The sequence below is a fragment of the Hylobates moloch genome, unplaced genomic scaffold (genome assembly GCF_009828535.3).
Source record: "Hylobates moloch isolate HMO894 unplaced genomic scaffold, HMol_V3 SCAFFOLD_20, whole genome shotgun sequence".
NCBI lineage: Eukaryota > Metazoa > Chordata > Mammalia > Primates > Hylobatidae > Hylobates > Hylobates moloch.
Window position 1 is genome coordinate 26,042,741 of NW_026652295.1, and position 72,089 is coordinate 26,114,829.

At 39.4% G+C, this 72,089-nt stretch overlaps 1 protein-coding gene and 1 non-coding gene across 2 annotated transcripts; one reads left to right on the forward strand and one right to left on the reverse strand.

The window, feature by feature from the left end:
• Window positions 1-21,723: 21,723 nt before the first annotated feature.
• On the reverse strand, window positions 21,724-22,991 carry LOC116459762 (uncharacterized). The gene is made up of 2 exons (XM_058432233.1): window positions 22,967-22,991; window positions 21,724-22,724 (listed from the first exon to the last, which is right to left on the reverse strand). Exons 1-2 carry the CDS (start codon window positions 22,989-22,991, stop codon window positions 22,381-22,383), a joined length of 369 nt encoding a protein of 122 aa, XP_058288216.1. The 3' UTR covers window positions 21,724-22,380.
• Window positions 22,693-22,786, forward strand: TRNAI-UAU (transfer RNA isoleucine (anticodon UAU)). The gene is made up of 2 exons: window positions 22,693-22,730; window positions 22,751-22,786. It is a non-coding gene; the product is annotated as a tRNA-Ile (tRNA).
• Window positions 22,992-72,089: the final 49,098 nt, after the last annotated feature.

Genomic DNA, 72,089 nt, shown 5'->3' on the forward strand with positions numbered 1-72,089 from the left:
TGGATGATAAACAACACCCCATCTTTCCAGAACACAAGGAGGGGGCAACTTCAAGCTAGAAGTTGAATTGGGAATCTTCTGATACATTACGCATTGCATCATTGGCCCTACTTAAGTCAGCATCGTTTTTCAAAAAAATTGTGTTAAATTTTATTTGTAAAACTTTCTACCAAATAAAGATGCGCAGATTGAATAAAATGTCTAAATGTGGTTGATAGCACTTGGCCTCCCTCCCATTTGTCTGCTCTCAGCTCTCCAGCTGAAAAAACGCAAAGATTCACGGTCTACTTGAAGTGTCATTAGTTCAATTTCCTGCCAGCCTCAGGTCCTTGACCTCAGTGGTGAGGAACCTGAAAGCAGCAGATGATGGAGATTTTAGGATTTTGTTTTTGGAAAAGGAAACCAGGTGTCAGGGACCGGTATGAACAAATGAAATAATAGAAATACTGGCAAACCCTATCAGGCTACTAATTCTCGAGAGTGGTGTTCCTTTCTGTACTTCTAGTGTGCACAGTACGCATCTCTATGGTGACTTTTATCACAATTGTAAACAGGTGTTTGCTCAACTGTCTTCCCTACTCCATTGTAATATTCCTTGAGGGCAGCATATTCAGTGTCTACAAAAAGTAATTTTACATTAAAAGTCTGCACACGCCTGGCGCGGTGGCTCACGCCTGTAATCCCAACACTTTGGGAAGAGATCAGGAAGATCGAGACAAGGTCAGGAGATCGAGGCCATCCTGGCTAACACGGTGAAACCCCGTCTCTACTAAAAATACAAAAAATTAGCTTGGTTTGGTGGCGGGTGCCTGTAGTCCCAGCTACTCAGGAGGCTGAGGCAGAAGAATGGCGTGAATCCAGGAGATGGAGCTTGCAGTGAGCCGAGATCGTGCCACTGCACTCCAGACTGGGTGACAGAGCGAGACTCTGTCTCAAAAATAAATAAAAATAAATAATAATAATAATAAAAGTCTGCACACATGCATGAAGGGTTGAGTGCGAAAAAATGCTTCCAAGCATCAGGAAAAAGGTTGAACCTGTATAACAGGTAGGTTCACAGGTGTATGACCTATACTATTCCAACTCACATGTTTAAATGAAAAAACAGTGGACTGCTATATACAAAAGTGGTTTTCTGGGTTTCTTGGCTATAATAACTTTGAGGCTCACAGTGGTTCTTAAATCCTTAAGGCAGGAGAGAGTTGGGGTTGGGCATGTGTCAATTAAACCTAAAGCCACTGACAGACCATATGGCTAGCCTGGAGCCAGTGGCTGAGAAGTTGGCCTCCTAAGTGAAGAGAATGTCTAATTTGTTGATAGGAAAGCAAAAGCTTAGCGAACCAAGTGCACACCAGACAGACATTTTTCATACTGTTTATATGGCTGGTTTGAGTTAATGCTAGTGATTCGGATTTGGAACACAATACCCACCAAACTTGTTTATGAAATATTTAGCACAAAGATCTCTACATTACTAGAAAAAACTCAGGAAACTCTCAGCAATAGCTCCACAACATTAAAAACACTCAACTGGCTTAAACAAAGTAGATTTATTACCACACATAATAAGTCCAGGGAGTAGAGAGGGTCCATCATGTATGTCATCAAGACCCATGATACATGTTTAGATATTCTGATGTTTTTGAACTTTGCACTCTGTCACTCTCAACATATGGGTCTCATACTTTGGCTGGTTGCCCTGTGGTGCCTCAAACTCTAACAATCTCTTGATAAATTTTAGAAAAACAAACAAACCGACCTCTTGCTTGTATCTCTTGTTGAGGAAAACTCATCCTATATGATCTCCAGTAGATTTTCTCTCACATTGTGAAAAGATCCCAGTCATGAAACTCCCAGAGGGTGGAGAATTTTAATCAAAACTCAGGCTTCATAGGTGAAGAAAAAGCTTTGTCACTGTTAGAAACTCCTGCCAGGGACCACAAATAACAGTGAGGGGGTGGGATGGCCTAGGGAGTCTTCAACGTGAGGAGAAAGGTTTTCATTATCAGTCTCCAAGAGCCAAAGATTCATTCATCTTCTCACACCAAACTGTGTCTTCTCTCCTGTGAAAACCCAGGTTCCTAGACTCCTAATCCATATTTGAACAATGATTAGTAAAAGGCCAACTCTTTCCAGTCTTACACAGTTATTAAACAAGGGTGTGTGTGTGTGGCCATGAAGACTTGAACGACATGCTAGATATGAACTTTCAGAAGTTAGCCTTGTCACCACTACCAAGGTTAGCCTAGCCATCTCTACCCAGTTTCCTCTCTGTTTGATATTGGATTCATGTTAGTTACTGATATTTGCATGGGTTGCACTTGGATTGGTTGCAGTAAAGCACATTGAAGCCAACAAGGAAGAAAGCTGAAGAAGCAGAGAATTCCTGAGGAAAGAAATGATGATATAGAAGATGAAAATGACTACAACTATTAATATTTATTTAAAAATTACAGTTTTTAAACAGGTTTAACAAATGAGAATGTTGCTTAGGAGCCTAAAGTACAGGTTATGCTAGTGGTAGGAGATCAGGAAAAAAAATTAAAATTTAAAAATTAAAAAATAAGTATGGGTTACTCTATTAATCTAATTTCTTTATCCCAGCACTTGCCCTACTACAATTTATTTTACAAATTCTCTTATCTCCAAGATATGGTTCTAACAGAATTTATAAGATAAATAGATTCTTTGCCTTCTATGAAGGCAGAATTCTAACAGAGTAAGAACAGCTGCGACGAGCAAATGAGAAGCCATTGTACCAAATAATGCCTAGAAAGTAGCAAGGGAAACAGTTGAAACTGATAGATATGATGGTCCTAGATTCAGGACCCACCTCAACTTCCATTCGCAAAGCCCCAAGAACACTTAACCAGATAAGGGAAATAGTGTGGCACTGCAACAAAGGATGAAAAATGGGTAGAGAAGGGTGATTTTCACTTTCTAGTATAACTTATTTACTTTCAAAGCATGCAAAGAGTGCAGCGGTAATGCAAGGAACACACAGATACCTGTTACTCAAAAAAAAGAAAAAAAAGTGATGACCCATCACCTAGTTAGCTTAGTCTACTGCCTAAGGGCTAATTCCCAGAACCTTAAGTTGTCATGTCAGCTCCCCCTACTCTGTTTTTTTTCCCTTTTTCTCCCACTGGATCTTCCTTTTCCTTAGCAGTCCCTGAGCAGTTTCCAAGAGACTATGTCTAATGGAACAGCACCCCACCCAGAATCAGGATTATTGAGGGAATCTCCTTCCTCCTATTCCTTACCTATAATGGTGAAGGTGATTGCGCAGTTAAGGTGCATTTCCAGGTATCATGAAAGAAATGAGGGAAGGCCAGGAGTATGAAGCTCAGGAAGGAGAGAAGAAGGGTGCTGTGAAAATTCAATCAAATATGAAGTAGTCTGAATTAGCAAAGGAGAGAGAAGAAAGGCTAACAGCTTTCTAGGGCCTCCTTCCTCAGTCTAAGTGCCCAGAGAGCTAAAAGATGCAGTTCAGGGACTTTAAGGCAGTAACAAATGGCAGCTCAGGGGAAGCGTAAGGGTAGAGGGAGAAGGAAGCTGCAAAAATATCTAGAATCATGAGTCTACCTGATCTGGTATCCCTAGAGGGCCCCTGGATAAGATACCCTTTGAAATGAGCCACTATTACTGGCAGGAATGTTTCCTTCAGGTATACTAGGGCAGAAAAAGAGGCTGACAATTTCTGGAAGGGACTGGATTGGAGCTGGACCCTCCCTTTCAAGAACAGAACTTACTTGATTTTGATAGAGGAATCCAACATGTGACCTCACCACTGCAGATTGCAAAGGGAACACTGAGCAGACTTCGGAACTGCCTGAGATTTCTATATTCGCCCAGGTCAAGAGGTTGAAGGCCAACCACAGAAGGGCAGAACCAGTGAGAGTACAGATGAGGATTAGAATGCCATATAGTCTAATTATCCCAGGTTTCACACAAACAAGCACTGAGTGAAAAAAAGAAAAGGAATCAAATGAATTAGATTTCCTCAGTCCCTTTGGGATTTCTTCCCATTCTTAAACACCCATCAAGGCCAGTCTCCTTGTCTTGACTCCTACTTAGTTTCCAGGACTCTCCCTCCTTCTCATACCCCAACCAAATCCTCTTGGGGCCACAGACTGACCCTGTGTCCCTCACCAGCAAGAACTGAGATCTTTCTCTTTAATCTCAACTTCTTATCTGAATCACTTACCTGCACACAATCATACACAGCCTTGTATTGTTACTAAGCTTTTCCTGGGCATATATCTTGTCTCTCCATCTAGATTAAAAGTCCCTAGAGGACAATCACCCTGAATTCTTCATTTCCCACCACATTTATCACAGTGCTTTCTTTACATGTAGCAGGATCTCAGTGAGTATCTGTTAACAGCAAGGAAAAATAAAAAGCCACACCACATGCCAAATATACTCCTTGGTGATGTCAACAGAAGTAAAATTTTTTTCTAGTGCTCTGTATGCTCAACATTCCCCTCCTGACTTCTCCCCTCAAATCACAGCCTTTTTTTCACTTCTACTGCTTATGTTCCCAGCTTACCTTCTCTTTTATTTCTTCTCTTCACCTTCTTTGTTTCTGCCTGCCAGGAGTTTTCTCCTTCAGCTTTCATCGTTTGGTTACTCTCTGTTTTCAATAGAGCTTTTTTACACTGAGGTCTATCCTAGCCTTCTCCTCAAGAGTAGAACCCTGTGATCCCTTCCTGCCTCCCTATTGGCAGGAAATTTAGTGACATCATAAGTATGTGAACTCTGCCCCCAAAGTGTGAGATCCTACCTTGCTCCCCTTGTTTTTTAAAACACCTCCCATACCCTTCAATCTAGCATGGCTCTGTTTCTCTTGGCACATGCATGCCCCCAAAACTATAGCTTGTGCCCTTAGTTGTAACTTCTAATACTGACTAGGCAGGAATGCTGTATTCCTATATAAGAATGAAGGATACTTGAGAGAGAATACAGAATAATCTGGGCAATATCTGGGAAGATGTAAGTGGAAACCAATTATGTGTTAAAGAACAACGGGATATACTACATCCTTTCCACTCCACCAGAATGATGTTAAGATATGTAATGCCAATGAAGGAATTAGCAAATAAGTGGGTAAATGAACATAAGCTGAAAAAGAAGACCGTTGCTAAAATCCTCCGTTGAAGTTTACTAAATGTAAGCTCTAGGAAAGTGGGATGATTTTTAGTGGCGCTATCTCGGCCCACTGCAACCTCTGCCTCCTGGGTTCAAGCGATCCTCCTGCCTCAGCCTCCTGAGTAGCTGGGACTACAGGCGCACACCACCACACCTACTTAATTTTTTGTATTTTTAGTAGAGACGGGGTTTCACCATGTTGGCCAAGATGGTCTCGATCTCTTGACCTCATGATCCCCCTGCCTCAGCCTCCCAAAGTGCTGGGATTACAGGCATGAGCCACCGCACCCAGCCAATTTTTGTCTATTTTATTCACTTACGTGTTCTGCGCATCTAAAATACTGTCCGGCACAAGACAAGTGCTATATAAATATTTGTGCAATGCATGAATGACTGATCCAGGAACAAAAGGCTCATCCTCAGAAGAGAGAATTGGCATATCTGCCAGTTTCCCCCGGTCGACTGTTTCTGTTGGATATGTATTATGCTAACGTATTTATAGGATTAACTAGGATTTAGAGCGTGCAACAGCAATACATGTCTCATTAAATTTTAAAAACTAACTAGAATGAGTGTTTAAAAGAATCACTTAGGACAATGTAAAAATTTATACACTAAATAGTTTGTATTCTTAACCAATTTTTAAAACTAGCAGCACACAGGCTAGGATGAGTTATCATTGTATAAATATTTGAAACTATGTTGGACACTGGCTGACAAAAGAGGGTAGCATACTAATGCCATTGGCTGGGGGAGGGAAGGGATATTTACAGCAGAAAATCAGAAGTAATTCACCTAGGTGAAGATTGCTTTTGCCAATAATGTGCTCATGGAAACTCAGCCCTGAGACTTACAAAGAACAGATAAGGCAATATCTTTAAATCTCAAGGTTGGTGAGGACCTCATTGAGAAGAGCGGCTATTTTCTCCTGAGCTATGAATTGACCCAGGAAAACAAAGACGATGGGCAAATATATTTTTACTGATGTCAGAAGAGAAATAAGGGAAAACCATGAATATATTTAGCAAGCAAACTGTTCACTGTCTGCAGCAGTCACCTACTCTTTCCCTTATTTATGAAGTCTCAATAATATATTAAATCATAACTCTTCAATATATTAAAATCATAACTCTTCAATTCATACTCCCTTTAAAGCATATACTCTTTTAAAATGAAAAAACTGTTCTTTGCTTAAAATGGTATATGAAAGAATCAAATAGCAAAAGCTGGAACCAGAAAACCTATATTCAAATCCTAGTTTTCCACTTACTATTTGGTCAAGCCACTTCTTATAGTAAGGGATTACTGCTAAATTTGCTGAATGTGATAACAGTATGCCCCTACATAAATAAAATAAAATAGTCCTTATCTCTAAGACATACAAACTGAGAAGTTTAAAGTGAAATGTTATGTCTGGATTTCACTTTAAAACACTCCCTCCACCTCACCATCTCTCCACAAAAAATGTGGTGGGGAAACAGAGAAAACAGGATGGCAAAACTGAGTACAGGGGAGTTTGTTACCTAATTATATCAACTTTTATGTTTAAAATTTTCCATCATAAGAAGTTTAAAAAATATAAATTTAACATCTCAGTCACTTAAAGGGCTAAAAGCTAATTTCTCTTTCTCACCAGATTGAAAATGCCAGATTGAAAAACATTGCTCACCAGATTGAAAATGCCGCCTGCTCTCTATTACATTCAGTTGTGCTCACTGATATGTTTCATTTTAGATGGTATAACTTTTCTGGGTCTCTCAGATATAAACTCTGCAGGAGGCTGACTGTTTTGTTTATGTATACTCATTTTATTAATCACACAAGTGATCAAAGACTGTTGTTTGACTATGCATTATTTCAACAAAAATAATACCTACTCCTATAGAATTGCTATAAAACTATATTTAGAAAATAAATGTAAAAGTGTTTTTAAAAATGAGCCTCCATATAAATGCTTATTCATTATAATTATTATTGGAAATTTAAATCTTTGTCTTATTTTTAAACATCACACCAAAATTGGATATTATGCATCACTCTATGGAGATCCCTCTTGTCTCATTCTAACTAGAATGAGTTTTTAAAAGAATCACTTAGGAAAATTTAAAAATTTATACACTAAGTTTCTATTCTTACCCAAATTTTAAAACTAGCTGCACATAGGCTAGGACGAGTTATCATTGTATATATATTTGAAACTATATTTATCGCCCACATTCAGAAAATTTCAAAGTCAACTGCACTACAGCTGACCAATGATACAAATGCATTTTTGATTCAAATATTGTTTTCTAAAGTTATCCAAATAGTACATTTAAGGAACTTTCAAGACATTCAATAAGAAATAAATTTCATTTCATAAGCAAAGGATGCACCAAAGTTTCCTAGGCAATACACAGGAAAAACAAAAACTTGGAAAAATATTTTTCTCAGAGAATATAGTCAACATAAAATATATCAAAACAAACATAAAACGTTTAACCTGAAAAGACAATTTTGTCTTCCCCATAGACAAAATGCTAAGTGAGTAAGACAAATGACTGCCAACGAACTAAATTTCTCAGATTATGGAAATAAAATCATGTATTACTTGCATGAAGATCTCTTTCTAGGGATTGATGTTTTCCATTATTGAAACTTAGTGCCTCGAGTTATGGGACTCCCTTGCTATCATTTTGTGTTCAATATACAATCTCTGACAGGCTTAGATGGCTAGCTTACAAGGAAGGAAATATATGAATAATAATAATAAAATGTTACTTAATAAGTATTATTCCAGGCATTTTATGTAAATCATCTCATTTATGCCTTATAGCACTCTCTTGAGATAGAAATTTCCAGGTGTTGCTCAATGAGACAGAGGTGATGCCTCTTGGAGAAGAGCAATGGCTGCATAGGCAGTTTCCTTAGTGATGTCACTTCTGGTTCTCTCTCATAAGCTCTGATATATGATTTTATCAACAAACTGAGTGAGGCTATCTCTCAAGAGTACATTAACCAACACACAGATACCAAGCAGATTACAAATCCATAAATTTTCATTGTGAAATAAAATTGTCAAGGTGTTTGCAACACTAGAGTTGCAGGTCTATACATTCTTTGCTCACAGGGAAGCTGCACTAAAAGTCAAATTGTAATAAGAATGGCATTTTGTTAATTTATAGCAAAATATAAAACTGTCAAGCAGATCAAGAGTTCATTCTCTTTCTATATGTTATCTACCAACAAAGTCAAATGTAAATAAAATGATAAGTATAAATTCATAGCAAGAAAACCCAAACAATAGAACAACAGTTCTTCAGGACAGTTAGCCTGATAAGAATGATGATTGGACACCCTTACCCAAGACACTCTCTTCTGCCAACTGAGGGGACAGGCATCCTGGGATGTATATGCAGAGTGAAGAAAGGATAAAAATTTGAAAAAGAAAAAAAACACATGGATCATTCACTTATGTAAATCATGTATAATAAATCACAGTTCTATTTCGTCTACATTGCTAGAAAAATTATAAATTTTTATCAAGATTAAGATGAAATGAGGCCAGGCGCAGTGGCTCACGCCTGTAATCCCAATACTTTGGGAGACCAAGACCAGTGGATCACTTGAGGCCAGGAGTTTCAGACCAGCCTGGCCAACATAGTGAAACCCCATCTCTACTAAAAATACAAAAATTAGCCAGGCGTGGGTGGCGCATTCCTGTAATCCCAGGTACCCAGGAGGCTGAGGCACGTGAATCACTTGAACTGGGACGGGAAGGCTGTAGTAAGCCACGATCACAATCTGGGTTACAGAGTGACACTCTGTCTCAAAAAAAAAATAAAAATAAAAAAATTGAGAGACTGTAATTATCTCAAATTTGTCAAATACTTTTCTGTATCTATTAATATGATTATATAATGTTTCTTCTTTAGCCTATTGGTGTGATATATTGATTCTGGATGTGGAATCAACCTTATATACCTGGAATAAATTCCACTTGGTTATAGTGTATAATTTTTTTTATACATTGTTGGATTCAACTTGCTAATATTTTATTCAGAATTTTTGCATCTGTGTTATAAAAGACACTGGTCTGTTGTTTTCCTTTCTTGCAACATCTGTGTCTGGTTTTGGTATTAGGGCAATGTTGGCCTCCTAGAATGAGTTAGGAAATATTTACTGTGTATCTATTTTCTGGAAGAGGATATAGAAAATTGGTATAATTTCTTCCTTAAATGTTCGGTAGAATTCACCAGTGAATCCATCAGGGCCTGGTTTTTCTCTTTGGGCAAGATATTATTAATTCCATTTTAAAATAGCTACAGGCCTGTTCTAATTGCCTGATATATTATTAATTCCATTTTCAAATAGACGTAGGCCTATTTCTCCTTGTGTGAGTTTTGGTAGATTGTGTCTTTCATAGAATTAGATCATTTCATCTAGGTAATCAAATTCGTGAGCACAGTTCCTCATATTTCTCTACTATCCCTTTAATATCCATAGAATAAATAGTGATGACCCCTCTTTCATTTCTGATATTAGTAATTTGTGTCTTCTTTTTCTCTTAGTTAACCTGGCTAGAGTTTTTTCAAGGTTTTTGACCTTCTCAAAGAATTAGCTTTTGGTTTTGTTGATTTTTCTCTATTTCTTCTTTTCAATTTCATTGGCTTTTGCTCTAATTTTTATTTTTTTCTTCTGCTTACTTTGGGTTGAAATGTATTCTTCTTTTTCTAGTGTTCTAAGTGGAAACTTAAGTTACTGATTTTAGACTTTTCTTTTCTAATATATGTATTCAGTACTATAAATTTCCCTCTAGGCACTGCTTTCACTGCATCCTACAAATTTATAAGCTATATTTTAATTTTTATTTAGTTCGAGCTATTTTTAAATTTTAAATTTCTCTTAAAACTTCTTCTCTAATCTATGTGTTATTTAGAAGTGTATTGTTTATTCTGCAAGTATTCTGAAGTTTTCTAGCTTTCTGTTATTGATTTCTCAGTTAATTCTATTGTGGTCTGATGGCATATTTTGTATGATTTCTAGTCTTATAATTTGCTAAAGTGTGTTTTATGATCCAGAATGTAGTCTATCTTGATGAATATTTTATGTGAGCTTGAGAATGGAATTTTGTTTTGAATGAAATAGTTTATAGATGTCAATTAGATCCAGTGGAATGATGGTGCTGTGCAGTTCTGCTATATCCTTACTAATTTTCTGCCTGCTGGATCTGTCAATTACTGTTAGATGGGTGTTGAAGTCTCCATCTCTAATACACTATTTTTCATTGCAGTTCTATTGGTTTTAGCCTCATATTTTGACACTCTCTTGTTAGGTGCATACACATTAAGGTTTGTATGTCTTCTGGGATAATTGACACTTCCATCATTATAATGCTACAATGTAATGTAATGCTCCTCTTTATCTTTGATCTGAAGTCAACTTTGTCTAATATCAATTTAGCTACTGCAGTTTCTTATGATTAGTGTTAACATGTTATATATTTCTCCATCACTTTACTTTCAATCTATACATGTCTTAAATTTAAAGTGGATTTTTGGTAGACAACATATAGATAGTTGGATCTTGTTTTCTGATTGAGTCTCTTTTTCTGTTTTTGTTTTTGAGACAGCGTCTCACTCTGTCACCCAGGGTGAGTGTCATGGCTCACTGCAGCCTCGACCTCTTGGGCTCGCTCAGGAGATCCTCCTGCCTCAGTCCCTCCCTGCCTTGCCTGAGTTGCTGGGCCATTAGGAACATGCCACCATGCCCAGCTAATTCTCTATACTTTAATTGATATATTCAAACCATTGACATTTAAAGTGATTATATAGCTGGATTGATATCTACCATATTTGTTACTGTTTTCTATTCATTGTCCTTGTCCTTTGTTTCTTCTTCTTTTTTTTTTTTTGTCTTCCACTTTTTCCTCTCTTTTCTGGTTTTATTTTGTAAGATTCCATTTTTATCCTTTCTTAACATATCAATTATACTTCCCTTTTTAAACCTTTTTGGTGATTGTTCTTGTGTTTGCAATACATATTTACAATCAATCCAAGTTCACTTTCTTTTTTTTTTTTTTTTTTTTTCCAGATGGAGCCTTGCTCTGTCACCCAGGCTGGAATATAGTGGTGCGATCTCCAGTCCACTGCAACCTCGGCCTCCCGGGTTCGAGCAATTCTCCTGCCTCAGCCTCTCAAGTAGCTGGGATCACAGATGTGCTCCACCTCACCCAGCTAATTTTGCATTTTTTTTGTATTTTTAGTAGAGACGGATCGTTTTGCCATGTTGGCCAGGCTGGTCTCGAACTCCTGTCCACAAGTGATCCGACTGCCTCGGCCTCCCAAAGTGCTGGGATTATAGGCATGAACCACCATGCCCAACCAACGGTTATTTTTTTGACACATCATTCCCACATATACATGGCAAATGGTAATTAGAAAACAAAACAAACAGGACACCAGCAAGACAGTGGAATAGGAGGCTCCTAACTTTCCTTCCTCCCACAAACACACAGAATAAACACCAAGACATGAATTAATTCCCTTTGAGAGAAATCCAGAAACTAGTTAAGAGACTCCTACCTAGTGGGCTACTGAGATAATAACCACATTGCAGCTGAGAAACACTAGTGCCATAAATCTAACCCTGGGCACAGTGCCTTATAATTGGTAGGGAACTCCCAACTCCCAACTTCTCCATAAAGAGCAAAGAATTTGGATTACACATCTACTCCCCTAACTTTTACAGTTAGCACTTGAGGGGCTAGCTCCTAAATCACCTAGCTCTGAGAGATGATGAGGCTCACCATTCTGAAGTCCCCAGGGACCACAGAAAACAAAAAGATGGTTTTAAATGGGTATGGGAATATTTCCACAGGCTATTCCCTCTGGCTCAGTGCAGACAGAGCAGGCAATAATGCCCAGCTCCCAGTTTTTCCATGGAAAGAGTTAGACTACACATCTAACATCCAGACTTTTCCAGCTGCTGCCTGAGGGTCTAACTTCTAACCAGCCTGCATCTAGGAGGTGACAGGCAGGCAATCAGTAGTCTTCTGGGAGCCTGAATAGGTGTGCGGGCACCTCCTGCAGCTCCTTTCCGGGGCTCACTCAAGAGACAGAAACAAGCCTCCAGCTAAACTGCCTGTCTCTCAGAGTTATCTGCCAGCATTTGCTAGGCCCCAGGAGGTGACAGAGAGCAAAGCAATGGTTTGAAAAGTGTCCACTTTGAGAGTGCAGGAATTTGCCCCACCTACCCTTCCTGGCTCAGTGCTGAGCAAATGATGATAAACTCCAGGTCACAGCTTCTACATGAGGAGAGAAAGGATTGGACTACACATCTAATATCCCAACTTTTCCAGCTGCTACAGGAGGGACTGGCTCCTGTTTTGACTGTTTCAGGACACTAATGGGACTTGGCGTACTCTAGTCTTCTGGGGGTCACTAGAACAAAGATGATAGTCTGTATGACCATAAAGATTTGAGAGGCTTGGGAGGCTGAGGCAGGTGGATTGCCTGAGCTCAGGAGTTCGAGACCAGCCTGGGTAACATGGTGAAACCCTGTCTCTATTAAAATACAAAAAAAGTTAGCCAGGTGTGGTGGCGTGCACTTGTAGTCCCAGCTACTTGGGAGGCTGAGGCAGGAGAATTGCTTGAACCCAGGAGCCAGAGGTTGCAATGAGCCGAGACTGCGCCACTGCACTCCAGCCTGAGCAACATAGCAAGACTCCATGTACAAAAAAAAAAAAAAAAAAAAAAAAAAAAAAAAAAAAAAAAAAATTTGAGAAGCATTCAGTACCTATGGCTGGACTGACTGGTGAGTTTCTTCTATATTAGGCCAGGCTGTGAAGACTGGGAGAGGGGGTTGTTTAATGTGTGGAAACCAATACAGAGTCAAGAAAAGTAAAGAAATATAAAAATATGTTGTAAACAAAAGAAAAAGACAACTCTCCAGAGATTGACCCTAAAGAAATGGAGATAAATGATTTACCACAGGGAGAATTCAAAATAATGGTCATAAAGATGCTCACTAGGCCGGGCGCATTGGCTCACGCCTGTAATCCTAGCACTTTGGGAAGCTGAGGCAGGTGGATACCTGAGGTCAGGAGCTCAAGACCAGCCTGACCAACATGGTAAAACCCTGTCTCTACTAAAAATACAAAAAAAATTAGCTAGGCGTGGTGGCACACACCTGTAATCCCAGCTACTTGGGAGGCTGAGGCACGAGAATCGCTTGCAGTGAGCTGAGATTGCGCCGCTGCACTCCAGCCTGGGCAACAGAGCAAGACTCTGTCTAAAAAAAAAAAAACCAAACAAAAAAAAACTTTGTTCCAAGATGGCCAAATAGGAACAGCTCCAGTCTACAGCTCCTAGTGTGAGTGATGCAAAAGACGGGTGATTTCTGCATTTCCAACTGAGGTACCGGGTTCGTCTCACTGGGACTTGTTGGACAATGGGTGCAGCACACAGAGTGTGAGCCAAAGCAGGGTGGGGCATCGCCTCACCCAGGAAGCACAAGGGGTTGGGGAATTCCCTTTCCTAGCCAAGGGTAGCCATGACAGATGGTACCTGGAAAATCGGGACACTCCCACCCTAATACTGCGCTTTTCCAACAGTCTTAGCAAATGGCACACCAGGAGATTATATCCCGTGCCTGGCTTGGCGGGTCCCATGCCCACGGAGCCTTGCTCGCTGCTACCACAGCAGTCCAAGATCGAACTGCGAAGCAGCAGCGAGGCTGAGGGAGGGGCATCCACCATTGCTGAGGCTTGACTAGGTATAAACAATGCGGCTGGGAAGCTTGAACTGGGTGGAGCCCACCACAGTTCAAGGAGGCCTACCTGCCTCTGTAGACTCCACCTCTGGGGGCAGTGCATAGCTGAACAAAAGGCAGCAGAAACTTCTGCAGACTTAAACGTCCCTGTCTGACAGCTTTGAAGAGAGCAGTGGTTCTCCCAGCACAGAGTTTGAGATCTGAGAATGGACAGACTGCCTCCTCAAGTGGGTCCCTGACCCCCGAGTAGCCTAACTGGGAAACACCTCCCAGTAGGGGCTGACTGACACCTCATACAACTGGGTATTCCTCTGAGATGAAGCTTCCAGAAGAAGGATCAGGCCGCAACATTTGCTGTTCTGCAATATTTGCTGTTCTGCAGTCTCTGCTGCTGGTGATACCCAGTCAAACAGGGTCTAGAGTGGACTGCCAGCAAACTCCAACAGACCTGCAGCTGAGGGTCCTGACTGTTAGAAGGAAAACTAACAAACAGAAAGGAATAGCATCAACATCAACAAAAAGGACATCCACATCAGAACCCCATCTGTAGGTCACCATTATCAAAGACCAAAGGTAGATAAAACCACAAAGATGGGGAGAAATCAGAGCAGAAAAGCTGAAAATTCTAAAAATCAGAGCGCCTCTTCTCCTCCAAAGGATCACAGCTCCTTGCCAGCAACAGAACAAAGCTGGACGGAGAATGACTTTGACGAGTTGGCAGAGGTAGGCTTCAGAAGATTGGTAATAACAAACTTCTCTGAGCTAAAGGAGGATATTTGAACCCATTGCAAAGAAGCTAAAAACCTTGAAAAAAGATTAGACGAATGGCTAACTAGAACAATCAGTGTAGAGAAGACCTTAAATGACCTGATGGAGCTGAAAACTATGGCACGAGAACATGACACATGCACAAGCTTTACTAGCCGACTCGATCAAGTGGAAGAAAGGGTATCAGTGATTAAAGATCAAATGAATGAAATGAAGCAAGAAGTTTAGAGAAAGAATAATAAAAAGAAACTAACAAAGCCTCCAAGAAATATGGGACTATGTGAAAAGACCAAATCTATGTCTGATTGGTGTACCTGAAAGTGATGGGGAGAATGGAACCAAGCTGGAAAACACTCTTCAGGATATTATCCAGGAGAACTTCCCCAACCTAGCAAGGCAGGCCAACATTCAAATTCAGGAAATACAGAGAACACCACAAAGATACTCCTCAAGAAGAGCAACTCCAAGATACACAATTGTCAGATTCACCAAGGTTGAAATGAAGGAAAAAATGTTACGAGCAGCCGGAGAGAAAGGTCAGGTTACCCACAAAGGGAAGCCCATCAGACTAACAGCGGATCTCTCAGCAGAAACTCTACAAGCCAGAAGAGAGTGGGGGCCAATATTCAACATTTTTAAAGGAAAGAATTTTCAACCCAGAATTTCATATCCAGCCAAACTAAGCTTCATAAGTGAAGGAGAAATAAAATCCTTTACAGACAAGCAAATGCTGAGAGATTTTGTCACCACCAGGCCTGCCTTATAACAGCTCCTGAAGGAAGCACTAAACATAGAAAGGAACAACCAGTACCAGCCACTGCAAAAACATGCCAAATTGTAAAGACCATCGATGCTAGGAAGAAACTGCATCAACTAACGTGCAAAATAACCAGCTAACATCATAATGACAGGATCAAATTCACACATAACCATATTAACCTTAAATGTAAAGGGGCTAAATGCCCCAATTAAAAGACACAGACTGGCAAATTGGATAAAGAGTCAAGACCCATCAGTGTGCTATATTCAGGAAACCCATCTCACGTTCAGAGACACACATAGGCTCAAAATAAAGGGATGGAGGAAGATCTACCAAACAAATGGAAAATAAAAAAAAGCAGAGGTTGCAATCCTAGTCTCTGATAAAACAGACTTTAAACAAACAAAGATCAAAAGAGACAAAGAATGCCATTACATAATGGTAAAGGGATCAATTCAACAAGAAGAGCTAACTATCCTAAATATATATGCACCCAATACAGGAGCACCCAGATTCATAAAGCAAGTCTTTAGAGACCTACAAAGAGACTTAGACTCCTACACAATAATAATGGGAGACTTTAACACCCCACTATCAATATTAGACAGATCAATGAGACAGAAAGTTAACAAGGATATCCAGGACTTCAACACAGCTCTGCACCAAGCGGACCTACTAGACATCTACAGAACTCTCCACCCCAAATCAACAGAATATACATTCTTCTCAGCACCACATTGCACTTTTCCAAAATTGACCACATAGTTGGAAGTAAAGCACTCCTCAGCAAATGTAAAAGAATAGAAATTATAACAAACTGTCTCTCAGACCACAGTGCAATCAAATTAGAACTCAGGATTAAGAAACTCACTCAAAACCACTTAACTACATGGAAACTGAACAACCTGCTCCTGAATGACTACTAGGTACATAACAAAATGAACGCAGAAATAAAGATGTTCTATGAAACCAAGGAAACAAAGACACAACATACCAGAATCTCTGGGACACATTTAAAGCAGTGTATATAGAGAAATTTATAGCACTAAATGCCCACAAGAGAAAGCAGGAAAGATCTAAAATCGACACTCTAACGTCACAATTAAAAGAACTACAGAAGCAAGAGCAAACACATTCAAAAGCTAGCAGAAGGCAAGAAATAACTAAGATCAGAGCAGAACTGAAGGAGATAGAGATACAAAAACTCCTTTCAAAAAATCAATGAATCCGGGAGCTGGTTTTTTGAAAAGATCAACAAAATTGATAGACCACTAGCAAGACTAATAAAGAAGAAAAGAGAGAAGAATCAAATAGATGAAATAAAAAATGATAAAGGGGATATCACCACCAATCCCACAGAAATACAAACTACCATCAGAGAATACTATAAACACCTCTACACAAATAAACTAGAAAATGTAGAAGAAATGGATAAATTCCTGGACACATACACCCACCCAAGACTAAACCAGGAAGAAGCTGAATCCCAGAATAGCCCAATAACAGGCTCTGAAATTGAGGCAATAATTAATAGCCTACCAACCAAAAAAAGTCCAGGACCAGACAGATTCACAGTCGAATTCTACCAGAGGTACAAAGAGGAGCTGGTACCATTCTTTCTGAAACTATTCCAATCAATAGAAAAAGAGGGAATCCTATTTAACTCATTTTATGAGGCCAGCATCATCCTGATACCAAAGCCTGGCAGGGACACAACAAAAAAAGAGAATTTTAGACCAGTATTCCTGATGAACATCAATGCAAAAATCCTCAATAAAATACTGGCAAACTGAATCCAGCAGCACATCAAAAAGCTTATCCACCATGATCAAGTTAGCTTCATCCCTGGGATGCAAGACTGGTTCAACATACGCAAATCAATAAACATAATCCATCAAATAAACAGAACCAAGGACAAAAATCACATGATAAATAGATGCAGAAAAGGCCTTCGACAAAATTCAACAGCCTTCATGCTAAAAACTCTAAATAAACTAGGTATTGATGGGACGTATCTCAAAATAATAATAGCTATTTATGACACACCCACAGCCAATATCATACTGAATGGGCAAAAACTAGAAGCATTCCCTTTGAAAACTGGCACAAGACAGGGATGCTCTCTCTCACCACTCCTATTCAACATAGTGTTGGAAGGTCTGGCCAGGATAATCAGGCAGGAGAAGGAAATAAAAGGTATTCAATTAGGAAAACAGGAAGTCAAATTGTCCCTGTTTGCAGGTGACATGATTGTGTATTTAGAAAACACCATCGTCTCAGCCCACAATCTCCTTAAGCTGATAAGCAACTTCAGCAAAGTCTCAGGATACAAAATCAATGTGCAAAAATCACAAGCATTCCTATACACCAATAACAGACAAACAGAGAGCCAAATCATGACTGAACTCCCATTCACAATTGCTTCAAAGAAAATAAAATACCTAGGAATCCAACTTATAAGGGATGTAGAGGACCTCTTCAAGGAGAACTACAAACCACTGCTCAACAAAATAAAAGAGGACACAAACAAATGGAATAACACTCCATGCTCATGGACAGGAAGAATCAATATCGTGAAAATGGCCATACTGCCCAAGGTAATTTATAGATTCAATGCCATCCCCATCAAGCTACCAATGACTTTCTTCACAGAATTGGAGAAAACTACTTTAAAGCTCATATGGAACCAAAAAAGGGCCTGCATTGCCAAGACAATCCTAAGCAAAAAAGACAAAGCTGGAGGCATCACGCTACCTGACTTCAAACTATACTACAAGGCTACAGTAACCAAAACAGCTTGGTGCTGGTACCAAAACAGAGATATAGACCAATGGAACAGAATAGAGCACTCAGAAATAATACCACACATCTACAACCATCTGATCTTTGACAAACCTGACAAAAACAAGAAATGGGGAAAGGATTCCCTATTTAATAAATGGTGCTGGGAAAATTGGCTAGCCATATGTAGAAAGCTGAAACTGGATCCCTTCTATACTCCTTATACAAAAATTAATTCAAGATGGATTAAAGACTTGCATGTTAGACTTAAAACCATAAAAACCCTAGAAGAAAACCTAGGCAATACCATTCAGGACATAGGCATGGGCAAGGACTTCATGTCTAAAACACCAAAAGCAATGGCAACATAAACCAAAATTGACAAATGGGATCTAATTAAACTAAAGAGCTCCTGCACAGCAAAAGAAACTTCTGTCAGAGTGAACAGGCAACCTACAGAATGGGAGAAAATTTTTGCAATCTACCCATCTGATGAAGGGCTATTATCCAGAATCTACAAAGAACTTGAACAAATTTACAAGAAAAAATCAAACAACCCCATAAAAATGTGGGCAAAGGATATGAACAGACACTTCTCAAAAGGAAACATTTATGCAGCCAACAGACACATGGCTTAAAATACCCAAATCAATCAATGCAACATATCACATTAACAGAGTGAAACATGAAAACCACATCATCATAGATGCAGAAAAAGCATTTGACAAAGTTCAACATCCACTCAAGATAAAAACTCTCGACAAAACAGGTACAGAAGAAAACTATCTCAACACGATGAGGGCCATTTATTAATATCCCACAACTTACATCATAATCAATAGGGAAAAACTAAAAGCTTTTCCTCTAAGATCTGGTGCAAGGTATATATTACCACTATCTCTGTTTCTATTCAACATAGCACTGGAAGTACTAGCAAAAGCAATTAGACAAGAAAAAAAAATAAAAGCATCCAAATTGGAAAAGAAGATGTAAAACTGTTTGCAGACGGCATGAGTCTATATGTAGAAATTTCTAGAAACTCCACCCAAAAAGCTATTAAAATTAATAATTAGATAAAGTTGTAGGATATAAAATTAACATACAAAAGTCAGGTGTGTTTCTTTACACAAAAAACAATCTATCTAAAAAGAAAGTTTTAAAAATATCTACTACGATTGGTACAAAAATTTAAATACTTAGGAATAAATTTAACCAAGGAGGTAAAAGATTTGTACACTGAAAACTATAAAACATTGATGAACGAAACTGAAGAAGACAAAGTAAATGAAAAGATTTATGGATCAAAATAATTAATATTGTTGAAATGTCCATAATACTTAAAGCAATATGTAGATTCAACACAATATCAAAATTCCAATATTTTTCACAGAAATAAAAACATTCTAAGATTTGTATAAAACCACAAAAGACCTTAAATAGCCAAAGCAATTTTGAGAAAGAAGAACAAAGTTGGAGGCATCACACTACCTGACTTCAAAATATACTATACAAAGCCATACAATCAAAACAGCATGGCACTGACATGAAAACAGACACATAGACCGATGGAACAAAATAGAGAGCCCAGAAATAAATCTACACATTTAGTCAACTGATTTTTGACAAGGATGACAAAAATACACACTGGGGAAAAGACAGCCTCTTCAATAAATGGTGTTGGGAAAACTGGGAACCCACATACAAAATAAAAAAATTACACCCTTATCTTACATCTTACATAAAATTCAACTCGAAATAGGTTAAAGACTTAAACAGAAGACCTGAAATTGTAAAACTCCTAGAAAAAAATGTAAGGGAAAACCTCCTTGACACTGGCCTTCATAATGATTTCTTGGGCAGGACACCAAAAGCTCAGGAAAGAAAAGCAAAAGTAAACAAGTGAGACTACATCAAACGAAAAACCTGCACAGAGAAGAAAACAATGGGCAAAACGGAAAGGCAACTATTGGTTGGGAGAAAATATTTGTAAACCATGTATCTGATAAGGAGTTAATATCCAAAATATGTAAGGTGTGTATATATATATAATATATATATATAGTATATATATAACTCAATATATACATATGTGTATATATATAGTATATATATAACTCAATATATACATATATGTATGTGTATATATATATATATACAACTCAATAGCAAGAAAACCAAGTCTAATTAAAAAACAGGTAAAGAACCTGAACAGATATTTTCCCAAGGATGACATAAAAAATGGCCAATAGAAAAAGTGCTCAACATCTCTAATCATCACGGAAATGCAAATCAAACCCACAATGAGACATCATCTCACACCTGTTAGAATAACCAATTTAAAAATATAAAAAATAACAAGTGTTGGCAATGTAGAGAAAAGGGAACCCTTTTACATTGTGGGTGGGAATGCAAATTAGTACAGCCTTTATGGAAAACAGCAGTATGGTTGTTCCTCAGAAAATTACAAATAGAACTACCACATGATACAGCAGTACCTTTTCTGGGTATATACTGTGAAAGTAAAATATCTTGCACCCCCAAAATCACTAGGCTAAAAGGAAAATTCAAGCTGGAAACTGCTCAGTGCAAACTTGCCTCCCATTCTATTCAAAGTCATCCCTCTGCTCACTGAGATAGATGCATACTCTGATTGCCTCCTTTGGAAAAGTTTATCAGAAACTCAAAAGTGAGACCTGGCAGCCCCATCCCTGCTTTGTCCCCGCCTTTCTGGATGGAACCAATGTACTTCTTACATACATTGATTGATGTCTCATGTCTCCCTAAAATGTATAAAACTAAGCGGTACCCTGATTACCTTGGGCACAGGTAGTCAGAACTCCCTGAGGCTGTGTCACAGGGGTGTGTCCTCGACCTTGGCAAAATAACCTTTCTAAATTAACTGAGACGTGTCTCAAATTTTCGGGGTTCACATCCCCAAAGGAAATGAAATCAGGATCTTGAAGCAATAACTGCATGCCCATCTTCATTGAAACATTATTCACAATAACTAACATATGGAATCAACCTAAGTGTCTGCCCACCAATGAATGGATAAAGCACATATGTTTATATACACAATAGAATATTATTCATCCTTAATAAAGAAGATCCTGCTGTTTGCAACATGGATGAACCTCGATGTCATTATGCTAAGTCAAACAAGCCAGATACAGAAAGAAAAATACTGCATCATCTTTTATGTGGATTCTAAAAAAGTCAAATACATAGAAGCAGAGTAGAACAGTGGTTACCAGGGGTGGAGATGTATGGAAATTGTTGAGATGTTGGTCAAAGGATACAAAGTTGCAGTTCTGTAGGATGAATAAGTCTAGAGATGTAATGCATAGCATAACTATAGTTAATATTGCATTGTGCATTGGAAACTTGCGGAGAGTACATTTCATGCACTCTCACCACTTACACAAAATAGTAACTGTGAAGAGATGTGTTATGTTAATTAGCTTGACTGTAGAAATCATTTCACTGTGTACATGTATCAAAACATCATGTTGTACACCTTAAATATATAGTTTTTATTTTTAAAACAGTTTGGGATTAAAAGCCCAGCTAATTCTGCCTTAATCTCTCATTCTCATCCACAATGTCCACCCATAAGAAAGACGCCCGATACTCCGTGTAAACACACACTCCCCATCTCCCATACAAATTTACCTTCTAGAGAGAGCCCTTTCCCCCAAACTCTCCTCTCAAAACACTCTGAAGCACAAGGTCTTTAGCCTAGTTAGACATTTTCTGAAAAACTTAGTTTAACCCAGCGTAGAGACACCCAGAATTTCAGAGACCCAGTCCTGAACCTGCTTCAGTTTCTTTAGCCTAGAGAGTTTCAACTCCCAGGTCCCGGGGACGATGCTCCAAGGAAGAAATAGAGGCCCTATTCCAGGGCTGTTTCTCGCAGACTAGGCACAGAAAATGCAGCCCAGCACCACTTCCTTTCAGTAGCAACACGTTTCCAACACGTTTGTTGAGCGGGAACGGAAGCGAGCGGAAAGGAACGCCTTTGGTAAATCCCACTTGAAGGATTTCGTAATCCTCCCAGGGATTCCCACCACCCGCATTGCACTCGCAGACCGCGGGCCTTCCTCCGACGCTGGGAGAAGGACCCTGGGAGAGGCAAGGGAAGGGCTCGGAACCAGCGCAGCAGCGGGACGCTAGCCCGCCCACACGGCGGCGACTTGAAGGTCCTCCAGGGAACGCCTGAGGCAGTGGGAGCGTCCGCCCTTTCCCAAGTCTCCTTGGAAAGAAGTACTCGCTTTCGTTTCCGCAAACAAAGCATCCGCGCTTTCAGGACCGGTGGCTCTCGTGGAGACCGCAGCGGAACCCAGTCCGCCTTCGCACGCGTCCGGGGGAGAGGCGGCCCCGGGACTAAGGGCGCGCACCCGAGGAACCGTGACGATCAGAGCAAACACGCCGGATGTTCCTGTGTAGGCCGTGTAACGAGTGACCGGAAGTAGGAGCTGGGTGCTCCAGTGGCGCAATCGGTTAGCGCGCGGTACTTATATGGCAGTATGTGTGCGAGTGATGCCGAGGTTGTGAGTTCGAGCCTCACCTGGAGCATTGTTTTCCAACCCAAAATAGCATCACTTGAAGTGCCTTTCCCCCTGTAATCCGACTCCACCGTCTTTAACGTGTTTGCAATTGTGTACACAGTTTATTGCTATTGGTTTCCTTAGCCCTTTTAGAACCAAGCAACGCCAATTACCAACAAAATCCGTTGCGCCGCAGTGAGTTAGCTACCTTCTATCTCCACTTTGTCCTGCATGTCGATCTCAGGTAAAGAACATCATCTCTTTACATCCTTCTTTCCACTTTGCTCTTAGGATCATCGATCATCGTTCCTCGGGGAGCCCCTGGCACATACTTAGTGCTAAGAAACTCCCATCAGGTGATAAGCATTGAACTCCATTTAAGGAAACTCAAAAGTGGGAAATAGTAAAAAGTTCCTGTCTGATTAAAGCTCTGATTGGGGGTGGGGGGGACTGATTTCTGACGGCAGTGTCCCCTCCAGTATTTTTCCCCCACTTAATTTTACCCTGATAAAAATCAACAGTCATGGAAGATCTAGCAGCTTTTATCAACTGAGAAACAGCACCTGGCATCCTCAGGCATTCAACTACCTGGACTTGGAAAAGGATGAGCGATAATAGACCCAGAAGCCTGAAATCTTTAGAACAGCATTACAAGAATAAGCATATTGTTGTGGGTGAGGTGGGTAGAAAGTAGATAGGGATTTTGACTTTAAAATATGCTTCCCCTCCCTATGACACCTGCAGTTTGCCTGGACATAGCTTTTATCATATGCTTCCCAACTCTTCACCAAGAGAGGGAATTGAACTGAGTAATTGGGAGTTGTTTTCCTAGCTATAAAGATTGCCACAAACCTGAAAGCACATGTGTCCCACTTGGGACAAGGAGGTGAGTGGAATTAAGCTGAGCACAGATAACTCTCTCTTGAGGTCTGTATTCCTAAATGGGTCTTGCATGTATCTGGACATTGTCCACTCACAGAGTATCTCCTGAGAAAAGTTAGGGAGGTCCCGTTAAGAAATGCACCAGATGATAATAAAGTGAACACCTTCTCACTTTGTAGCTCTTGCTAAGCCACTGGAGTACCTTAAAAGCTATCAAAGCATAATCTTCAAATATATATATATAGTAACTAATCATCAAATATTTATTTAAGTCACTAATGAGAAAAGGAGGAGTATGGTAAACTGATTGCAATGGCAATAGAAAAGGCTGGTAAAGGTATAGTCAGTGGGGGAAAAATAATGCTGACATGAGATTGCAAGTTTAAGTAAAAAACTAGCTAATGTCCTATGGAGCAGTGAAAACTATGGCCTTTGGGATTATTTTTATCTAAAAGACAGAAACTAGTTGCATCTTTACTGGGTAAAAATCATTCAAAGCTTAATCTTCTACATAATGACATTTAACCTTGTAATCTATTTTCTAATCATTAGTAAATAGTGACCTCCAAAAGTTGCATTAACTCAGAGGATTACTTGCCCCTTCAGTGGGCTCGTTAGACAATGCTCTAGTATTATTTTGAAAGAGTACTAATATCTGTTTTTTTTTGCCTTATATTAACTTTTGGATATTTTTTCTGAATAGATTTAGCACCTTAATTCAATTATTTTGTCTCTGTTCCTGATCAGTTGAAGGTATTATTGAGTATCTGCACACAGTGTTTAAAGAATGGTGACCTTTCCATAAAGAATTTTTGTGAACTGGCTTAAGCCAGTTTTGTGATAGACAACTTTGGGTGCTTTTGGTAGATGTCTGTAGGCAGCTTACTTTATAGTACTTTATACTCTACCTTACTTTATAGTATAAAGTAAGGGATAGTTAGCTACAACATACCAACGAGTTATAGTGATAGCAGATCTTCAACAAAATTTTGCACATATATAGTCATTTATTAGAAAGCAAGCAAAAAACAGTCATAAAACCTGTTCTCTAAGCTCAATGAAGTTCCCACGGTTTTGTCATTTGTTTTTGTTGTCATTGTTGTTTTACTAACTCCAAAACTACCTTTCATGAAAGCTTTGCTTGAGGCAAATGCAACAATATTTCAGAGTGAGGATTCAGCCAAACATCTCTAAGAAGAAAGCCTCTGGACACAGCAGGACACAGAAATACTGAAATCTCCAGCCTAGGGCACCATCCCTCAAGTTAAAGGCTAGAGCTCGTTTAATTTTTATTCCCTTTGAACAGTATCTCTTAAATATTTAATTCATTTTGGGAACCACTAATTTACCCAGGGAGACTGTATTTCTAATATTTTTTTCCCTTCACCCCATGGGATCTTTGTTTCTAAAATATTAATTAACTAATTAACAAGGACAAATTTCATCAAAGAAAACCAGTATCCAATATTCCATTATACTAATTATGACAGCCTCTGGTGTTTATCAAAAATAAAGAAAACTGAAGTACTTTTAGTGGCCACTTCAGCAGTGTGGTTTTGTTTATTATGTTAAATGACAATCCTCCAGATTGTGATACCAGGGCAAGGGACTGACCCTAGAATCATTTAAAATCATTTTAATATACACATTCGTATTATACAGCACAGTTGGTTAAATTATTGCTCCTTCTCTATATCCACACCCTTTTTGTGGGTGGAGAGTTTGTCTTCACTTGTGGTAGATTGGATTCCTGAAAATGACTGAAACAGTATCCCTCATTCCCTTCTGCAATGTGAGCTTGGCACCTCCTCAGCTAGAAGTAGAGTCTGTTTCCCTTCACCTTGAATTTGGTTTGGGTTTGTAACTACTTTGAGCAATGGAATGCAGTAAAAATAACATTTTGTGATTTCTCAGCCCAGGCAGTAAGAAAACATATCAGCTTCCACTTTTACCTTTAAGGAGAAGTCAGCTCCCATGTAAGAAGTTCAAATACCTAGAGACTGTGATGGTGTGCAGAGGCTCAAGCTAACCACATGGAAAGACATGGAGAGATATTCCTTGCTAACCCTCAACTACTCCAACTATTCTAAGACAGCAAACCTGTGAGTGAAAAAGCCATCTCATACCTTACAACTCTAGCAGATGCCACATAGTGTAGAGATAAGCTCTCTCTGTCATTCTCTGTCAAAATTGTAAAATCATAAGCAAATAAATAATCACGGTTGCTTCAAGTTACTACATTTGGGCATGGTATTTTAAGCCACTGCGTTTGAGATGGTTTGTTATACAGCAATAGATAACTAAAAAACAAAGTCCCTTGACTTAGACTTGGCCATTCAACTTGCTTGGCCAATGGAATGGGGTAGAAGTGATGGTGTGCTTATTCCTAGGCTGGGCCTTAAAAGGCTTTGCCTATTTCCACTTGCCTTCTTGTACCTCTGCTATTGTCATAAGAAAAACAAACCCCAGGTCACCCACCGGTCTGAAGAGGAGGATGAGAGACAAAGAAAAAAGTTGTCTGGCTGCCTCTGCTGCCTACAGATTGAAGAAGATCCATCCAGCTGAGCCCAGCCTAGACCAGCTGACTTCTCCAATAAGCCTGTATGAAATAAATGCTTATTGTTTTGTGACCTTGAGCTTTGAAGATAGTTTGTTATGCAGTAATTGTTGATTCTTACACCCTGTCTTTGTTGAACTATTATAGACATCTTAATAGGAGTTCACAATTCAGTTTATTCAGGCATGATCACAAACTCATTAGGAATAGAACAGAGAATATGAAAAGCATCTGTTTTAGTTTATTTTGTGCTGCTATAACAAAATACCTAAGACTGGGAAGTTTATAATGAACATAAATTTATTGGCTCATGGTCTTGGAAGCAGGGAAGTTCAAAATCAAGGGACTAGCATCTGGCGAGAGACTTCTTGTTGCCTCACCTTATGGCAGAAGGTCAAAGAGTGGGTGGTGGGGGGCAGGGGAGAGAACAAGAGGGGGCAGAACTCTTCATTATATAAGAAACTCAGTCCTAAAATAATGGCATTAATCCACTCATGAGGGTGGAGCCCTCATAATTTAAACACTTTTTAAAGATCCCACTTTCCAATACTGCCCCACTGGGGATCAAGTTTCCAACACACCAATATCACTTTATCATATTTTCCCATCAATATTTACTCTACCTTTTCTGGAGAATAAAAGGGAAGCAAGCAAATTTCATGTCCTTTGCAAAATTGTGGTCTGTAACCTCAAAGCCTGTTTTTGCATGATTTCCCCTATCTCTTTAATAGCCAAACTCCATGATAATGCTTCATTCTCAGCAGATAATCTTACCTTTTACTTCACAAAGAATCTAGAACTTCCTCTGAGTTACATTATTTCCCTCTTCTTTACATACATTTATAATTCATCAGCATCAGTTACCAGCTTTATTGCTTGCCTGATTTTTTAGAGATGTCTCTCTGCTCATTAAAGACTAAACTCTTCATCTGCACCTCCGAATGCCAACTCCCCATGATGAATTAACCTTAAAATAAAATATGTATAAACACACAGGCTGTCATCTTTAAATGGACATACACACTCACACTCTGCATGATCCAAAGATCTACATGGCTACTCTCAAGAGACTGCTCTTTTTTGCTCCTTCCCTGCAACATGTACTTCCAGAAAGAGAAACCTGAGTGAATGCCTTTCCTTTTCTTACAGTCTTCAACCCACTGCAATCTGGCATCCACCCACCATTTTACAAAACTGCTTTGCTAAGGCTACTGAGATGACAGCCTCACCAAGACATTTTTAGCCTTTTTTTTTCTAAATTGTACTCAACTGTATTTGATGGTTGACTAATCTTTTGTAGGTGAGATTTTACTCCTTGGTATCTCCAATTCTCCAGTTCTTTCAGCTCTCCCCTTTCCTTTGTAAATATGAGTTTTCCCCCAAGAGTCAGTCATTGGTCTGCTTTTTAATCTTAAGCTAAATTAAATCTATACTGATGAATTTCAGAGATATGTAACTTGCTAAAATTTTGTGTATTTCTTTTATGTATGTAAACCACTGCACAAAATTAAGAATCATGAATCTATATTACATAATATTCATTAAGTTACATTCTATACCGATATTCAGGAGAGCCATCTTCCTGTACTCCAAATTCTTATTTCTGACTCACTTCTTGATATCTCCACTTGCACATTCCACATTGTATTGCTAAGGGTTCTCCAGAGAAACAGAACCAACTGGAGATTTTATATATATGTATAGAGAGATAGGTAGATAAATAGATAGATTGGCATTTATTTCAAGATGGTGGCTCACATGATTGTGGGAGCTGGCAAGTACAAAATCTGCAGGGTAGGCCAGCAGACTGAAGACTCAGGAAAGCGTTAATATTGCAGCTTGAGTCTGAAGGCATCCTGGAAGCAGAATTCCCTCTTCCTCGGGAAACTCCAGTATCTTTCTCGTAAGGCCTTCAACTGATTAGATGAAGCCTGCCCATGTTATAGAAGGTAAACTACTTTACTTAAAGTGTACTAATTCAAATGTTAATCTCATCTAAAACATGTCTTCACAGCAACACCTAGACTAGCATTTGACCAAATGTCTGGGTACCATATCCCAGCCAAGTTGAAGTGTAAAATAAACCATCACATACAGGTATTTCAAAATTAATATGTCTAAACTTTACCTATAATATTCTCCCTGAAACCTGCTCTTCTCCACTATTCATTTCCTCAGTAAATTACCACAGTCCTACCACTGAAGATGGAAACTTAGATCTTCCACAGCCCTCTTCCTTTACATTCAATTGTTCACTAAATTCTGTCATGCCTGCTTTCTTCACTGAGGTTATCTTTTTTTTTTTTCCCAGAGGCAAGGTCTCACTCTGCCATCCAGGCTGGAGTTCAGAGGCACAATCATAGTTCACTATAACCCCCAACTCCTGGGGTCCCATGATCCTCCTGCCTCAGCCTCCCCAATGGCTAGGACAACAGAGCTGTGCCACAGAGAGACAGAGTCTTGCTATGTTACCTTGGCTGGTCTTGAACTCATGGCCTGCAGTGATCCTCCTGCTTCAGCCTCTCAAAGTGCTGGAATTACAGGCATGAGACACCACGCCCAGTCTGAGGTTATCTTCTGCCATTCTTTTCTCCCTAGGTTTGTCACCACCATACATTCCTTCTTTCTGTTTTTCTAACACCCCAAGCTCATTCCTGCCTCAGGCCCTTTAGTGTTGGTATTCCCTGTGCTTTCAAGCCTTATCCTATTACAAAGGTGGTGCTAACATGTCAGAATTTTTTAATCATTTGAGTCATAGCTCAACTGTCGCCTCTTTAGGGAGGCCTTTACTGACTAATCCTTATTTTGTTAACAGCTTCATTGAGGTATAATTTATATACCATAAAATTCACTAATTTTAACTGTACAATTTAATGATTTTTAGTAAACTTACAGAGTTGCGCAATTATCATTATGAGTCAGTTTTAGAACACTTACATCTCCCCAAAAGAGAGATTTCCAATCTCTCCCTCATGCCCATTTACAGTCAATTTTACCTCCAACCCCAGGCAAGCTTTAATCTACTTTCTGTCTCTATAGATTTGCATTTTCTGGACATTTTGTGTAAATGAAATAAGTAATATGTGGTCTTTTGCATCTGGACTCTTTCACTTAACATAATGTTTTTGAAGTTCCTCAATGTTGTAGCAGATATCAGTAATTTGTTACTTTTTATTGCTAAGCAGTATTTCATTGTATGGATATACCCCTTTTACCTATCCATTTACCAGTTGATGGACATTTGGATTGCATCCATCCATATTTTGGCTTATATGAATAATACTGCTATGAACATTTGCATACAAATTTTTGTGTGACATGTTTTCATTTCTCTTGGATACCTGGGAATAGAATTGCAGTCATATGATAATTTTTTTTTTTTTTTGAGACGGAGTCTCGCTCTGTCGCCCAGGCTGGAGTGCAGTGGCGCAATCTCGGCTCACTGCAAGCTCCGCCTCCCGGGTTCACGCCATTCTCCTGCCTCAGCCTCTCCGAGTAGCTGGGACTACAGGCGCCCGCCACCACGCCCGGCTAATTTTTTTGTATTTTTAGTAGAGACGGGGTTTCACCGTGGTCTCGATCTCCTGACCTCGTGATCCGCCCGCCTCGGCCTCCCAAAGTGCTGGGATTACAAGCGTGAGCCACCGCGCCAGGTCATATGATAAATTTATGATTATCTTAAAGGAACTGCTTTCCAAATAGGCTGTTCCATTTTACATTTCCACAAGCACTACATGAGGGTTCCAGCTTTTCCACATTCTCACCAACCTTGTTATTGTCTGTCTTGTGTTTTTTAAAAAATAGCCATGCAGGTGGGTACGAAGTGGTACTCATTGTGGTTGTCAACTGCATTGCCCTAATGACTAATGATGTTGAGATTTTTTTCATGTGCTTAACACCCATTCATATGTCTTCTTTGGTGAGCTATTAGAATATTTTTCCCAGTTTTAAATTAAGTGTTTTTCTTAATGAGTTATAAAAGTTCTCTACACATTCAGGATGCAAGTTCTTTATCAGATATATGATTTTTAAATGTTTTCCCTTAGTCTGTGGCATGGCTTTTCATTTTCTTAATGATGCTTTTAAAAGTGCAAATGGTTTTAATTTCGATGGAGTCCAATTTATCAATTTTTTTTATGAATTGTGATTTTAGTATATATTTAAGACCTTTTTGCCTAACTTAACATCATGATGATTTTCTCCTATTCTTTCTTCTAAATGTTTCATAAACTCTTATAGTTAGGTCTTCTATCCATTTTGAGTTAATGTTTTATGTGGTGTGAGTTAAGGGTCTAAATTTATCTTTTTTGTTGTTGTTGCATGTGAATATCCAATTATCCCAGCAGTATTCGTTAAAACAAAACAAAACAAAACAACTGTTTTTATTTTGTTTTGTTTTTTCCCAACTGCCTTGGCAACTTTGTTGAAAATGAATGGAACACAAAGGTAAGAGTCTCAATTCTGTTCCATTTAACTACCTTTATGCTAGGGCTATACTCTCTTGATTCCCTCAGCAGATGATCTTCCATTTTAAAACCTGAAAGTTTAAGTTCTTAGCTTTTGTTCTTCGTTTTGCAAGCTGCTTCTACTCTTCTGGATCCTCCACAGTTTTAAGTAAATTTTAAGATACACTTGCCAGTTTTTGCAGGATTTCTATAAGAATTGCATTGAATCTATAGGGTAATTTCAGGAGAATTGCCACCTTAACAATATGGGTCATACTGAGTCTTTTAATCCGTGTTCATGTTCCATGAACATGGACTACCTCTTCATTTATTTAGATCTTTCATAATTTCTCTCAGCAATATTTTATAGTTTTCAGCAAAGGGCTTTATACATATTTTGTTATACTCATTCTTAAGAATTATATTCTTTTTAACGCTATTGTGAATAGAATTGTTTTCTTAATTTCATTTTTAGGTTGTTCATTGATAGTATATAGAAATACAGTTGATTTTTAGGTATTGATCTTGTATCCTTCAACCTTGCTAAAACTATTTTATTTGTTCAATGTATGTGTGTGTGTGCATGTGTCAGTGTGTGTGTGTATGTGTGTACTTCCTGAAATTTTTGGCATATAGGATCATGTCATCTGTGAAAATAGATGACTTAATTTCTTTCTCTCAAGTATGTATGCTTTCATTTCTTTTTCTCTCCTGATTGTACAAGCTAGAATATACAGTGCAATAGTGAACAAAAGTGGCAAGAGGAGACATACTTGATTTGTTCTCAATCTTAGGGAGAAAGCATTCAGTCTCTTATTATTAAGTATGACATTAACTTCAGATTTTTCATAAAAGCCCTTTATTAGGTTATAGAATTTCCTTATATTCCAAGTTTAATGAGATTTTTTACAAGGAATAGGGATTGGATTTTGCTAAGTGCTTTGTATCTGTTGAGATGATCGGTGATTTTTTTTAGCTTTCTATTAATATGGTGCTTTATTTTCAGATATTAAACCAACTTTACATTCCTGGAATAAATTCCACTTAATCATGTTCCACTTAATCATGGTGTATAATACTTTTTATATATTTCTGGATTTTGTTAATGTTCAGTTGATTGTTACTGTACTTATCTTCATGAAGAATATTAGCCTGTAGTTTTTTTTTAATTAGGTCTTTGTGGCTTTTCCATATATATATGTGTGTGTGTGTGTGTGTGTATATGTGTATATATACATATATGTGTGTGTATATATACATATGTGTGTGTACATGTGTATATATACATATATGTGTGTATATACACATATATGTGTGTATATATACATATATATGTGTGTGTATATATACATATATATGTGCGTGTATACACACACACACACACACATATATATATATTTGTTTGTTTGTTTGAGACAGAGTCTCACTCTGTCGCCCAGGCTGGAGTGCAGTGGCATGATCTCGGCTCACTGCAAGCTCCACCTCCTGGGCTCAAGTGATTCTTCCGCCTCAGCCTCCTGAGTAGCTGGGATTACAAGTGTCTGCCACCACACCCACCTCGTTTTTGTGCGTTTTAGTAGAGATGGACTTTCACCGTGTTGACCAGGCTGATTTCTAACTCCTGACCTCAGGTGATCCGCCGCCTTGGCCTCCCGAAGTGCTGGGATTACAGGCATGAGCCAATGTGCCCAGCCAGCTTTTCCATATTTAATATAAATATTTTGTATTCTAAATGCATAAATATATGAATATTTATGGATTTCCTATTGACACTCTTTCTCCTCACTTTTACTCTAGCTTCTCTATTTCCTTGTGCATTTTGAATTTTTGAATGTGAGCATCTGCCGTTGCACTATATCTGTGGAAATTCTCTAATACCTAGGTTGAAGTTTCATGCTTCAAAAAGGATTTTCTAGGCTGAGGCAGGAGAATGGCGGGAACCCGGGAGGCGGAGCTTGCAGTGAGCCGAGATTGCGCCACTGCACTCCAGCCTGGGCGACAGAGCGAGACTCCGTCTCAAAAAAAAAAAAAGGATTTTCTTTGCTTAAGGTATTGTAGACCATACAAAAAATAAAAATGAAACAAAATTTAAAATAAAAAACAAAAATAATGAAATCCTATTAAGGCCAGTGTATTAGTTTACTAGGGTTGCCATAACAAAGTACCACAGTCTGGGTGCCTTAAACAATAGAAATTATTTTCTCACAATTCTGGAGACTAGAAGTCTGGGATCAGGATTTGTTTCTTTTCAAGCTTCTCTCTGATTTATAGATGGTTGTCCCCTCCTTCCTGTATCTTCATGTGGTTTTCCCTCTTTGGGTGTCTGTGTCCTAATCTCTTTTATAAGGCGACATCATTTATATTGGATTAGAGCCCACCTTAATAACCTCATTTTGCCTTACTTTTTTTTTTTTTTTTTGCGTCGGAGTCTTGCTGTGTCACCCAGGCTGTAGTGCAGTGGTATGATCTCTGCTCACTGCAACTTCCGCCTCCCAGGTTCAAGCAATTCTCCTGCCTCAGCCTCTCAAGTAGCCAGGATTGCAGGCCCCCACCACCATGCCCAGTTAATTTTTTGTGTGTTTTAGTAGAGATGGGGTTTCACCATGTTGGCCAGGCTGGTCTTGAACTCCTGACCTAAGATGATTCCCCCGCCTCGGCCTCCCAAAGTGCTGGGATTACAGGCGTGAAGCACCGCATCCAGCCCTTAACTACCTCTTTAAAGACCCTACCTATCTCCAAGTATAGTCACATTCTGAGGTACTGGGCATTAGGACTTCAACATGTGAATTTTGGGGAACACAATTCAGCCTGTAATAGCTAGCTTATGCATACGAAAACTTAGGGGGGAGATTTTTCTTCTCAAACAAGCAAATGAGTCAAGATAAGAAAGTTTCCTTTATATCCCCTTCTGTACAATAGGTTATCTTTATTCATTCTTATTCTACAATAATATCCCTTTGAAGTTGCAGATTTTTGTGGGATTCCCCTTTTAAATTCTTTTTCTTTAGTGTTCCCTAATTTATCTTTATTCAACTATACACTATGTAGTTCCCAAAGCACAGACTTCAGGGGACTACAGTGTTGGGTAGAAACCTTCAGGGTAACACTTGTCTTTTGCCCTCATTTTCTTCCAAACTTTCTGATTTTACCTCTTTTGTGGGTCTTAAGGATTATCTCTTCTATACAAAGCCAAAACTGTATGCAAAAATACTTGCATTTTTATCCAAAATTAGGCTGTTTCAATTTGGGGATCGTATACAGTATTTATTCCACAAAACAGCAAGAAATATCTAAACTTATAAAAGAATTTCATTTAATTTAACCCAAAATTTTGGTTGGCACAATATAGAGGATAGTAAAGAGGATATAATCCATCTCATTGCAAGCATAGAATACTAATTCTTATTGTTTTCATAGAATCCTGAAATAAGCATCTAATGCAGGCTTCCCTACCAATCTGGAGAATAAGTAGGGAATTCCCTCAATGACTCATAATTGTTCATTTGACTCTCTATCATTGCTCACATTGCAATTCCTGAGCCTCCACAGGCATTGAGATGTGACTACATGCTTTCCGCTTATCAGTACTCCCTTATTCTCACACTTCAGATTGCTGCTATGTTTTCCATCTCACTCTATTAGATGCACCTGCTCTCTGTTTTCTTTTTTTTTTTTTGGTGAGACAGAGTCTCGCTGTCGCCCAGGCTGGAGTGCAATGGCGCGATCTCGGCTCACTGCAGGCTCCGCCCCCCGGGGTTCACACCATTCTCCTGCCTCAGCCTCCCGAGTAGCTGGGACTACAGGCGCCCGCCACCTCGCCCGGCTAATTTTTTGTATTTTTAGTAGAGACGGGGTTTCACTGTGTTAGCCAGGATTGTCTCGATCTCCTGACCTCGTGATCTGCCCGCCTCGGCCTCCCAAAGTGCTGGAATTACAGGCGTGAGCCACCGCGCCCGGCCTGCTCTGTTTTCAAAAAAATTACTGAAATATTTTACCTACACTACTGCTACTCCATTATCGTTACCTTTTACCGTTGATTGCTTTTTAGTTCCATTACTACCATTTTAATGTGGATTATGAGGGGAAAAAAGGAATAAATATGTTTTTAGCCTTCTTCAACTGACGGGCCTTTTATTTTATAGGCTAAAAGTAATAGTGGAGAAAATTTAGTAATAAACTTAAAGAATATTATTTTTAAAATGTTTTTTGTAAATAATTAGGGCACATGTATTATTATATTGAAATTTTCCTAAGGTTGCAGTTTAACTGAAAGAAGAATAGTGCAGAATTACACTATTCTTCATATACAGAAACAGAAGTGGGACCTTTTGTGTATTTTCTTTCCTGTCAGCATTATCTTGATTCATAAAGATGAAAGTGTCTGCATTTATGTCTTTTCTTATGGTTGTTTTCTGCCACAAGTTCATGATATGCTTCATGCCGAGGGTCACACCTATCTTTGCCCTAATTTATGAAGAATTGATCATAGTGTCATTAGAAGCAATGTCATATCATTGTGGAACGACTATCCTTTCCTCAAGGAAATTATTGTCCTAAGAGATTGAAAATTAAACTAATAAAATGCAGGGTCATTTAGTATTGCTATAGTGCTCTGACTAAAGAAAGTTGGCTGAGAATGTTTTATGAGCACTGAGATACTGGCCTAAAGTCAGTAATTTCCATCTGATACTGACATTCCTTCAATGTCCAGAGAGCACAGTGCCCAGAAACCCCAGGTCTACCCCAACTGTGTCAAAAGAAGTAGTACCCTGTAGAAGTAGTAGAAAACCGTAACATCACAATGCCTGCTCAGCCCTGAGGATTCAAGTCCATGTCAATACTTCACTTGCTCATGTCTCAACTCACGCAACATTCCCCAACTCACCTCATACCTTCCTGTCTACACACACCTTCATCATGGCTTTTGATTTAAGTATTTATTGCAGCTAAGCTTCATTTCCTTATCCTTCGTGTCTAACCTGAGTCAGTGTTAATGACTAAATAATTAATTCAGTATCATGATAGGTCAGTCACTCTGGCAGACAATTTAGAATTTTTTTTTTTTTTTTAGACAGAGCTCAGATAAAGAAAAGCTTTTGAGGACAGGTTTTTGTATTCCAGGAACAGAGATGGAGAGCAGTCTTTACCCTTGTATTTTCTCTCAAAGTCTTACTCATTCTGAAGTGACTGATCAAATGGGAGTTATCCATCACATAATTCTCCATGTAAACAGCTAGTTGCCTGATTAAATTATCTTGAGGAAAGGAATGTGTCCCAGTGAAAGTAACATTCCCTAGTCAACTTTGCATTTAGAGATGGCCAAGTAATATAATTTTACCAATCTATTCAAATATTTTACAGGGATGTCTGCAAAAGTTTTGTTTTCCTAAATTATGTATGTTTGTAGTCTCTCTTTATAATCTCTTTTTCTTTGTTACTTCACCCTTTTTTTCTGTACTTAGAATGCTGGTTAAATAACTGAGCAATAATTGTGCCAGCCAGAAGATAAAAGCCATATGACAGGAATGACGGAATGGGAGGCCAGAAAGAATCTGTCTTTACAATTTCCTGGAACCCCTGAACAAGCCTTAGATTGCCTAGTACCAGGATTCTTCCTAAAATAAAAAGTAAATCTATTTTTAAAGCCTTGATTAAGTTAATACTCTGACATACGCAGGCACAAGCAATCCCTAAAGTATACACCCTTAGTTCCTGGAGGAATAATTGCAGAAAGTAATTTCCCCCAGTTTCCTAGGTGAGCACTCCAGCATTTAGCAATGCAGACATCTCTGCTGATCAGCACAAAGGGGCTGAGACTGGCATAACCAAACATTAGAAATGGTTTAATAATTAATACAGCAGAATCATTTGTCAAGATGGAACCTATGTAGAAGGAGAAAATAAAATCAGCCCAATAAAAGAAAAGGAAACAGGTCATGAGAATGAAAGTACTTTAAGTAGCTCTGACCTCTGGGCTGGAATTATTTGCAAACCTGGAGCTCTGAAGGTAGGAGACACGCTTGTGATATTTATACAGATGATCAGCCATGTACCCACTGCTCCAGCCCACGAGACTGTGAAAGATGATATCCCGAAGAGCCATAAGAGTGAGAAAAACCACCTATTTGCTTAGATGGTAGCATATAGCAATAACTAATATGTGGTCTAATTTCAGACCTATTCATGCTATTAACTGCTCTAATGTAGTAGAGCAAGTTGGAGCTTATCAGAAAGTTAAAGATCCAAAAGAGGAAGAGATAAGGAAGAACTTGCCATGCAGTCTGTAGTTTGAGCTTTCTCCACAAGGTGGTCCTGGGACTGATGGTGATGGCCTGGACCATGCTGAGGAGACACGTGGTGCAGATGGAAAGGCCCAAAGCGACCCTCCCTAAATAAAGTGAAGTTTTACAACCAACATTACCTAGGAAGTTTCTGAAATTAAAAACTGCAGTTATATTTCTGCTACTTGTACTATAAATAATGATTACATTTGAGAAAACCAAATGAAGAAGGATAAGTTCTATGTGTTTTTTCTCAGAACCCATGACAAAAGTATACACGTCTTACAAATATAAGGAAGTTTCCCACAAATCCAGGTCCAGTAAGGAAAAGGAAGACTATTCTCTGGATGAGGTTACTCTAAATCATCTTCTGACATCATGGACAGAGCCAGAAAAAAAACCTTTGAGAAATACAAATAAATAAAGATGACATATTTCAGGTCTGTGGCTTTTCTCTGTGTTAATTTCAGTGAAAAAAACAGTTTCAATTGTGAAACATATAAGTGTACATGATTCTGTCCTAGTAAACCCCTCCTCTCATTTTTTGATCTCTTTCTTCTTTTCTTCTTGCTGCCATTGATACAGAGATAACTACAATTTAAACATAAACTCCATACTCGTACACATTCACCTGCCTTTCCAAGAGACCCTTCTATATATTCCTCATGTCTAAAATTTACACAACAATTTTTCCCCAGACAAGAGCTAAGCAAAGGACAACATCACTTTGTCAATTTCTAAGCCATGATCCTGGGTATCATCTTCCATGTCTCCTCCCTTTCATTATGTACATTTGATAAATTACCTTGCTCTGGTGGACTGCATTTCTGCCCCACCTAGATCCTCTTTACCAGCCTGTAGACAGTAATCCCTCAAATGAGGAGCAAACCAAGAATCACAGCTTCTCCAAAGAATTGTACTTGGCCAAATGAGAGGAGTTTCACAGGAAAGGCCATGTGGCTTACTCCTCTCCCCAAACCCCGTGGGTAGACCTTGGCCAATAACTAACACAGAAGTAGGGGAGTAGAAAAGTCCAGCCCCTTGCCTGAAGATGGGACTAACTCCATGGTAACATTTGTCCTCCCAGTCTCCCATGTGGATGGGATCAGATGGAAGCTAATTATTTTTTTCTCCTGTCTATCCTGTTTTACACTCCACTTCTCCTGAGAACACTTGTAGTGAATCCTTATAATTTTATGTTGCCTCACCATCCATTTAAAATATAAGTTAGACCTTATACTAGCAGGGTTCAGTCACCCTTGACACAGTTTCCAGCTCTATCTATCCCCTCCCCATGCCCAGTTCCTCAGTGTGGTTTCTCTAGATATCTGCTTTATACAACTGCTCCCAGGTAACCATCTCCTGATGGCACAGCTAAATGCAGCCTGTTTCACTGGCACCACTGACCCTCACACCTCGCATAGACTGTACAGATATGCCCAGTGACCACCTTTCAGTCACTATGACTTCACCTCCTGGAATTCTTTCCTACCTGCTTTAAACCCATCAATTAAAACTCTCAAAAAAAAAAAATCTGTTGAGATAACACCCTGGACCCAATAAAGGCATTGGTCCACAGGTGCCTTTCTCTCTCTCCTTTCCTTTGCTCCCTGATCTTTGTGTGTGTGGCCTCCAGGTGTACCATGTATCCCTCAGAGGTATAAGAACCAAAACTTCTTACACATTCACATTGTGGTTGTGTCATTGAAGCCATGCCTGCAATCTGACTCCTGACAGGAAGGCTGCCAAAAGGGACCCATGCAGGTGGATCACCTGCTGGTGCTCTTTTGTCCAGGCTTCTAGTGGCTGCTGGGGACAGTGGCTACCAGCTAAGTTGATGGAGAAACTCTAAGGGTTTCATTCAAAAACCACTCCTCCAATAAATCATCAGAAAGAGTCCCCATCTCAGGCTCTGGTTCTATGGACTCCAGGCAAAGACACATGTCTTACTGATTCTATCTTCTGACTGTTGTCAAATCTAGCAAATTTCTCAATTAGAAATGCCCCATCCTGTAGGTCAAACCACTCTAATAACTCACATTGTGATTTGTATAACCACTTTATAAATGGTATCTCCTTTTCTGTTTATTCTCCTAGTCAGAATGAGCTTTTGAAATAGAAATCTATTCCTTTTGCTTTCTTCTTGTTTTGTTTTGTTTTTTCTAATACCCTAAGTTCTGGGATACATATGCAGAACATGCAGGTTTGTTACATAGGTATACACGTGCCATAGTGGTTTGCTGCACCCATCAACCTGTCCCTACATTAGGTATTTCTCCTAATGCTACCCCTCCCCTTGCCCCTGACCCCCCAACAGGCCCCGGTTGTGATGTTCCCCTCCTTGTGCCCATATATTCTCATTTTTCAACTCCCACTGATTTTCAACTCCCAACATGTGGTGTTTGGATTTCTGTTCCTGTGTTAGTTTTGCTAAGAATGATGATTTCCAGCTTCATCCATGTCCCTGCAAAGGATATGAACTCATTTTTTTTTATGGCTGCATAGAATTCCATGGTGTATATGTGCCACATTCTCTTTATCCAGTCTATCATCGATGGGCATTTGGGTTGGTTCCAAGTCTTTGCTATTGTTAATAGTGCTGCAATAAACATATGTGTGCATGTGTCTTTATAGTAGAATGATTTATAATCCTTCAGGTATATACCCAGTAATGGTATTATTGGGTAAAATGATATTTCTGGTTCTAGATCCTTGAGGAATCACCACACTGTCTTCCACAATGGTAGACATTGTGACGGAGTCTTGCTCTGTTGCCCAGGCTGGAGTGCAGTAGCAGGATCTCGGCTCACTGCAATCTCCAGCTCCCAGGTTCAAGCCATTCTCCTGCCTCAGCCTTTAAAGCAGCTGGGATTACAGGCACATGCCACCACACTGGCTAATTTTTGTATTTTTAGTAGAGACAGGTTTCACCATGTTGGCCAGGCTGGTCTCGAACTCCTGACCGCAAGTGATCTGCTTGCCTCGGCCTCCCAAAGTGCTGGAATTACAGGTGTGAGCCACTGTGCCTGGCCTGCTTTGCTTCCATATAGCTTCACATGTCAACCTCAACTCTATTTGTCCTTCACAATTTGACATCCTTTCCTTATCAAGCTTATTTTTGAATTACCTTCAACTTTCCTCAAACAAGAGTAAGATTGGAACTTATCTTGCCAGAAGAATATGCATAAGCTCCCTAAACTGATCTCTTGCCCAACTACTGCCCTTCACATAGCTAATTGCAACCCATCTGTCATAAAGCAGCTTAGAATTGTGTTGTCTAGTACACTTTCCTGGAGCCCATCAGTCTGTGTTGCTTGTTTGTTTCCTTCCTCCACTTGATAGTGGGAACACTTCAGCAATACTGCCTTTTTGTCTAGTATCTAAGTCAACCAGCATCATGGTGCCTGCTATTAAATGCTTAAAAAATTGTTTACGAATAAATTATTAGATGAGGCTTATGGTTGTAAAACTGCACGTTAATCACAGAAATGAATTTACAAGGCAATTTGGAGAGAGATTTGAGTTGGCCTTATGTTTCCTTATGAATGTCAAAACTGAATGCATGGAGGAGTCAATCCACTTTGGATGATACATTCAGTAGCGACTTCAGTGTCTCTTCAGATGTATAAATAAGTCAAAATTCGAGACTTCCCTTGATCCAGAGAATGACATGGACCATTATTTAAGAGACATAAATTATGTTCAATTTTCACTTGTCACATCTCTGTATTGACCTACTTCTGACTGAATTTTTTTTTTAGGATATACTTTTCTGATATCTTAGACACCAATAACAGATTTTGGAATATGGAAATTGTCTTTGCTTTCCTGAAGAGCATCATACCTAGATGGGAAAAGCTACATGCTTATATTTATTCTGGGAGCTACTGGTGAGAGAGAGAGAGAGAGAGAGATTCCTTTATATATAAAATATTTAAAATATATTTATATATAATATATATTATATACAATCTTTAAAAAATGTATATATAAATATATTTTAAATCTTTTCACACAGATGACATTTTGTTGATCTTTAAATGCTGAAAATTTAGAAATTTGTGAAAGCTGTCTAAAATATATATATTTTCTATTTTAAATTATAATATTCATATATTATATATATTATATATAACATATATAATATATAATATGTATTATATATTAAAATATATTTATATACATTTTAGAAAGCTTTCACAAGCTTATTTTCAGCATTTAAGGATTAACAAAATGTCATCTGTGTGAATCTAATCACATCATTGTTTTCTCTAGAAAATGGTGGGGAGGGGCAGATATTCCAGATGCTTGAGCAGTATCATTAAATCTGAAAAGTAAAACAGTTCAGGGTTCATAGGAATAAGCTTTGGAATCAGCCACTCTGTGTTTCAAATCCTGGCTTTCCCAATTCTCAATTCCTATCTGTATGACCTTGACCTCTCTGAGGCCCAATGCTCTCTAAAATAGAAATGGTGCTTTGTGCTATACAGGCCTATTGTGAGGATTAAATGAGCTAATATAGGTAATGCTATGTCAGTGCCTAGCAAGTATTCAAAGAACCATTTTCTAAAAGCAACTGTTAATGTTATTATGTGTCCCCATGCCAGCTTTTTTTTTTCCAATTCTCTATAATTACATATTATATTATATTTTGGAGCTGAAAAAGGAAAAATTCAGAAAAAAATGAAATCTTAATAAAGAAGGCAAGAGTACTCCATCCTGAAAAGACTGAAGGACAGGAGAAATTAGACACACAGCTTAAGTAAAAATTCCCCCTGCTAGGAGAGAAAGTGCACAAATGCTGAGGGAAGACTGCAGAGGATAAGTGCTCCCACACATCCAGGCTGACATGTCACTGATGTCTGATGTCACCTATACCTCTCTTCCTTGTATAAGAAGGGGCAGCTCCAGGCACAGTGCATCGAACACTGCTGTACAATGGCTCTGGCTCCCTTGTGGACCAGAAAGAAGCAGATGTTTCTGGATGGGAGTTGGGAAATGATCAGCCACCTTCTTCCTGGGCCCTGGCATCTTCCTCTTCCACAAGTGACAAAGGACCTCAGACTCTTCTCTTTCACTGCCTACCCCTGACCAGCTCTGCCCTGGACAGCCCCCTTCCAAAGCCAAAGGCAGCCCCAATCCACAGTTGTCAGGTACACTCACCTGAGGAATCTGTGCAGCATGCCTCTGGGTAGCTGTTCTGGCACAGCAGCACCAACCAGGGCCTGTTTATATTTCCTCAAGTCCCAATGCTCATGGGCAACTCTCACTGCTGTCACAATGTCAGTATCATACGTTTTGGCTTTGGCAAGGGAAAAGGGGTCCTTCTGCATAATGTCAATCCCTGGGTACAACTCTGTGTTCTCCCTGCTGCTCCATAATTTACTGAGCCCAGAAACATCTTGATCCTAATTATAGTAAATGTGCAGTAACAAGTAGAAGGCACTGTAATGAGGAACAGTTTACTAAGGAGCCTGGGTTTCTTGATTTTTATTTTATTCTCATCCCATCTCCTCCATTCACCACCAAAGCTCAGGAACCAATTTGGAAGAAACATCTGAGAATCTTATCACTTTCTGAACATTTTAAAAGTATACCCTACATTAATAATGAAAGATCATCAAGTGCTAGAATCAAGGGCTACCCTTGGGGTATAGTGTCTAGAACATGGCAGAAGGGGGGCTTCTGGGGTGCTAGTATTGTCTGTTTCTTGATCTGAGTGCTGGTTGTATGCAAATGAATTAGTTTATACAATTTATTGAGATATTCACTTGTGATTTATGCATTTATTTGTAAGTGTATTTCTTTTAAAAGTTTACTGCCAAATAAAGTCCACTACCACTGCCTCTAGAAGCTCATGTTCTGGAGCCACAGCCTAGATCTAGCTGAGTAGGATGTGTGTAGCCCTGGCTATCAGAGTTAAACATTCGTGTTGGGTCCCTAATACTATTTCCAGATATGGTTCCATTAGAAAACAAAGGTATTCAAGGAGAGGAAGGCAGCTGATTTTGATATCCACCAACAAGCAATGTGGCCTAGCTTAAATAATCATTCTCTGGTCTCCATGTATACCCTTCCCTTCTGAGGGGGCAGTATAGTTCCTCCTGCGAAGGAATGTGCTCAAGTGAGTGGAAGGAGCTGAAACCTAAAGTTCAAGTAAATATTTTTCTAGCCAGAAGAGCATTGCCCTTGTGTCAGCTGAGTTACGTAAGTGGTAGTAAAAAAAATTGAGGGAAGAGGGGAGAACTTCTAATCACGTCCAGAAGAACTGACTTGGGAGTCCATGTTGAGGCTCCATGCCTCCAGCCTCACATTCTGTACGTCAGATGTTCAGGGGGCTTGGCTGGTTTTTCTGCTCCAGTTGTTAGAAGGCTGAAGTCAAGGTGTTGGCTAATTTGAGATTTATCTGGAGGCTCTGGGGGGAATCTGTTTCTAAGCTTAATTAGGCTGTTGACAGAATTCAGTTCCCTGTTTTGGTAGAACTGAAGTTCACTTTTTTCTTGCTATTAGCCAGGAATGTCTGTTATATCCTTTAGGCTGCCCGTATTCCTCATCATGTTGGCCACTTCTTCAAAGAATGAATGATGCACGAAGAATCTCTCTGACTTCCCTTTTTGTCTCACTTCTTGCTTTTAAACAGAGAAAGTTCTGTCTTTAAGAATTTATGTGATTACATTGGGCTCATCCCGATAGTTTCTTTATGGTTAAACTAAGGTTATGAGTTTGCAGGGAGAATACCACAGAGGTAAAGTACCCGTCTCATCACATCTGTTATGGACTGAATTGTCCATATGGGGAACTGTCTTTCCACAAAATTCATATGTTGAAATCCCTACCTTCAATGTGATGGTATTTGAGGGCGGGGCCATTGGGAAGTAAGCATTTGTGGCATTAATATTTCAAATGTCGAGATGATTTTGCAAGATATTCTTCAATTTTACCCTCATTTAACATATTGTTCTCTGGATTTTTAGCAGACTCCTTGAAGGAGCTTTTTCTTTCAACCCATTCAAATCATCTAAGTGGAGTTACAAGATCAATTTAATAAGGTTCTAGAAATAAGAGCAAGGTGGAAAGATACAACAGAGTGAGAAGAGAGAAGAGAGGGAAAGGGAGAGAGAAAGGGAGAGGGGAAGGGTTGGTGGAGAGAATCAAAGTTGTCCAAAGAAGTTAATAAAAAGGGAGTCGAAAAGAGAGTCTGATGGTTGTTGTGTTCTCCTACTATGAAAGGTAAAATGAAATCTTACGGAAAGACTTAAGTTCAGCAATCTAGACCCACACATCAAGTCACAAATTCAAAGAATTAGATAGTGAAACAGGAATCTACTGGGAGTCAACAAATTTTGGTCCTAAGGAATGGATGCAGGAGTTTAAATACTAGTTTTAAATGCTAGGGTAAGATAGTTTTAAATCATAATCATAACCCCTCAAATTTTACTGGTTTATTGTCAGATGCTTTTTTTCCCTTGACTATATTAATGCATTCTTTATATGTCTACATAATAATCTGGTTTCACAATTATTTTAAACAGCTGCTTTGTCAGGTAAAACCAGTTTGTTTTTCATGATCATGTTGATAGCTTCCTAACAGTCAATAGAGTGGTCATATAATTTCCCTTTTAGTCTATTGTTCTATTTTTAAAGTTTTGATTTTAGGATAATTAACTGGTTAAGGCTTGGCACCCCTTACAGATTAATTTTAGCAACTGATAATTTTAAAAATTAAGATATAGTTGACAAAAGTTGTATATATTTATGGTATTACAATATGATGTTTTGGTATATGCAAGCCTTGTGAAATGATTAAAAGTAACTGACAATTTTGTTTTCAAATTTGTTGTTTCTTTTCACAATGTTACTGCTAAAGCTTGAGTAATCTAGATTCTCTGGTATCAATGTACAATCTGGTTCCACAATTATTTTAGTATTTTACATTTGCATAACAATAGAGTATAGGTTACATATGTATAAATATCTGAGATCTCTATCTATTTAGGAGAATATTTGAAGATTCTTCCACAAAATTTCAAATAGTTTTCCAATTACATTGTCTTCTGTTTTAAACCTATTATCTTTAAAATTATTTAAATTTTTCCGAACTCTTCTTTTAAAAAAACATTTTCATGTACCTGTTTCCTATTTGTATGTTGTCTTTGGAAAAATGTTTAGTCAAGCCCTTTGCCCATTTTTAAATTAGGTTATTTGTTTGTTTTTGCTATTGAGTTGTATCAGTTCCTTATATATTTGAATATTAGCCCCCTGTATGGTTTGCAAATATTTTCTCCCATTCTGTAGGTTGCCTTTTCATATTACTGATTGTTTCTTCTGATGTGAAGAAACCTTTCAGTTTGATGTAGTCTCAAACTAGTTTGTAGTTGAGTTGTTTATTTTTGCTTTTATTGCCTGTAGTTTTGGTGTCATTTCCATAAAATTGCCAAGATCGATGTCAAGGAGCTCTTCCCCTGTTTTCTTCTAGCAGTTTTACAGTTTCAAGTCTTATATTTACATCATCAATCCATTTTGAATTGATTTTTGTGTATGGTGTAAGATAAGAGACAAAGTTCATTCTTTTGCATATGGCTATCCAGTTTTCCTAACAACATATATTTGAAGATATTATATTTTCCCAGTCAGAAAAATGCAAATCAAAACCACAATGAGATATTACCTCACATTTGTTTGCATGGCTATCAAAAAGTGAAATGACAACAAGTGTTGGTGAGGATGTCAAGAGAACCTCTATACAGTGTTGGTGGGAATGTAAACTGGTACAGCCACTATGGAAACAGTATAGAGATTCCTCAAAAAATTAAAAGTAAAACTACCATATGATCCAGCAATTCCACCACTGGGCAGATACCCAAACAAAAAGAAATCTGTATATCAAAGAGATATCTGCACTCCCAAATTCATTGCAGCATTATTCACAACAGTCAAGATAGGAAAACAACCTAAGTATCAATTTACATATATATAATGGAATATTATTTAACCTTAAAAAGAAAGAAATCCTGTCACGTGCGACAACATAGATGAACCTACAGAACCTTCTGCTAGGTGAAATAAGCCAGACACAGAAAGATAAATACTGCATGATCTCATTTACATGTGGAATTTAAAGAAGCTAAATTCATAGAAACAGAGAGTAGAACAGTGGTTGCCGGGGGCTGAGGAGAGGGGACAATGGGGGATTTCAGTCAAGAAGTACAAACTTTCAGTTATTAGATGAGTAAGTTCTGGAGATCTAATGTACAGCAGGATGATTGTAGTTCATAATGTGTTGTATACTTGAAGTTTGCCAAGAAAGTAGACCTTAAGTGTTCTCACCACACACACAAAAAGGTAACTGTGTGATTTGATGGGTATGTTAATTAGCTTGATAGTGGTAATCACTTCACAATGTATACTTATATCAAAACCTCACGTTGCACACCTTAAATATATACAACTTTTACTTGTCAATTATATCTCAATAAAGCTAGAGAAAAATTAAAAAACAAAATTTTATTATGGCATTATTAAAACACACTGAAAATTAGAGAGAATTGTAAAAAATAAAAATAAAAACCTGCCAACTCATCTCAGCTTCAATAGTACCTTATATTATCTGACCTCACCCATAGTTCTCCTCCCTACCTACTTTTACCAATTCCTTTCTTTGGGAAAATATTCTATCGTTAAGAAACTGAAACACAGCAGGACCTTCTGCACATCCTCTAGAGCAGTTACCACCCAAAAATCTCATAGTCCTGCTAGCAAATATATAGAGTCTGGTTAGTTTATGATGAAGAGAAAAACAAACTACACTGAGGAAAAGGAAATCTGAACATATTACTCTTTGATGCAACACTTGGTGTCACAGAAATAATGAGTGATCTGTGGAAAGCCAGTATTTTCCTCTCAGATGAAGGTATCATTGTTATGGTATCACTTTTAGTAAAAATAATATGGGTGGCATTTTTATTGTAATGCAGTAAGGCTGCATGCTTTTATACCTACAGATGGTGATTCCAGCTGATTGCAGATTGTTTGTGATTCCAGCTAGATGGAAGTGGATTTTAAAGGTGTAGGATCAAGCTAAAAGGAATATAAAGTTGGATCAGGTCCGACTTATTGATACGGGACCATTAAGCAGAGATTATGAATTCAATTTAGCTTGAGGGGCTAGGAATGGCTCTAAATTTTGCTAGGCTAGTTGTCTGAAAAAGGGACCCAAATTGGTCTGCATTAAATGAAGCCGAAATGTCAGAACCTCCTTAGGATACTGTAGAGAGACTTCTCCAAAGTCTATAAGTGATTGAAATGCTAAAAATAATTTATAGTGTAAAATCTGCTCATCCAAACCAGGAGACTACAGCTGTGATGAATTCATGAGGACAGCCCCAGCACCAGAGCTCTGTGGTGGATCTTCCCTCTTAGATGGAATCCCTAAACACAATGGGATGATTTGATCCTAAGGTGACAGGGGCCAAGAGTAGGCACTTAACCACCAAAGACAAGGTGAATATGGTTACCATAATGATCAGTAAACAGAATAGTCTGACCCAGAGAGATCTTTGGCACTCACCAGTTGATCATGGTGTCTGTAGACCAAATCTACTAAAGTTTTGTTGAATCTGTAGAAAGGGAACATCCCTAATCTAGTAAACAGAAATCTGATTTGAAACACTAGAACACATAAACAATTCCCAGATTTATCACAATTCCTGTGATTTAAATCAATTCACAGATGTGTAACCTCTTGAATGAAGGGAGACACTGCCAAAAAATGTGTACTGTTAACCTACCTTCCATCCTTCCACAAAGGGACCTGCAGTCATTTACTAGTGAGAGGTGACAGCCTGCGGGCAGCCCTCACAGCCCTCACTCACTATCCGCGCCTCCTCGGCCTTGGCGCCCAGTCTGGCCGCGCTTGAGAAGCTTCAGCCCTCCACTGCACTGTGGGAGTCCCTTTCTGGGCTGGCCAAGGCCGGAGCCGGCTCCCTCAGCTTGCGGGGAGGTGTGGAGTGAGACGCGGACAGGAACCGGGGCTGCGCGCGTTGCTTGCGGGCCAGCACGAGTTCCGGGTGGGCGTGGGCTCGGCGGGCCCCGCACTCGGAGCGACCGGGCGGCCCGCCGGCCCAAGGCAGTGAGGGGCTCAGCACTTGGGCCAGCAGCTGCTGTACTCAATTTCTCACCGGGCCTTAGCTGCCTTCCCGCGGGGCACGGCTCAGGACCTGCAGCCCGCCATGCCTGAGCCTCTCCCCCACTCCGTGGGCTCCTGTGCGGCCCGAGCCTCCCCGACGAGCGTCGCCTCCTGCTCCACAGGCGCCCAGTCCCATCGACTACCCAACGGCTGAGGACTGCGGGTACACGGCGCGAGACTGGCAGGCAGCTCCATCTGCTGCCCCAGTGCGGGATCCGCTGGGTGAAGCCAGCTGGGCTCCTTAGTTTGGTGGGGACTTGGAGAACCTTTATGTCTAGCTAAGGGATTGCAAATACACCAATCGGCACTCTGTATCTAGCTCAAGGTTTGTAAACACACCAATCAGCACCCTGTGTCTAGCTCAAGGTTTGTGAATGCACTAATCGACACTCTGTATCTAGCTACTCTGGTGGGGACTTGCAAAACCTTTGTGTCCATACCCTGTATCTAGCTAATCTAGTGGGGACGTGGAGAACTTTTGTGTCTAGCTCAGGGATTGTAAACACACCAATCAACACCCTGTCAAAACGGCCCAATCAGCTGTCTGTAAAATGGACCAATCGGCTCTCTGTAAAATGGACCAATCGGCTCTCTGTAAAATGGACCAATCAGCAGGATGTGGGTGGGGCCAGATAAGAGAATAAAAGCAGGCTGCCCGAATTAGCAGCGGCCGCCTGCTAGTGTTCCTTTTTCGTCGTGTGGTGGGTTTTGTGTTTTCCTGCTTCTTGGGGTAGCTTTTGTTGCTGATTGTCATTTGGGTCCATATTACTTTTGTGAGCTGTAACGCTCGTTGCAAAGGTCTGTAGTTTTGTTCTTGAAGCTGGTGAGACCAAGAACCCACCTGGAGAAAGGAACAAGTCCAGACGTGCTGCCTTAAAGGCTGTAACACTTACACGAAAGTTTGCAGCTTTATTCCTGAGCCAGGAAGATTACAAGCATATCCTGGCATCAGAAAGAACAAACTCCAGACATGTCACCTTTAAGAACTAATATTCACGGTGAGGGTCTGGCTTCATTCTTGAAGTCAGTGAGACAAAAAAACCCACTAATTCCGGACATATCTAGGATACCATGGAGTGGGGAAGGAAACTCAGTTGGGCTTTTCAGATACTAATGAACACTGGCTCCGAACTGATGTGAATTAATGGAAACCTGAAGTGTCACTGAACCACTAGAGTAGGGATTTAGTAAGGTCAGACGATCAATGTAGTTTTTTCTCAGCTTAATGATTTTTTATGAAAAATCCAGTGTTATTTGAGAACCTTTTCTTACAGGTAATCTCTTTTCTCTCAGGCTTTCAAGGTTTTTACTTTAATTTTTTGAAATTTATGATGTGTCTGGGCATGAATATTTTTAGGTTTATCTTGCTTAGCGTTCCCTGAACTTCTTGAAGTGAGAGGTTTATGTCACAGAATTTGAAAAGCTTTCAGCTACCTTTTCTCTTCAAATCTCATGTAAGACTATAGGCGCTGGGCGCGGGGGCTCACGCCTATAATCCCAGCACTTTGCGAGGCCAAGGCGGGCGGATCACGAGGTCAGGCGATCGGGACCATCCTGGCTAACATGGTGAAACTCTGTCTCTACTAAAAACACAAAAAATTAGCCAGGTGTGGTGGCGGGCGCCTGTAGTCGCAGCTACTCTGGAGGCTATGGCAGGAGAGTGGCGTGAACCCAGGAGGGGGAGCTTGCAGTGAGCCGAGATCACGCCAATGTATTCCAGCCTGGGCGACAGAGTGAGACTCCATCTCAAGGAAAAAAAAATAATAATAATAAAAAAGATTTTACAGGCAATAGATGTAGAGAGTTCATCTTTCTACTTCCGTTTTACTGGTAACAAAAACTGAATACATGGAAGTCAAAGGCAGTGCTTGTGGTTATTAGCCACATCAATGTGTTCTAAAATTCAGTATTTCCAGTTTCTATTCCCTGCTTCCCACTCCTTTAGATGTGCAACGATTTTAATTATGTTTATTTTTAATTATTTTCTGATTAAGATTTTAGATTTAATTTAAATTTTCTCAATTTCGGCTTTTCAGAGAGAAGTGCAGAATAGCACTTATTTGGACAACTCAAATTCGAGGGTATCTTTAGTTATGTGCCACTGTTGTACCTGAGCGAGTTAGAGAAAACGCCACATTTTGAGACGAATTAAGAGTCCGTTTATCTAGCCGGCAGCCAAGAGACGGCTAACGCTCAAAATTCTCTCGGCCCTGAAGAAGGGGCTAGATTTTCTTTTATACTTTCGTTTAGAAAGGGGAGGGGGGTCTAGTTGAAACAATTTTACAGAAATAAAGTAGGCAAAAAGTTAAAAGGATAAATGGTTACAGGAACGTAAACAGTTCCAGGTGCAGGGGCTTTAAGATTATTACAAGGTGATATAGACTGGGGGCTTTGGGTGTTATCAATCAGATGAATTCCTGGGAATTGCGGATACAGCTTGCCACAGTATCTTATCAGTTAATTGCATTCTTGAATGTGCTGGGAGTCAGCTTGCACAAGTTAAGTCCTCGAGAAAGGGGCTGCCAGTGAAAGAGCCAAGATGGAGTCTGTCTGGCTCTTAGCTAAGTGAGAGTCAATTCAGGTGGAAACAAGGCTAGGTGGGTGATTAAAGGAAAAGGGAGAGTCTAAAAACAGGGTTAGTAAAAACAAGGTTGGGCATTACACCACTAGTTACACATCTCCTGTCTGTCCTTTTTTTTGAGACAGAGTCTCGCTCTGTCGCCCAGGCTGGAGTGCAGTGGCGCAATCTCGGCTCACTGCAAGCTCCGCCTCCTGGGTTCACGCCATTCTCCTGCCTCAGCCTCTCCGAGTAGCTGGTACTACAGGCGCCCGCCACCAAGCCAGGCTAATTTTTTGTATTTTTTTAGTAGAGACAGGGTTTCACCGTGTTAGCCAGGATGGTCTCAATCTCCTGACCTCATGATTCCCCCCGCCACCGCCGCCCCGCCTCGGCCTCCCAAGGTGTTGGGATTACAGGTGTGAACCACCACACCTGGCCCTCCTGTCTATTCTTAATACTCAATAATATTTTCTTCAGTATTTTATTTTTTAGAGACAAGGTCTCTGTCACCCAGGCTGGAGTGCAGTGGCATGATCATTGCTCGCTGCAGCTTTGAACTCCTGGGCTCAAGGGATCCTTCCACCTGAGCCTCCGAAGTAACTGGGATTATAGGCGCACACCATCATGCCTAGTTAATTTAATTTAATTTTTTTTTTTTTTAGTAGAGATGAGGGTCTCACAAAATTGCCCAGGCTGGTCTTGAACTCCTGGGCTCAAGCATTTCTCCCACCTTGGCCTCTCAAAGGCTGGGATTACAGGTGTGAGCCACCATCTGGCCCATGATTCAGTTTTTGTTGTTTTTGTTGTTATTGTTGTTTTGAGATGGAGTCTCGCTCTGTTGTCCAGGCTGGAGTGTAGTGGTGCGATCTTGGCTCACTGCAACCTCTGCCGCCCAGGTGCAAGCAATTCTCTGCCTCAGCCTCCCGAGTAGGTGGGATTACAGGCGCCTCGCTAATTTTTGCATTTTTAGTAGAGACAGGGTTTCACCATCTTGGCCAGACTGGTGACTGACCTGACCTCAGGTGATCCACCCACCTCGGCCTCCCAAAGTGCTGGGATTACAGGCATATGTCATTCTTACTATTATTTCCAGATCCTTACATTTTTTTCCTTTTAAGTCAAATACCAACACTCACTTTGTCTTATTTTCTATGCTAGATACTAGGAAAAGGCTGCCACAGAAAAGCTATGAGACTAAGATAGATAGCATGCTCCTTGCCTTCACGTAAGCCACAGTTATATGAGAAAGAGAAGTTCCTAAATAAATTACAGTGTAATATAATAACAGAAACAAATTATGTAAAAGCCATGTAGACAGCCAAAAAGCCAAACCAGAAAAGAAGTAAGCGTTCACCATTTTTAAGTAGAGGGGTGAAAAACCCAAATGTTTACAAGGGCTACAACAGAGACATGGTAAAGGGACTGTAAAACATGGGGGGAAAGCCTGTCTGTATCAATTTTAACATTTTGTGCTATAAACATGTGTAAAAAGTAAAATAGTATCAAGTATTTTTCAAAATGGCCTCATCAGATATCTGATTGCCAGAACTATGTATTCTCACCAAATATGTGTATTTAATGATTCCATTTTAAGAAATTAAGAACTGAATTATTCATTTAAATTAATGTAGAACCAGATTATTTTGTAGCTCTTTGATGATAAAGACACTGATAGCATTGTGAGAAGTGCAAGGACATTAGTGAATGATGTCTAGAAAGAAGCCACAAATTGTTTTCGAACTTAATTTATTCATTTTGAAAAACGATGCAATCATATGTTTAATAAACAAAACGCTACAGAAATATACAAAATGAGATTTATGAAATTCTATGTACTATGACTCTATTTTCTTAGTTTCTGCCAACACTTATAGTTTCTTTTGTATTCCTCCAGAGATTGTTCATGGATATAATAACAAATTAAATATATATTCCACATTTTTAGAATACTATTACTCTTGCATTGCTTCTCTTTTGTTAATTTACACCTTAGATATCATTTTGATACCGAAGGGGGGCAAGGAAATGCTGGGAGGAGATGGGCGGGTCCCTCGCAAGGGCTCCACCCCCGGGCCTGTGCCCACAGACCTAGGTGAGGACAGGCACTCGGCACTCCTGCTTTTGCACCCAAATGTTGCCTTTCCCAGGACCACCCTGGCCCGCCATGCCCCTATCCTGTGCCTACAAAAACCCCCAGACTCTAGCAGGCAGACACACACGCGGCTGGACGTCGAGACAAACACATTGGCAGAGGAACACACAAGCACCTGGATGTGGAGAGGGTGTCGAGAGCACGCTGACAGGTACCAGCAAGCCTGCAGGCCATCGACCGACCGGCAGAACGACTTGGAGTTTGGTCAGGGCGGTTGAAGGAGAGCTGGGGCTGCTGAGCGGCAGGAATCCAGGGGAAAACCTTCCCACTCCATCCGCCATCTGCTGAAAGCTGCTTCCACTCAATAAAACCTTGTACTCATTCTCTAAGCCCAGGTGTGATCCGATTCTTCCAATACATCAAGGCAAGAACCGGGGATACAGAAAGCCCTCTGTCCTTACGACAAAGAAGAGGGTCTAATTGAGCTGGTTAACATAAGCCGCTTATAGACAGCAAAACTAAAAGAGCACAGGGCACACGCCCACTGGGGCTTCAGGAGCTGTAAACATCTACCCCTAGATGGTGCCGTGGGGTTGGAGGCCCACAGCCTGTCCATCTGTATGCTCCCCTAGAGGTTTGAGCAGCAGGGCACTGAAGAAGCGAGCCACTGTCCCTGTTGAACGCCCTGCAAAGAGAACAAGGGAACTTTTCCCGTTTCAATTCCATATCAGTACATTTTGAACTTACTCATTTTTTCATATATTCTATAAAATTCCTTTGTATAAATGGTTACTTAATGACTATTTTTCAAATAGCCAGAAAACCAGCTTATTTTGCTAGATATCTAATCGTGTTTATAAAATAACAAATGCTTCAATGTGTATTAATTTTCCTATTGTAATTCTCACAAGAGCAAGTATATCTGTGGAATCAAGGCCTAGAAGAGAAACTCTGGATGAAAAGGATAAATACACTAGTAATTTTGGTAACATTTACCAAATTGTTTTCTTTTACTCTGCCACTGGAGGAGTTGTTGTGAAAGACAAACATTAGAATTAAAGATGTTTGCAGCTGGGTGCGGTGGCTCTCACCTGTAATCCCAGCACTTTGAGAAGCCGAGGCAAGCGAATCAATTGAGGTCAGGAGCTTGAGACCATCTCAGCCAACATGGTGAAACCCTATCTCTACTAAAAACACAAAAAAGTAGCCTGGCGTGGTGGCGTGCGCCTGTAATCTCACCTCCTCGGGCCGGGGGTGGGGCGGGGGCGCTGAGGCAGGTCAATTGCTTGAACCCGGGAGGCGGAGATTGCAGTGAGCCGAAGGTTGCAGTGAGCCGAGATCGCACAACTTGCTCTAAACCTACATGCAGAAGAATGAAATTAGACCCTCATCTCACACCGTATACAAAAATCAACTCAAAATGAATGAAAAGGCTTAAATGTAAGACCTGAAGCTGTAAAACTACTAGAAGAAAACATAGGGGGAAGCTCCATGACATGGATCTGAGCAATGATTTTTTGGACATGACCTCAAAATCACAGGCAAACAAAAGCAAAAATTAAAACGTGTGATTACGTTAAATCAAAAAGCTTCTGCACAGCCAAGGGAATAATAAAGAAACAATCTATGGAATGGGAGAATATATTTGCAAACCATACATCTGATAAAGGGTTAATGTACAAAATATATAAGGAACTCGAACAACTCGATGTTAAGAAAACAAAGAACCCAATTAAAAAATAGGCAAAGAATCTGACTAGACATTTCTCAAAAGAAGACATACAAATGGACAACAGGTACATGAAAAAATGCTCAACATCCCTAATCATGAGGGAAAGGCAAATTAAAACCATAATGAAAAACTACCTCACACTTGTTAGAACAGCTGTTATCAAAAAGACAAAAGATAACAAGTGTTGGAGAGAATATGGAGAAAAGAGAAATCTTGTACACTCTGTGGAATGAAAATTAGTACAGCCATTTTAGAAAACAGTATGGAGATTACTCAAAAAATTAAAAATAGAACTATCATATGATCTAGCAATCCCACTATTGGGTATACAGTCAAAGGAAATGAAATCAGTATACTGAAGAGATATATGCATTCTCATGTTTATTGCAGCATTATTCAAAACTTGTGCAGGAATGTTCACAGCAGTTTTATTTGGAATAGCCAAAACTTAAAACAATCATAATGTCTCTTAACAGGTGAGTGGTTAAACATAATGTGGTGATTTGTACAATGGAATACTATTCAGCCATAAAAAATTAAACATTGATACATTCAATAATTTAGATAGATCTTGAGGGCATTATGCTTGTAGCAGGACGAGCCGCAGACAAAACCTCTCAGACACCGAGTAGTAGAAGGAAGGGCTTTATTCAGCTGGGAGCATCGGCAAGCTACTGCCTTAAAATCCGAGCTCCCTGAATGCACAGTTTCTGTCCCTTTTAAGGGCTCAAAACACTAAAGATTTCACATGAAAAGGTCGTGATTGATTTGAACAAGCAGGCGGTACGCGACAGGGGCTGCATGCACCGGTGGTTAGAGAGAAATAGAACAGGGCAGGGAGTTTCACAGTGTTCTTCTATACAATGTCTGGAATCTATGAATAACATTGGTTTCTAAGTTATGAGTTGATTTTTAACTACTGGGTTTGGGCCAGGCAGGCCCAGGCCTGGTTTCGGGCCTGGCGCCGGGCTGCCTGTCTTTGGTTTAATTCCTTGTTGTTTTTTCTTAAAACAGGTACTGGGTATAAAATAATATAAAACAATATGAGAGGGTCTCTCTCTTCCCTCATGCTGAGTGGAAAAAAATCTCTGAAGATCACATACTGTATGATTTTATATATGTATGTGTTTATATATTTCATATACACATACAAATACATGACAACATTTGTATACATATACAGACAAAATCATAGTGATGTAAAACAGATTAGGGATTGCCAGGGATTATAAATGATGGGGATAGGGAGGATACGAGGTTAGGAGGTGGATGTAAATATAAAGGGATATCAGAAGGGAGATTTTTGTGGTGATGGAATAATTATTTATATTGATCATAATGGAGTTTGTACAAACCTAAACGTTATTAAACAGCTTAGAACTATACATATACACACTAGTAATGGCAATTTCCTGCTTTTGTTATTGTACTTTAGTTATGTAAAATGTGACCCATGGAGGTAAACATGGGGTCTCTGTACTAACTTTGCAACTTCCTTGCATCTATAATTATATCAAAATAATACTAAAAGAAACAAGTTTGAAAATGTAGGTAATTATTGAAGCATGCCTGATGTGTACTAGACGGGCGTCTGACTGTTCTTTATAGCTCTGTGTGTGTATGCAGATCTCCAAGATAACAAAAGAAATAACTTCAGGGAAAAAATGTCCATTAAAAGTCACGTTCTTCCTCTTCTGATCAGCTAAGAGTAACTGCAAGGAATCTGGTGACAGTAGTTAAGATTCAAGTGACAAAACTGAGAGAAAGAAAAAGAAACGAAAGAAAGCCATGAGCCCAAGGAGCAAACAAGGGATGGGCCTCAAGCTCCAAAAAAAAAAAAAAACACCTGGAATTGTTTGTTTCATGGTTTTGAATAGGTACTGCACTTCTAGGGTTTAATAACTGCATATATTAAAAAATACAATAAACAATCTTGCTTCCACCTCAGTCCCAAACCTCCCAGTTACCCTACCAACTATAAGCAATCACTCCTATTAGTGTCTGTGTACTCATCTGTGTACATAAATATATAAACATTAATTCTTTTTGCATCCTTTTATCTCACATAGCCAATAGTTGCGTGTTCCTTCCATGGTTCTCACCATTTGGGCACCCTTACCTATTGGGAAGTGGAGTGGCTGAAACTTCTCAGCAGGTGCTTCTGTGCACTGTTGACTGAGAAACCTGAGGTCAAACCTGCTTCCCTGGGAATTCCCTGCTACACTGGGAATTCCACCATGGCTACATCTTCCGTGAAGGTGAGTTGGTCTGTCACTTTGAAATGTCATGCATGAGTCTCTCAGTACAGTTGCCCAGGGGCTGAGCTGGGCCAGAGCAGCTGTGGGTAGACAGTTTGTAATTGAGCCACCCCACTTGCATTTTCTGTCCCTACTTACTTTTTTTTTTTTCATTTTTACTCCTCTATTTTGTTTTTTTTTTTTTTTTTTTGTCTGTCACCCAGGCTGGAGTGCAGTGGTGCAATCTCGGCCCACTGCAACCTCCACGTCCCAGGTTCAAGCCATTCTCCTGCCTCAGCCTCCCTTGTAGCTGGTATGACAGGTGCCCACTACCACACCAGTTAATTTTTGTATTTTTAGTAGAGACGGGGTTTCACCTTGTTGGCCAGGCTGGTCTTGAACTCTTGACCTCATGATCCACCCGCCTTGGCCTCCTAAAGTGCTAGGATTACAGGCGTGAGCCACTGCACCCAGCCACTCCTCTACTTTTTTTTAAAGAAAACTTAGAAGATCTGACATTGCATGTTTTGTTTATTGACCTTGCTCCTTCCCCAATATATTCATTGAGACCAGGATTATTTGATGGGGGTAAGGAGTGTAGGGGAGCTGTTTCCATTTGATCACTGCTCTATTTCCTTGCTTCTAGAGCAGTGCCTGGCATAGCTGGAAACTCAGTGTTATTTTCTTAAGCGAAAAAATTGAATTAATCTTCATCCGCCCCCAAACTGGGAGCTCCTCAAAGGATGTCCTTTACTTCCTTCCATGGATGATTCAGAAGATCAAAGACAATCTGTCAGCCTCAAGCACATTGTTCTGTAACTGGCCGAATTTCTAGTCCATTCTCTACATTTCCTCTTTCCCCCCCAAATATTTTCAGTTTTGTTAAAATCAGATAGACATTCAGACCTCTTTTTCTTTTTCCTAAATATGTCCCACTGATTACTACTAGCACAGAGTATTTCATGTTCTCTTTATGTAGCAAAGAGGACAATTGATTTGTTTTGCCTCATGAAGACAAATTTGCTCTTTCTTTGGCTGAAACATGACACTTTTGATCATGGAATGCACTAGGAGCTGACTGCAGTAAAATGTTCCTCCAGATTGTGGGGCAGAATCATGCTTAATGCTTTCTCTCCCCAAAGCACTGCTCTTTGTAATTTCATTTGTCCTGGTACAGAAACACTGGTTTTAGAGTCCTAGCCAAATAAGCCAATGTGAGAGGGGTCTCTTTTATTTAATTTTTAAATTTAATTTTATTTTACTTTTTATAGAGAAAGGAGTCTCACTATATTGCCCAGACTTATCTCAAACTCATGGCCTCAGATGATCCTGCCACCTCAGCCTCCCAAAGCACTGAGATTACAGGCATGAGCCACCACACCCAGCCCCCTTTTTACCTCAGTCATCAGAAGGATAGTGTCCAAGGGCTGCAGTGTCCACACTATTCTCTGCTTACCCAGGGAGAAGACCTTTTGGACTTCCCAATGAGGCCACTTGTGTCTTACTTTTGATAAGACTTCCTTTTCTATTCTAATCTGGATCTTCATTCCCTCAGAAATGTCCATCTATTGAAGGAAATGGCTTCGAAAATTGTCCCCTGGCTAAAATTTTCTCCCTTTAATTTAAATCTGCGCTTGAAACCATATAGGATGAGACATTCCCATTCAAAATGCTAGCAAAAGGACCTCATAGGAATAATCACCACCATATTTTTAATCTGTGGGGCACTCTAAAAAAGGAATCACTTTACTTATCCAATTTCATTTTTACATAAATCTATGTGTGATTACATGCCATTTACAAAAGAAGCTAGAGCTCCTAGGAGTAAAATAACTTTCCTAAAGCTACACTCATGCTAAGAGGCCAAGCCAGATGTGGAAAGCAGATACTTTTCTAACTGTAAAACATGTGCTTTCCTCCATCTTAGCTCAAGTTTCCTCCATCTGTTCTTCTGCACAGCTGCTCACTCATTCATTCAACAAATATTTCCATATTTATGGATTCTTTATCCTTTCAACAGACATCAAGTCAGAAACTTCTAAGTGCCTAGCACCTGAGTTCAAAACTTCAAAGTTTTTCTGACTTCTGCTTCTCCATGGAAATATCCATACTGTGTGAGGTTCTTGCTGTGCAATCCCTCGAATCTGTCGCTTTCCTTTTATTCACTCACTTGCCCATTCCTTGTACACATAGTGAAGGAATTTCTGGATCAGACCCTGTGATAAGACCTGGAACACAGCTGCATATTTGTCCTCACTGTCATCAGAAACCGAAGAGAAAAATATGGTCCAGGGTTTCTTTATTTCAATATCTTCCTAACTGGTCTCTCCTTCTGCAGTCTCACTACCTTCCACACTTCCTAAAAGTCCACTGTGAGGACAATTCCTAAACTTTCAGTTTGGCAATATAAACTGCTCTGCTCAAAGTTCTTTGAAGTAACTTCAGTCTCCTTAATCTGGATTTCAAACCATTTCACATCATCATCTCCAATTTTCCAGGCTTCTTGTTTAAGTTAGCTCTACCCTAAATCACACAAATAGGCTCTTTTCTTTTCCTCATAGAGGATTTCTCATGTGCATACCTTCCCCCTCCACCCTCTGGTACCTCCCTACCTTGGACTTCATGGGTTATTCTTCATTGCTTCAGTGTGATATGATATGGCTTTCTCAGAACTGCTGTATCTCTTGATTTAGTTCTGTTTTATGTTTTTTTCTATTTTGTTATAATGTTGTCATGTGACTTCCTTTCTCAGTCCCCATCCTTTGCAGGGCAATAACCATCATATTCCATTAACACAATGCCCAGCAACCTGGCATATAAACTTTAACCGAATTGAGCTGGGTAGATTGGAAAAAGCTGGGTTATCTTGAGTATCAGAGCTTAGAAAAACTGTTTTTAAAAACAGCTGTGGAGCTAAAAAGAATGGGGGAAATACCAAAATAAGAGGCAAATCAGAACAGGGGCAATTTATTTGTTGCTGGCAATTTCTATAAGAGGCAGTCTCCTTTACCTAGGTAATAAACGGTACCTCGAATCAAGTAGCTTTGTCTAGTTTGGACCAGTAAAGAAATGTTTCCCTCTCAAATGTCAATGCGATTACTCACTAAAAGCATACGAAATTCATGCTCTTAAGTGTTTTCTGTATTATATATTTAAAATAAATAAATAAAGTACAGCGAATAGACTTGTAGCTTTCTTGTTCAACCTGTTTATCTGTTAAGCCTGTTTATCTGTTTATCTCATGAGATTTTCTTTTCCTTTTCTTTTTGCACTGTCCAGCCCTCCCTCATGCTCAGTTTATTTGCAGAAAGGTTGGGGCCACCTAGAGAAGTCTTCACTGGCTTCATCATGTGGGTTCTACACTTGAATTACCAGCATTCAGATAATCAATAGTGTCTGCAGTGGTCTGTCTTTTCTAAGATGAAAAGAACTAATGATAGGTTAGGTCAGTGGTTTCAAACTGTGTTTAAGTTTCCATTCATTGATTCACTGTAATTAAAATGTTTTTTAAATTAATAAATCTAGGGCTGGACACGGTGGCTCACGCCTATAATCCCAGCACTTTGAGAGGCCAAGGCAGGTGGATCACCTAAGGTCAGGAGTTCGAGACCAGCCTGGCCAACATAGTGAAACCCCGTCTCTACTAAAATTACAAAAAATTAGCCTGATGTGGTGGTGGGCACCTGTAATCCCAGCTACTCAGGAGGCTGAGGCAGGAGAATCACTTGAACCTGGGAGGCCAAGGTTGCAGTGAGCCGAGATTGCGCCATTGCACTCCAGCCTGGGTAACAGAGGGAGACTCTGTCTCAAAAATAGATAGATAAATAAATAAATAAATCTAATAAACAACATGATATTTACTTTTAAAAGTTGAATAACTTGTAGATTATTAAAGCTGTAACTTTATATCATTTGCACTAATTATAGCATAAAGTCATGAAAATAAAAAAGACTTGGTTTTGAATTATAAATAACTTTATTGTTTTGAATTCTAAAAGAAACAACATGTGTACATGATTTTAAAAACAGTAAATTAGAGACTATCTGAACAGTAAATTTTTGTTTGCATTAATTAGTAGTATAAAGTCATGAAATTTAAAAAGTTTGGTTTTAGTTATAAAATTTATTTATTGTTTTATTTGAATTCTAAAATTCCTCAAATTTGAATGCTAAAATTCTAAATTTTTATTTTAAAATGTTCATATTGTTTTATTTGAATTCCAAAATTTCTTTGTTTTGATTAAAATAGCCATGGAAAAGCACTTAGAACTATATATGACATATATATGGCATGACTAGATAAAGAGATATAATGTATAGCTTGAAACAATTTCCAGATTCCTATGAACAGATAGATGAAATATACCTCCTCCAAACAATTCGGTGAACATAAATCTGAATGTATCAATTGCTAAATGCTAATTAAAATTACTTTTATCCATTTTATGTTTTGAGATAACTTGTAGGCATTCTTTTGAAGTAACATTTTCCAGTAAATAATGAAAATTAGGTTGTAAACAACATCATGGGTGAGGACTGTGAGTGTCAGAGGTGTTGAGGAGGAAAAAGGGTTTGTGTTTGAGTCTTGTTCTTTTCAACAGCAGAGGAAGAGGGGTGACTGAAGAAGAAAGAGGGTGGAGGTGGAGATGTGGAGCTCATATTGAGTCTTTAGAAAAATGAAAATGGCTTTTAGTATCCAGTAAGAAGAGTAAACAGAAGAATTTTAGCCACAAATGGAAAAGAAAACGTCTCTTCCTCAGCTCAAAGAGACAAGCTCTTGTCAGTTCCTGTAAAATGTAATGCTGGTGGGCCCGGAAGCACATTTCTCAGACACCCTAGCAAATAGGAATGACCAAGTAATATATTTTTGCCAGTAAAAATATGCACAATATTTGGTGGAAATTTCTCACAAAATCTTGCTTTCCTCACATAAATGTTTCATCTTCATGCTTGTTGCTTTCTCTTTTTCCTTCCTATTCAGAAAGGAGATGGATCAATAATTGTACAAGCATGAAGACAAATGCCCTATCACAGCAATGGTGAAAAGAAAGCCTAGAAGAAATTTGTCTTCCCAACTTTTTTGGAAGCCCTGAATCAGATTGACTGCCTCGAAATAGACTTCTTTTTAAACACAAAAAAAAGTAACCTCATTTTTAACAGCCATAAGAATATACCTTGTGGACCACAAATACCGTAAAATTATGTGACCAGGGCCCCCAGCTGTTCTAGTCCCAAATGCTTTGTTGTGTTTGTGCTGTGGCCCAGTATCCCATGAACTGTTTCCAGCTAATAACTGAGTGCATAAGGGATACTAAGACAAAGTTTCTGGGAGACTGAGGACTCCTTCAACGGCTGAATTTAGTGTAAGGCCTTCCTTGCTTAACTCAACTTACACTGCAAGGTGGCCTAGGTTGCTTCCATCCAACCTTCTTCCCTCTATCCTTGCACTGTGGTCTGATGATTTTCTCAGCTGACATTTTCTCTGACAGTTATTTCCCCTAATAACACTTAATTTTGTCTTAATGTCTGGTTCTGGGAGGACCCAGCCCGGCCCACTATTTTTATAAGACACTGCTAATTTATGCAGGACAAACATTTTGCTGGGCAAAAAAAAAAAAAATCACCAAATATTATACTGTCATGTTCATGACTATGCCAATTGTCATGTTGAGGTCTGAAGGGAGTGGGTGGATGAGCAGAAAGAACACTCGGGGGACCACAGGCAGGTGAAAGATATTTTATTCAGCAGTAACTCTCATCAACAGCTTACTCACACTAGCTCTCTCACACTGTCTGCCTTGTCTAGCTGTCTGCTACAGCTCTGCAGCTCCTCTCAGCAGCCCCCTTCCACACACAGCTGCATGGCCGGCTCTCCCCTGCCTTCAGGGTCATCAGCTTAACTCTTTCTCTCTCTGGGCACCAGCCGAGTTGTGCTGTGCCCTGGCTCCCCACTGTCTATCTGCAAAGAGGGACAGCTTTGACTCTCTCTTTCTCTGGGCACAAGTGCACCTGCACAGTGTCAACAGGGCAGTTATACATGTTACAGACAATAGTGGCTCAGAGCCAACTGATGGCCTTCCCATGTTATGGCTACATAGTTGTGTTTACATTATCCATGGAATTGTGCGCCTGTGTTCCAAACTCGCTGAGTCATTCTGGCCCAGATGTCTGCCTCGGCCTATTTCTTGACCAAAGCACAGCCATGTTTCTTACATATACCTTTAGTTACTGGAGGAGTTAATGTAGAAAGTAATTTTCCCAACTTCTTAGCGAGTGTGCCAGCAGTTAACCAAATGGAATCCCTGCTGATCAGCATGAAGGGACTGGCACAGGCATAACCAACTGTTAGAAATATTCTCATACTTCGTATCATAAAACCATTTGTCAAGCCGGAACCTATGTAGAAGGAGAAAATAAAATCTGCCCAATAAAAGAAAAGGAAACAGGTCATGAGAATGAGAGTACTTTGAGTAGCTCTGATCTCTGAGCTGGAATTATTTGCAAACCTGGAGCTCTGAAGGCAGGAGACATGCTTGTGATGTTTATACAGATGATAAGCCATGGACCCACTTCTCCAGCCCATGAGACTCTGAAAGATGATATCCCGAAGAGCCATGAGAGTGAGAAAAACCCACCAAACTATTGCTTAGATGGTAGCATATAGCAATGACTAATATGTGGTCTAATTTCAGAACTATTCATGCTATTAACTGCTCTAATGTAGTAGAGCAAGTTGGAGCTTATCAGAAAATTAAAGATCCAAAAGAGGAAGAGATAAGGAAGAACTTGCCAGGCAGTCCGTAGTTTGAGCTTTCTCCACAATGTGGTCTTGGGACTGATGGTGATGGCCTGTATCACACTGAGGAGACAGGTGGTGCAGATGGAAAGGCCCTGAGCTACCTTCCCTAAATAAATTGTAGTTTTACAACCAGCATTATCTAGGAAGTTACTGAAATGAAAAGCTAACATTACATCTGAGATTCCTCTGGCACAAAGTGTCATTGCATTAGTAAAAGCCAGATGGATAAGAATGAGGTCTATGGGTTTTTTCTTGGAACTCATGACAAACATGTACACATGCTTCGCAAACAAGAAGAAATTCCCTCCAATGCCAGATCTAGTAAAAGAAATAAAGATTATTCCCTGGATGGAGTTATTCCAGATCATTCTCTGACTTCATGGACAAAACCAAGAGGAAACTTTTGAGAAAAACAAATAAAGTGAGGATAACTAGTTTGTTCTGAATTGCTGTAACAGAATACCTGAGACTGGATAGTTTATCAAGAAAAGAAGTTTATTTAGCTTGTAGTTCTTCAGGCTGGGAAGTTCAAGGGCATGGCCTTGGCTTCTGGTAAAGGCTTTCATGCTATTTCATAACATGGTTGGGGGAAGTAGGCACATGTGAAGAATCAAAACCCAAGGGGTATCCTGGGTTTTAACAACACATTCTCCTGCATTATACACCATCTACCTGATTCCACCAACATCACTGTTTTAGTCTGTTTTCTGTTGCTCATAACAGAATACCAGAAACTGGGTAATTTATAAGAAAAGCAATTTATTTCTCATAATTATGGACACTGAGAAATCCAAGGTCAAGTGGCCACATCTGATGAACACCTTTTTGCTGGTGGAAACTTTCTGCAGAGTCCTAAGGTAGTGCAGGGCATTACATGACCAGGGGGCTAAGCATGCTGGCCTGGGTTTCTCTTCTTCTTCTTATAAAGCCAGCAGGCCTAATCCCATGATAACACATAATCCATTCACTCATTAATCTATGAATGGATTAATCCATTCATGAACACAGAGCCCTCATGATCCAATCACCTCTTAAGGGTCCCACCTATTAATACTTCCACATTGAAGATAACATTTTATTTTATTTATTTATTTTTTTTTTGAGATGGAGTCTTGCTCTGTTGCCCAGGCTGGAGTGCAGAGGTGCAATCTTGGCTCACTGCAACCTCCACCTCCCGGGTTCAAGCAATTATCCTGCCTCAGCCTCCTGAGTAGCTGAGATTACAGGATGCACCATGCCCAGCTAATTTTTGTATTATTAGTAGAGACAGGGTTTCCTCATGTCAGCCAGGCTGGTGTTGAACTCCTGACCTCATGATCCACCTGCCTCGGCCTTCCAAAGTGCTGGGATTACAGTCATGAGCCACTGCACCCGGCCAGGATAACATTTTAACATGAGTTTTGGAAGTGACAAATATTGAAACCATAGCAATCGCCTTCTGTATATGTCCACATATATGTGGCAATATTCCTACCCACAATCCTAGTATACTTCATGTATTTCCTAAAAAATAGTAAATTTCTTCTCTGTAATCCTGAATATTATCTTCCTTCACTTCCAATATTCGACCAGCTCTATGTTATCCTGAACATTGTGAATTCTCCTTCCAGATCTCCTGGATATAGCATGTGCATCCATCTCCCAATTGCTGTGAATGTTGGTTGGAAACAGTTCACAGCTGGCACTTTCTCTAGAGAATTTCCCTTGGCCAAAAGAGGGCAATCTCTACCAAGAGAACAAGCACTCTCTCTCTCCTTACTCAGAACACCTAGGCCAATTACTGACTGACACGGAAGGTCAAGCTTCCCCATAACTTCGACCTGTGGGTCCCTCTGTTATTTTGCTCCATAATCTCATAGACCGGAGGCAGCTGACATATTTTGTTAGCTGAGACTGCATTGTGGGCCTAACTTTGCTCATCTGCCCAAACTTGCTTTATCCCCTCCTCTTCCTCTAACTTCCCCAATAAATTACGTGAACACAAATTCCATTTTCAGAATCTGGATCCAGGGAACCCTGCCAAGATCAACATCCTGTTGATTCTATCTTTTAGTATTTGTCTAATTTTACCATTTTCTTAATCAGAAATGCTACCCTAATATCTCATATTTTGATTGACATAATAGTTTTCTAACTCATTATTCTTCCTCCAGGTTTTTTCATCCATTTTCTGCCAGACTGAGATTTCAAATTAGAAATCTGCCTATTTGAATTTATGTCTCATAATCCCTTGATAGCTTTATATCCATTCAAGAACATTTGTCTTCTTTTGATTTATATAAAGCTTACACTTTTAGCCTCCTTTCTTATCAAACTCATACTGAACTTTGGAGGTACATTGAATTACTGCAAAAAGTTAAATCTTTACACTTATCCATAGATATATGCACAAGCTCCCTATGCCAATATTTTACCTCTGCCACCACCCGTTTCGTAGCTACCTCCCATCCATCCAACAGAAACCAATTTAGACTTCTTTTGCCTGTTAAACTTTCACTGATCTCATAGGGCCAAATTGTCACTCTGTATTTCTCACTTTTCTTCTGCCACCTAACTGTGGAAAGAGACTCACTTTTCATCTAAGTCACCCAGCTATATGCCTGCAAAATAATATTCAATAAACAGTTCATAAACAAAAATCAAATAAGCATGTAGTTATGGTTGTTAAAGTGCATATTAATCACAGAGATGAGGTTAGGAGCCAACTGGGGAGCAGCTGTTTGAGCAGAATCTTCTCTACGAATCTAAAGACTAGATGACATGGAGAACTCAAGTCAATCCATGTCCGATGACACATAGCTAATTTAAAAAAAATGGTAGAGACAAAATCTCACCATGTTGCCCAGGCTGGTCTCAAACTCCTGGGCTTAAGTGATCCTCCTGCCTCAGCTTCCCAAAGTCCTGCTATTGTAGCCATCATTCCCAGCTACAATATTTTTAAATAGCTTAAATCTAATTACTCTCATCTGTTAAACTATTCTTATCTGTTATTTTAGTTCTGGCTTTTTTCAGCCCCCAAAACTCAACATTATTATTATTATTATTATTATTGTTTTATACAGGCAATATTTGCTTAGGCTTATCTGTTTCCCAATTTATTTTCTTTCTTTTTTTCTTACAGCTTATCCCTTCTAGGGTTATGTTTTTGTTGTTCAAGTACAAACTTAAAGATTCTATAGTAAAGTTTTTTAGTGGCAATATTGCTCTGCTTTCCCTCACCCTTAAACTGTATTTTATCCTCATTATTGAAAGACAAATTTACTATGATGGTTTGAGTGTATCCCCCAAAAGTTCACATGTTGGAACCTTAATTCCCTAAAGTGGAAGGACTGGGAAATAGGGCCTGGTAGAAGGTATTTGGGTTATCTCTGCCCTCATGAAGAGATTCATGCAGTTCTGGCTAATTGGGTTAGTTCTCATGAGAATGAGTTGTTATAAAACCAGTCAACCTGCTTCTTTTTCCCTCTTTCGTCCACATTCTCTTGTCCTGTTGCTTTTTCACCATGTCGTGATGCAGAACAAAAACTCTTGCCAGAAGCCAGTCCCGTGATCTTGGACTTCCCAGCCTCCAGAATAAACTTCTTTTCTTTACAAATTACCCAGTCTAAGGTATTCTGTTATAGCAACAGAAAATGAACCAAGACATTTACTTTGTATAAACTTTTGAGTTGACATGTTTCTCTCAACAGTTTGAAGATACGCTTTTTCTCAGATTGGACTTTCACTTTGTGGTTTCAAAAACCTATGGCAATCTGAATGTTATTTCTTCAGCAATCTTTTTTTTCTTTCCTGTTGCTTTAAAAATCTTCCTTTAGTCTTTAGTATTGTTAATTGCACTACAGTGTGTCTGGTGAGATCACTTTCTATTTGATCTTCTTGGAATATGTTGTGCTTTCCGTGTATGTGAAGTCATATCTTTCCTTTGTTAGGAGAAATTATCAGCCATTATCTTTGTAAATATTGCCTCTTCCTATCCTGCAAGTTCTAAGTGTTTTAAAAATGTTTTCCATTGTTTTCACGTCTGTGCTTTCTAGATAATACCTTCCATTTTATCTCTTTTATTAATTTTCTGGACTATTTTTAGAGTTCTACATTTACAAAAAAAATTGATCAGAAAGTACAGAGAGTTCCCATATACGTCCTTATAGTGTGATACATTTGCAACAGTTGATGAGACAATATTGATGCATTTTTATTAACTAAAGTTCATAGTTATATTAGTGTTCACTTTTTGTGTTGTACATTATAAACGTCTTGACAAATATACAATGATCATTACGGGATCATACTGAATAGTTTCATAACCCTAAAAGTCCTCTGTGTTCTACCTGTTCATCCTTCTCTTGCTCCTGCCATCCTAGATCCTGGCAACCACTGATCTTTCTGCTATCTTTATAGTTTAGCATTTTCCAAAATGTCATGTAGTTGGAATCATATAGCATGCAGCCTTTTCAGACTAGCTTCTTTCACTTAGCAATATGCATTTAAGTTTCCCCGTGTTTTCTGTGTCTTCATGCCTCATTTCCTTTTATTGATGAATAGTATTCCGCTGTATGGATATACCACAGTTTGTTTATCCATTCACCTGAAATGATATTGGAAACCCATGAACAGCCAACAGCCTTTATAAATTTCTATAGTCTACCACACCTGTTTCTTGTTTTAAAAAATTGAAATAGGCCGGGCGCAGTGGCTCACGCCTCTAATCCCAGCACTTTGGGAGGCCGAGGAGGGTGGATCACCCAAGGCCGGGCGTTCGAGACCAGCCTGACCAACATGGAGAAACCCTGTTTCTACTAAAAATACAAAATTAGCAGGGCATGTTGGCTCATACCTGTAATTCCAGCTATTCGGGAGGCTGAGGCAGGAGAATTGCTTGAACCTGGGAAGAGGAGGTTGTGGTGAGCCGAGATTGCACCATTGCACTCCAGCCTGGGCAACAAGAGTGAAACTCCATCTCAAAAAAAAAAAAAAATTGAAATAATTTTAAAAGTTTTAGTAGTCCCTAACTCTACTATCTTTTCTTTCTCCTCAGTCATATTCACGCTCTCCCTGATTTGGTTTTCTAATTTTACTACTTTTCTCTCCCATTCAGAGTTTTCTAGTTTTACTACTTATGGAAATATTAAAAATTATAAATAGTGTTGTTTTACAGGACTTAATGTATTCAATGAATGATATCTCACTAAGCAATTCACATTTTTGGCCAAATATTTTTTCTTGAAATTATTAACATAACATTTGTCATGGTTGTTGATGTTTTAATCATAAATACCCCAGGGTTTATTTCTTAAAAGCAGAATATTCTTTTACATGACTAAAGTGCAATGATTAAAATCAGGAAATTAATATTAATACAATGATACTATTCACTTGATAGAACATGTTTAGATTCAACAATTGTCCCAGTGATACAATTTAGGGTAAAAGATAATCCAAGGTCACATGGTACATTAATATGAAGTTGTCATCTCTCTGTAGCTTCCTTCATCCAGTAAAAGTTCCTGAGTCTTTCTTTGCATTTTATGATGTTGATGTCATAAAAGCTTGAGACATTTCTACAATATGCTTCAATTTGAGTTTTTCTGATTTTTCCTTGTAATTAGATTCAGGTTGACCCCTTTGGCAGGAATACAGTAGAATTGATTATGAGTTCTCAGTGCATGATGTCAAGGCTCACATGCTGTTGGTGTGTCTCATTCCAGGCAGTGTTAGCTGCCATTACTTGGTGTCTACTGGTATCTATTTGGTGTTCAATGTAATGTTACTGTTTTACCCTTTGTCATTAGTAGATCTTTGGAGAAGGACTTTGAGGCAATATTGATATCCTGCTCACCTAAACTTCCACCTATTAGTTTTAGCACCCGTTGATGATTCCTTCCTGAAGAAATTATTATTATGATAGTCATTGAGTGGTGATATTCTAATTTCTTATTTCTTTTACATTTACTAGTTGCTTTTTCATTGAAAGTTAGGTCTTTTCCTTCTCCCTCATTTATTCATTTTAATTGTGGACTAATGGATTCTTATAGTATTCAATAGGTAACAATCATTTAAAATCATTATTCAGTTTGATTCTCAAATTTTCTCAAATTTGGCTGGAGGCAGTCCCTTCAAGCTGGCTCCCTATTTGACACATTCTCACCATTCTTTAAGCACTTCCTTACTTTTTGACACAAGATTCTCTAGGCTCATCTTGCATCTTGTTTTCACTGTCATTTTACATAAGAGAAAGTATAGCAATGGAGAGGCCAAGTAATTCATCGAATATTGCCCATCCAATGTAACCCAGCCAGAAATCATTAAAGTTCACGTGTAAACCCCAAAACTGTTGAGATTGCCGAGTAAAAAGTGCTCCCCGGAGAACCTCTGACCCACCTGTGCACTGGGAAAAGGGGGTGGAGCCACGAACTTAGCGTGGTTTGCAGAGGGGAGGAGCCCAGCCTCTTGTGTTCCTGTGTGGTGGCGCAGGAGCAGGTTAACAGGCCTCCCTCTCACTCTGCTAAAAGTTTTTCTTTTTCCTTTTTCGCGCAATAAATTCCATTTTTCTCACCCTTCTATGCATCCTTAAGCCTAATCTTTCCTGGTTATGTGACAAGAACCCGGTTTTTAGCTGAACTAAGGAGAAAGTCCTACAACACTGCCACCATGTGGCAATTACTCCAAATAGAAGGAGAGGCTGAAGGACACACAACCAGGGATGCAGAGAAAAAGATGGAGACAAAGGCTGTGCGAGATGGGATTCATACTGAGACTGGGGGAGCCACCTCTCCTAGACAGTGAAACAGATTGCAAGAGAGGCTGACCCAGAAAGACACATGCAAAACAATGGGCAATAGAACACATGACCTGAATTAGATTATCTGGGTTCAAATCCTGATTTTGCTATTCATTATCTGTGTATCATTGGGCAATTTACTCAATCTCTCTGTGCCTGAATATCCTCATTCAAAATCAGGGATGAAAAGAGTACTTATCTTAAAGGGCTATTTGCTCACTTATTGCACAAGTAATTTGGCATCTGATATGTACCAGGTGCACCTCTAGATGAAGATACTGTCACATTGAATGAAAGAAAGACCAGTGACCAGAAGCCTGCCTCAGAGCCCAGCTCGTGAGAAAAATAATTCCATTCTCACCACTAATCTCAACCCTTGCCACCATTTATTTGTAGTCCTTTGCATTAGTGTCTGGAAAGGTCATTTGTGAGGGCAGAATGAATAACCTATAGAAGGATCATTCTTGGGTGTAATGAATTAAAGAAGTATTATGAAGCTTTATAAGGCAGGATTAGCTCATAAAAATGGAGGGCTCTTTTGCTTTTCCAGTCCCATTTGTTGTTTCACAGACAAAGAACAAAACAACCACTGATGGCAAAGACAGCAAACTGCCAATGTTCATCGGTAGAGCAAGGTGATGCTCGTCCTGTCCAGGCCTGTGGTTGGGATAAGCTCAGAAAGCAGAGTCTCCAGGGCTGGTCATCATCTATCACAACCCCGTCTATGAAGAAGGCCTTGAGAAAGAAAAGAAGTGACTTATTATGTGTCTCATAAGCTGGTTCTCATTTTTATTCATAACTTTAGAACCTTGGGAAGATGAAGAGAGGGCCAGAAAAATGGGAAACGCTAGATATAGAAACTTGGCTAGTTGTTTACTTTTTCACTGTACATCTTTCTATTGCAATAGTTAAGCCCCAATTAAGATTGAAATAACTCCTGAGGCAAACGAACATAATTGTGGAGAGAGAGGGGAAAATGTACTTCAGGGACTAGGATTCTGCAGAGGGTTTCCATCTTCTTGACAGAACAACAACTTTGAAAATTTGAGTCCTAGTAATAGTTTGTTAGTCAAGAACTGTACAAATCCAGAAGGCACAAATATGACTTGGGGAGCCTTACCCTGCCAGAAGGACTAACCCAGAGCTTTACTACACCATAGCTACCAAGGTGAGTAGACCTGACAATTCTTTTATTTATTCACATATGCCATATAAAATTTCCCTCAGAAGTATACATCCTGCTTTGTTCTTTGACAAAGCAAGGGAGTTTATGTGAGCCAGAGGACCTTGACTCTGTGTCTAATCTTTACCTGGGGTCATAAATATGAAGGGGACTATTTCCAGGAGATGACTCTAGAAATGCTTGAGCATCTTTGTCCCTGTGTTCAGGATCTTGTACCATAAGAGAGGTCTGGGGTGGGTCTTCCTATAAGGTTCCCTCTTTGGCTTCATCCAAAAATCAGAAAGATAAAAAAGCTTTTCAGGTTTCTATGAAAAACTCTTAAGCTACCATTTTTACCTACATTATAACTCTATCAGCATTATTAGCTTTCATAAAATTTCTTCATATCGTTTTTGGTGCATTTCTGTGTTTTGCACGTGGGCCAACTTTGTCTTTACCTATTAAATTGTTAATTCATTGAGAGAGAGAGAGAGAGAGAGAGAGAGTGTGTGTGTATCTTGAAGATTTTCTTTCTGCATCCATCCTTAAAGTCTCCTAATCCAATATGTAATATTGTACCATATATGGAAGTCAACTTCATTAACCATATTGCCAGTTTAA

Excerpts from the sequence above, each read along its gene's own strand:
- LOC116459762 (XM_058432233.1), bottom strand. The coding sequence starts at position 22,991 with ATGCAGGACAAAGTGGAGATAGAAG. Across the intron at positions 22,725-22,966 it reads GGACAAAGTGGAGATAGAAG|TACCGCGCGCTAACCGATTG; the intron begins GTAGCTAACTCA and ends CTGCCATATAAG.